This window comes from Amia ocellicauda, chromosome 10, assembly GCF_036373705.1.
Source record: "Amia ocellicauda isolate fAmiCal2 chromosome 10, fAmiCal2.hap1, whole genome shotgun sequence".
Classification (NCBI taxonomy): domain Eukaryota; kingdom Metazoa; phylum Chordata; class Actinopteri; order Amiiformes; family Amiidae; genus Amia; species Amia ocellicauda.
The window spans coordinates 16,018,804-16,075,512 of NC_089859.1; the positions used below are offsets into that span (position 1 = coordinate 16,018,804).

Consider the following 56,709-nt stretch of genomic DNA (forward strand, 5'->3'; position numbering starts at 1 on the left):
GAACATCATAACTGAAAGCATGATAATGAAATATTAACACAGTTCATAAATAGTTTGTGTAGTTTGCAGTTTAAGAACAAAAAAAACTAAAATTTAAAATTAAAAATATATATATAAATACATTTGTATGTAAACTATTTACAATGATAGATTCATTGGTAAGTATGATATTAAGTTGTTGTTGCTATGGCAACAAAACTACAACATGGCTACCTTTGTATACCTTTATTGTGACATTTTTTCACATGTAAATTTAAACAATGTACAACAGCATTAACTTATTTAAAAGTAAGGGTACAGTCAGACAGTGTCAGATTAACAGATTGACTATTTTGTAAGAAAAGAAAATAATGAAAAAAAAAAAAAAATCATAAAAAAATTAAAATGAATCCAAAGGCCCGAACGGGAGATCAGATTGTGTTTTAATTTTATTTAATTTTTGTTTTATTTAATCATGGTTGTTTTTGGAGGTCAGATAATTTAACAATGAGGGACTCTATGTTTTGGATTTGGCATCTGAATTTTATAGCTACTGGACCCTGTGGTGGAGAAGGAGACTTGTTACTGATTCTCAGTTTGTTTTTGTTTTTGTTTAATCCATTTTAGTTTAGTTTAGTTTGTTTCCAGCTGCGGGAGCCTGAAGGACAGCTCCTTGTGACAACATTTAGTCTCCTGTCTTTGCGCGCTGTGGAAGACTGGAGGCAAATGTTTTGTCAAGGTTCATTCAGGTTTTCTACAGCTCTGATGGCAACAGGCCTCAAAAATGTTTTTAATAAAGAAAGAATAAAGTAGATGGCCTCCTGGTGTGGGCTTGGAGCCTCTCGTGTTGAATGCTGAAGCCAGTACTGGTCCCAGAATGCCTCTCTTTGATGTCTTCATAAAGTCTCCTTCTGGTTTCCCACCACCTCCCACAGTGTTGAAATATCTTGCTGAAGGTCAGGCGGCTCGGTTGGTGTACGAATGTGTGATATTCACCCTATTTGCACTTATGTACATAATTAATGAAAGTAATATTCAGAACTTATTTTGAATATTAAAAAAAGGACTGTATTGTTTGTTAATACAGCAAAGAGTTTGTTAAAGAGGTAGATGCTAATATGGCTTCGGAGGGTTTTCTTTTGGTTTGGTTTGTATTTTTTTCTTTGTTTGCTGTAGTTCTTTTTTCAAAGTATGACACTGCTTTGCTGTTATATTAAAAAAAAATGTATATTAAAAAAGGACAAAAAAAAGCTTTGTAGTTTGCCATAGCTTAAAAATATGACACACAGATCTATCCACACGGGAGCCTACTGCAACTGATGCCCCTAATGATTCTTAAGGCATACATTCTGTAGTCTTTCCTTTGGATTTACCAAGGAATCTATAACAGGAAAGAACTGCAAGTGTTTGTGTCAAGAGTCTCTGTGACCCCCCAGCGCACCAAGAAAAGTTGGTAGCAACGTGTACAACTTATTTGAGATTGGACTGCTCCTTTCCATTCTGGGGTTTTGTTGTTCATTGTGCAAGGACCTTACTGCCACCAGAAGCGATGTCTGTTTTAAAATGCAATCACTTTTTTGTGGACATGCACAGCTTATTTGTATTAAAAACACCTGACATTGAAAATACAACTTAGTGCTTTTGTGTTGCACTTTATTAGAAATACACCCTCTTCTCTTGCACTCTTCCTCTGGTGACAGGAGGACCGAAGCTCAGCTCCAACTTACCTTGGTGCAAACATCCATACAAACTCTGCTGTGAGACCGTTGGCAACATTTTCAGTGCTGTTGACCATGGTCTGTGAATGTATACCAAAGATGCCAGTGTAGGCACGAGATCAGTCTATTCCTTTATCCTACAATACATTCAAATTTGGATTTTATTTTATGCCCACGACTAAACTAATAATAGTGCATTTCAGTTACGAACCCGGAGAATAGCTTCATTATACACACAGGGATCTGGCTCTTTTTACTGGTGTTGCTAGTATTACTTTTTCTTGAATTAGTGTCAGACATTTTGATTGTTACAGTGATTGCAAACAGATATGGCTTTTCTGGTCATGGCACTTTCTAGATTCAGTTTAATAAAAAAAAAAAATCAAATGGCTTGGAAGACGTTGAACAGCACCCGTCAGTAACACTGCTGGTGTTCTTTGTGCCAGACCCCTCCCTGCAGGGTGTTCATTATGCAGCGAGGGGTCAAGCCCTATATGGGCCCTCACAGGTGGTGTGGTATATGACGGAAATTAAAACTGAAAACTGCATGATTAAATGTAGATGAATCAGCATCAGTGTGCAGTAGGAGGCCCTTACAGTGATTCATTAAAATTCAAGGAACTCATTTAAAAAAAAAATGTAATTATTTAAAAATTGTTTTATAATTGTTTATTTATTATTTCATTTTTTTTCCAGTTTAAAAAAACAACTATGTATGTGTATGTATACATGTGTGTATACATATATATATATATATCCAAACTCAATAACTGTAGTCTTTACATATTGAAACAACAACATCACCATGCACACGTATACAAATAAAACAATCCAGAAGAAGGCTCTGTTTGTGCGATATTGTACATTTGATGCTATTTTGATAGTGTTGGAAGCCAATAATTTTGTTGCCATGGCGCTTGTGTACTAGCAGAGGAGGAGAGCAGTCTTTCTGGGTTGCTAGGGCAGACGCCCCCTGCACCCCTGCTATTGGCTCAGCCTTCGTAGAGCCTGGGAGCCGCAGACCAACAGAGCCACACCCTTACCTGTGCAGGCGGAGTGAGAGGCGGAGACACGGCCGTTGCTCCTTTCATGAATAGGGATCTGGCCCCTTCACCGCCGCGACGTATGCTAGAGCACTTCCGGCTTTATGATTTTCCTCCTCTACTCTCCGCTGTGGGAGTGGGCCAGAGCCTGTGTGGAGCGGACAGACGCAGTGCATCACTTATGTGCCTATTAGACTTGTTACGGCGTGAACGCGGTCAGCTCTGTGCCTCCGTTAGTCTGTGGCCCAGCTTACGACCACCCCGATGGACACTCTAAATGGAGCCATAGCAAACTGGTGACGAACTGCAAGCTGCCCAGATGGGTTGTGTGGCCAGCGCCACTTACTGATCCTCTGGGCTAAGAGATGGTTCTCTTCATTTCCATGTTATTTTCTGCAGCCGCGCTTGGTGGGATGGCTACCCTCCCCTACATGGCCGTGTTTGTGTGTGTGTTCATCTTGTTCACTGTCCAGCAGTGAAGACTTTGTGGGGCTTCAGCCACGCTGGGTGACCTATATGCGAGGTCGGGGTTTAGTGCCTAGCAGCAACAAGCGTCCTGTAACGTTGTCTCAAAGCCATATCCGCCAGAGTCTTCTCTCCTCCACTGCTGTCCGCAAGAAAAAATAAATGCTTATGAGGTTTTTGTTTAGTTTTTTTTTTTTTTTTCTCTTCCTCTTTCTCTTGCTCTCTCTCTGTTATTAGCTGTAGTGCTTGTATGTGCTTTAGAATCGTGCTTCATGCTAATCTTTTCAGTATATATAAATATAAATATATATATATATATAAATATATATATTACTTCTGTTATTTTTTTGACCTTTTAATAAAGCACTAAAGTACAGCTGGTGTTGTGTGGTGTTTTGTCACTGAATACAGCTCCCTGTGCAGTGTTTTTTGTTTGACTGCATTGTAAGTCAGTATGAAACAGTTTACTATAATAATTTCCTACAACAGCTGTATGTATGTATGTATATATATATATGCACAATAATACACACACACATATTGTCTGCCATAGTGATGCTGTTTAGATGCAGCCCTTAAAACTCAAAATTTGCATGATCAAGATTTCTCTATCCCATTTACAGCATGTCCATAATCTGCATTTGCTAGGACTATCTGCGCTGATCTGTATTTTCAGGGTGATGCAGGACACTTGGCCCCTGTGCTAGTCAGAACAAAAATTGCCTGATTAGGCCCCTTGCATTGCTAAACACTGTTAGGATCGGCCAAGCAGGGAAGCAGGGAAATCTCATGCAAACCCCCCCCCACGTTAACATATTTTAGAATCGATAGTGCCCATCTAGTTTCTCCCACAAGGACCTGCTGGATCTTATGCAAGGATTCGCACAGCACACAATAATACAAGAAATCGGAGCCCACGGGAGAGATACAAGAAGAGTGTCTGTGCCCCTGCAATGCTCCTCCTCTTGGGCAGTGTAACTACAGTTCATTCTCCATGCACAACAGCAGCCTGCACTTCTGCAAACTTGTAACCGAGCCGAAACCACACACTTGGTTTCCAGGCCAAGTCCAATAGGCAGGCCGAATCGGCACAACAGGACCAGGTGAAGAAATGCAATGAGCTCCCAGCAGAAAGCCCTGCAGTGCTTGTGAACTTCAGAGGGGAAGAAGAGGAAGGATGTGAGGAGGACATGACTTGGCTTTGCTCTTCTGTAACTGGCATTTCAACACCAGAGGAAAAAAACTCGAATCTACTTCTTTTTTTGTGCAGATTCTTTTCATGAGGAAAGGAGAGAGAAATGTTGAACCAGTACAAATTCAAAACCTGTTTAATAATTAAGCACAGCTTGTTAGATTCATCTTCCTAGACAAATTGTAACCCACACTATAATTTCAAATGCATATTTATTTATTATGTACAAATTGTTGCCATTTTGGTTGCCACTTTCTGTATCCTTTAAGCAGACATTCTGCATGTCACAGCATGTACCACTTAGATATCACAATCCTTATTAAAAAACAAATTATTGCACCACAGCAAAAATGTGAGTAAGCTGTACAAATACATATATACACAAACTAAATATTTACAATGTGTTTCAGAGTATTTTCTCAAAAGATACTCCTAGTGTATACATTAAGGTTCATTTAAATAAATACAAATATTAACTTTTTTTTCTCTCCTTGTAGTCATAGATATGAGTGTTGACAACTGCACTGAAATATACAAGCTGAAATATGACTATACCACTGGAGTCATTTCTGCCATTACCAACCCGTATCACCTCCACAAGAAAAAGAAAAACGTTATTGTTCTTTTAAAATGCATTTGTCCGCAAGTATTCGTTCTCAGTCTTCCAGCATATAAAGGTGAATTACTGTAGTTCATGTTATATTTTGTAGGTTTTTTTGTTGTGTTCTGCTCTGCCATGTGAGCCCCAGAAAGGCTGTGAGGTTTAGAGGCAGAAAGGTGGATCTGTTCTTTATGCTGCATCAACGATGGCCATCTTGTTTTGGACACGCTCGAATATCTGCAGGACTTTGGCTTTGGGCACTGCCCCTTCTCTCAGGAATGACAGTTTCCCTGTGACAAGTAAAAATAAAGGGAGAGAAAGAAAGATAGAGGAAAGACATTGCAGTCAGTTCAAGGTTAATTTTCATTTTTTCCCCCCTTTGCTTTACTTTCTAGAATACACTGACACACACACATACCACACGGGTTTTGAGTAGAGAGAGAAAAAGGGGGAGTGAGGAGAAGAGTAGAGAAGGGGAAACAGGAGGAAAGATGAGTGGAAAGCTAACAGAAGGAAAGGTAGACGAGGCCCCCTCACCTTCGTCAATTTTGGTACAGATGACCACTGTGGAGGAGACCAGCTCAGTGGAGTCACCATCGCACAACACGCCGTCCACCTTGTGTCCCAGACGCCTGTGAGACAAGAGACACACCTGGCCATCAAGTACAGCACGCAAAACCAGTAATGCAAGGGGGCACTCTCCAGGATATCAAACACCTGTGTGATTGCACAGTAGGCCTGTATCACTGGGTGCTCACCTGTCTTTTTAGCTAAAGCAGGGAGGCCAGTAATTAATCAGTTACTTGGGTGGGACAAGATCTGGGGACATCTGTCGAGGTGGAGTTAATGAGAAGGAATGGGGTGTGCAGGGGAAGGCAGGGTGGTAACAGGAGGTGGTGGGGTAGGGATCAGAGATGGGGTATAGGGAAGGTGAAGGGGGGTTGGGGGTTAAGTGGTGATAGGGGTTAGGGAGGGTGTTGTAAGTGAGGTTGAGTGCACTCACGTGATGACCATGTCATGGTGTGTGCTGTCTGGCTCCCCACTGGGGTTGGCAGAGGTGATGGCCAGGGGCCCGGTCATGCTGAGCAGGTGCGTGGTAACAGTCAGGTCCGAGATGCGGATCATGATGCTGTCCTTGGTGCCTACGTAGTCATAGGCTGGGCCCACCCCTGCAGACGAGGGAGAGAGAGAGTTTCAGCCCTGATCTGGCAGCCAGAGATCTAGAGCTGGGTTGTGCTGGGTTGCTGCCATACTGCAGCACTGTGACTGATTACTGTAGTGCTCTGTTGCTGTGCTGTGCTACTCTGCCCAGCAGTGACAGACTCACCTAGTTTCTTCAGCCACTCTCCCTTCCTGACAATGCAGCCGATGCCCCCTGGGTAGACATTCCTCATGAACTCCCACAGCAGCGGGCTGAAGGGTGGGTTCACATCCTCCAGCTGCTCCAGGCTACCGATTGTCAGGCAGATTGGCTTCTCCATGGGACGGTCCTACCAGACAAAACAACCAATCAGGACCGGAAATGTGCTAGAATTTCAGAGAACACTGAGCATTCTGTTTTTGTTTTGTTTTAACTTATTCTCTTCCACTAATTTATCTCAGGCTAAAACAGAAGTAACCGTTTTGCTTCTTGGATGAGGACAGGGGTCGGGCAGCTTACTCACCTTGATGTTGTAGATGCGCTCAATGGCGGCTGGGTGCTTGCAGGAGGCGGCCAGTGTGTACACAGTGTCAGATGGCACCCCGCACACACCCCCGGACTCCAGAATGTGCGCAATGGTCAGCAGCCCACTGGTCTTCTGGGAAGTGGGGCAGGGGCAGGGCAGGGCATCTGTCTCAGACTTCTTGTTCCGCCCAGACTGGAAGGACAACACCACAAAACAGTCTGGTCACAAAGCAGCCAGGCTGGAAACGTAACCAAAACACCTAACTCCAAAATGCTGCAGCATCCGTGATTCGCAGACAATATTTCAGCTAACTTACACATAGAGTCAATAGGCTAGTGTCTGGCAGGGAAAGGGTGACTCTTTACACATTCACTGTAATTTCTTTATTTTAACCTGGCATGGTAGTAAGAGTTTCTTCCCTATGGTTCACAGAGACCATGATAATGAATTAACCTGAACTGACTTCTGTTTTATTTTATTATTTTTATATCTTTCCTTCTTTCTGTCTCTCCCAAAATAAGGGTCAGACTATACTCCACGTCTGCCAGTTTTCTGTCTCCATACCTTCATCAGCTGCGGCCCCATGGGAATTAGGTTCTTTTCGAACAGGTAGTTGGCGAAGGAAGCAGTGGCGCCATAGAGACACAGCACAGTGAAGAGGGCCAGGAACACTTCTGAGAGAGGGAAGAAGGAGCGTGAGAAGAGAGATGTATTCACTGCCCCACTCCTTTATTTATATTTTTATATATTTATACCGTGGCCCCCGCAGACACTCACAAGATCTGTCGCAGCAGAGTAGTGTCTCTGTAGCAATCAGTAATGCAGGATTGTTTTATTTCCACTGAGCAATGATGTCTGCACCCTAACGCACCGCAGGGAGGACTTGCATATTTTTCACCAACTGTTCTGTCCACATTACGGCTCTTGCATCAGTGCTGTGTGTGTGTGTGTGCGCACTGGACTTTTTCACAGGGTGTCTGATAATTACAGACTGTAGCTTATTTAAGTGCAATTTTTCATTCTTATTACAACTTTTCAAAATTGCACCTACTCCTGAGTAATCAACCACGTCTGAATGACTGCATGACCATGACCAATTGTATTGCAGTTCGACCTCAGCCAGAAGAGTGATGGAGGACTTGCACATCTTTCACCGACTGCTCTGTCCAAACTGAGGGTCGTGTGTGTGTGTGTGCCTGTATGTGGCAGTTGGGGTTTGGAGCGGAGGTGTAATTGTTAACATGGCGAAATGCAAGTGTTTTCCTGTAACTGACCTTCAAGAGGAAGTGGGAGTTTGTTCAGCGTGAACAACAGGAAGCAAACAATGAGCACCTCCATCATGGCTGTCAGGACCAGCATCACCACACTGAAGTAGCCAGCTGTGGGGGGTGGGGAGGACAATCACTGTTACACAACTTGTTGCGGGGACTGTGATATGAACAACATGCTGGGAAATAACCAAAACATTACATTTCAATGGCCTGGGTTTCTATCACAGTATATTCTACAGTGAGGAGTCACAATGCCAAACATAAAGATTTAGATAAAACCCTCATGGAACAAACATACATTTTAATATGTAGTAGGTGATGTGTGATCCCTATCTTTATCTTATGCCAAAATTGCCCCTTTTTTGTTTATTTAGAATATGTGGAATATATTTCAAATATTGATTTATCCTGTAATCCATGGATTCCCAAACCAATCCTGGAGGACCTGCTGTCCTGCTGGTTTGTGTACCAACTGACACCTTAATTGCTTACTTGAATCCTTAATTGAGCTGACAATACAATATAAGGCTCAATTATGTAATAAAGAGGTCGGTTGGAACAAAAACCAAGAGGACAGGGGTTCCACCAGGACCGGTCTAGGAATCCCTGCTTTAATCCCTACATTCATTTTATGTGTTGAAAATATACGGCAGAAATTGTACCTCGCCATTGGACATGTAAATAAATTTGCCTGTTAAGGGCACAACTGCCACTTACCCATGACGATGATGAAGCTGTTGATAACGAGAAAGGCCGTAGCGCCAGTGGTGAAGGCATGCAGAGAGGGCTCGGGAATGCTCATGGTGGGGCCTGGAAGAGGAGGAGGGAGGAAGAGACAGAATGGGCATCACAAGGTAGCATCACCAACGCACGTCTCCTCTCTCCACAAGTAATGCTCAGATTATAAACCATTTTGTTTTTCTTAAACTCTATGCAAGCAAGACATGGTAGAGGGATGGGCAGCTGCTAGAGGGACACACAAGCCTTACCTGCAAACCGCAGCCAGGTCCAGGCGGCCCAGATGGCGGCGTAGCAGAACGGCAGTGTGGGCCCGAACCGGCGGCCTCCTCGAACCTGCAGCCGGGCCACGTAGAGCTGGAGCACTGTGCCAGGAATCAGCACCCAGGGCACGGACAGGTAGTAGCGCAGAGGGAAGGAGCCAGAGATCTGGATGGCAGAGAGTGCAGCAAGGCCATTACACAGGAAGAACAGGGCATCCGGCAGCTGGGACCGCAGGTCTCGGGGTTCACAGGCGGCGGGCAGTGGCATGGCATAGGGGGTGAAGCAGCGCTTCAGGCCGAACAACACCTCCTGCAACTGTACCGCACTGACCAGTCGGGTACCCAGTGGGATCAAGGCCTTCTCTGCGATGGAGTTGACCAGGCTGATGAAGGAGATGCCCAGGCTGAGCACGGCATACAGCACGCAGGCCACCCCGAAGAACGTGTAGTGTGCCTGGCCACGGATCTGGGGCAGCGTGGAAATCGTGAGCAGGGCAAAGGCGGCATTGTGCAGGAGCTCTAGGCGGTTGCGGCACAGGGAGAACAGGCACAGCAGCAGGGCAGATGCCAGGAACAGCCATCCACCCAGCATGGCCGCCCGTGCCTCGCTGAGCTCCTCCCTCCCGTTGCTGACTAGCACCACTGAGGCCACGAACTCCTCCCAGCTCTGCACCAGCCAGTAGCCGCAGTGCAGACCAAACTTGGTGGCGTGGAAGATGTCCAGGCGCATGCAGGCGTAGTAGCTGGCCAGGAGCTGAGCTGCCGAGTTGATGGTCACCCAGAGGACTCCCACCTGGAAGGAGCGTGGGTAGCCGAAGCAGTAGAAGGCCAGGATGGCAGCGGACACCGTGTCACTCATGTTGCCCAGTGCCAGGGGCTCAGCATACGTGCTGTTCTTCTTCTTCTCCTCCTCCTCAGTGCCACGGCCTGCCTGCTTGCGCTGCGCGGGCTTGATCTTGGCGCCCAGCAGCAGCACGTCGAACAGCGCGTTGCCGAAGCCAGGCAGCACATGGCGCTGGTACAGCCCCTTCAGCAGCAGGGCCGCCGCCCCGTAGAAGCCGCAGCACACAATGACCATCTGAGTGATGCCCGACACCACCAGCGACCAGGTGGCAAACAGCCCCACTGCCTCAAAAACAAGCGTGATGGTGATGGCACCAAATACGAAGGGCATGATATAGTTGGCCGTGGCGGAGCAGAAGGACACAATGAACGCCACGCTGATGTAAGCCACCAGCCCCGCCAACGCGGACTCCTCTACAGGTGGGTGCGTGCTGTTGCTGGGGAGGGGCACACTGCCATTGCCAGGGAGGGTGAGGTTCCACGGCTCTGAACTCCCCAGCACGATCCGCGTCGCCCCGTAGCTGCCCCACAGTGCTGCAAAGGCCACGAATGTAGTCCCGGCCAGGTGGTCATACTTGCGGAAGGTGAGCAGCCCGGCCACTAGTTGCACAATGCCCCCGATCAAGATGAGGTGCACTCCTGCAATACACAGACACGGACATGCACACACCTGTCAGGCACAGCTGCACCCCACACTGCTTTACTATTTCTGGATTCTGTCTAGGTATACATAAGGTCATGTTTACAGCAGTGGTTCCCAAATTGCTGGATTTTATGATCTTATGCTCTGCTAGCTGACGCGTTTTGCTCAAACACTGTAAACGCATAAAGCAAGTCCGTCCTCACCCGCCAGCATGTTCTCAAGGCCCAGCGCTTGTCTGTCGGTGGCAACGCGCGCAAAATTCTGCAGCGCGACGTAGAAGGCGCTGAAGACGTTGGCAAGAAGACCCAGCACCGCTGGCTCGCTGTAGAACACTGAGGCGAATCCCTGCGCCATCCTGAGAGGGAGAGAGAGAGGGAGAAGAAGGGAGAGAGAGGGAGAGGGAGAGGGAGAAGGAGGGAGAGAGGGAGGGAGAGGGTGAGAGAGGGAGGGAGAGGGAGAGAGAGAGGGAGAGAGAGACTATTAACTTTAACTATCAGTGTGTGATACTCCTTAACCCCATAGCTGTTCATATAGTGCCAAGTGCGCTTTTTCAATTATGTGCTAAAGCATTTTTTTTTAATGGTGATATTAACTCACTTATTAAATTAGGTTATGTTTATGTTCATTTCTAATTCTATACTGCGTATTTTGCTTCTCCCCGCCACCAGCACGATTGCTAGTATCAGTAGTGATATTAATACCAATAATAATACAATAGTAACGATTGTAAATACTGTGGCATAAAGAATGCACCCCATATCGATGCTTTTTGTAACTAATACAGCACAGTTGAACTTGTTAACACGGAGATGCACCGGCGGCGCTTCCTCCCGCGGTGACAGATAACGGCAGAGGTGTGAGACCGGTTTGACTCCGGCGGGTAACGGGCTGCGGCGATACTGCGCAGTCTCAGTGCAGCAGCGAAATACCTGCAGAACACAGCAAGACTGCGAACTGCTGCAGCTGATGAATCTTTAACAGGCGCAAGTAGGAAGTTGTAAAGTATTTTCTTTTAATGTCACTTCTCATTTTAAATCCAAATATTTCACATGCCTGCTTTTTTTAACCAGTGAAACTAGAAATTAAGTGACCCTGTTACACAGATGGGGATTTAAATGGGACTAACTTCTTAATATGGCAAAATAAAAAAAAATCATTCTGAAAGTTCTTTAAAACTATCCCTTTAACTTTTATAACACCGTTTTACGCATACTTTTAATATAACGTGTAATTGTTAAAACGATAGTACCTTAAATAATACAATAATACCTTAAACAAAACCGGTTGTTGTGTTTTGATTTTAACATAACACTTGATCATGTTGGATTCACTATTATTATTATTATTATTATTATTATTATTATTATTATTATTATGAAATAATATTAAGATAAAACCTGGTATCAATCAAAACCGTATCCTTAAAAACAACGATCGAAAATTGCAGCAACAGAAGAAGCGAACAAAACAAGAATTTATGTCCTGTGAATAATTAGTATTTGTATTGGGGGTTGTGAGACAGACAAATAATACAATAATAATAATAATAATAATAATAATAATAATAATAATAATAATAATAATAATAATAATAATAATGCAAATCCAGTCTTTAAATCACATAAAAGTAAAAAGTCTCGAAATTAATTTAAAACAAAATGTACTTACCTGTGGTAGTAGGTGTGGAGTGTTTTGCAAAGTTTTAGTTTTGTCCTCCTCGGTGTGATGATGTGTCCAGCTCCTCTGTGCTTGTTCTTTGGGTGATGCTCAAGTGCCCTCTCGTCCCGGTATTTATACTCGTCATATGAGGAAATGCTGTGGCCCGCAGCTGCTCAAAGGTAACTGCGCTAGAGCTGTCAGAATCGCACAACTGTACACATTCATCCTATTCATCCCAGGGTTATAGGGGGTTTCGAAACGGTGTCCAGGATCGGGGTGGGGTGTTTTGTCGGACTTTTTGATTGCGCTGTTACTTCATAATCGTATTATTTTTAAGGAGGTGGGGGGGGGGGGGGGGAGAAAATACGGGGGGGCTGAAACCACCCTAAATACGGTCTAGCGACGCCCTGCAACCAGCCCAGTTGTATTGTGTGGACAATACAATATTTTGCATAAGGAGATACATTGTTTAGAAGCTAACATAATATTTTCTTTTAGCTATTTATAATTTCCATTTGCTATTGAACTGGATATTGTATTATTATTATTCTCATCATCCTGCCATTTTACCAGTAAATGGACAATTACATAATTTTACTTAAAAAGCAACGTACAGATTTCATACAAAATACAAAAGTGCAGTGATACAATAATAAATTCGAATTAAGCATCATACAAGTGCAAATTAAAAATGACAAAAGTGCAGCACTTAAATGTAGATTATATATACAGTTCATATAAAATACAAAGCCTACATCTTAGTTCAAGGTTGTAGTGAAGTCCTAGGTATGAGCTAAAGGGAGGGGGCATAGCAGAAATCACAGTAAAACCATGTTTAAGTAAGAATAATGAAGCATAGTAAAGCATATCAAGTGCAAAATTACAGGAGTGGTTAACATCTAGGAAGAATAAGATGCTTAATGAAAAGTACATGGACAGGTGTGTCTTGAGTAATCGCCAGATTTTATTTGATAGTTTATGTATTGCAAGTCTGAATCACGTCGGGGAAGCAGGGCGGAGGTTTGTGAGTGTAGTTACATTATTTCATCAGGAGTTGGAGGAAGAAGGAAACATTTAACACAATTCCAAATCAGTGCACTCACGTCTATTTCGGTGATTTCCTTGTTTCGTTTTGTTTTTGTTTTTTTTTTCTTCTCCCTTCCTTGTTTGAACGAATGTAACTCTTAATTCCTCAACCTACGCAAATCGCTTAGTAAGATGTGAATAATCGATATGATTATAGAGAATGTGGTAAATGATTAACTCTAGAAAACTGATCACAGGATAAAAATAAACCTAAACTAAAAGAAAAGAAAAAGAAAATTAGTGTCAGCCTAGTTGTGAAATGTGTGGTTGATATTTTAACGGCTTTTAAAAATAAAAGATGGAGTTTTTCAAGCACTAAATGAGCAAACTGGTAATTCAACAGCAGTCAAAGCGGAGTTATATTAATTGTAAACAGTGTTTGATTCTGTAATGTAATCACTGAGTACAGATAGTAATGTGGTTATGGCTAGCAGCAAGTGTTAAATGAGTTTTGGACTACACCACTGTAAACATCACAGGGATGTATAGGACAGCAGGGTGACGTTTGAAGAGGTTTTTGAAACCATGCTATAACCTTGGCAAAGCAAAGGGAACAAACAGTACAATTATCACATCACAGTTCAAACCCATGAAACACAAAAACAGATATATTTGTTCCTCTCCAGAGCCAACTGTTGTGGGTCGGTGTCCTGTTCCTCCCTAGTGCTTGGTATGACCCAAGCCTTAACATCCTTAAGTGTCACAGAACCCACACATTTGAATGACGATCCCTGTTTTGCTGACGGGTCAGAACTTTGTAACAGTGACCACCATTAAAGCATCCTTAATACAGTATATTTAAATTGTCACCCGTCACCCTAGCCTGTATTCCACTCTGTCACATATAGGTTATTATTAGCATAATACAGTTTTGTGTGTGAGTTTGTGTTATAACTATGGAACCTGTGTATCTTCCCCTAGATTATTCTTTATTTTTTTCACAGAATAATGTAGGTAAAAGAGTCAGCCCAATACATAGTCATATTCTTCATCATGAGAAGAATAATCATAGTACCTTCTGATTGCAATAATTTCTGTGGCTCCAAAACACAGTTACACAGGAAGAGTGAGGGCCAGTGCTCAGTACTGTTGTGGTCTGTTGTGTAACTTCCACCCTATGTCACAATGTCACTCATCACCATCAGATGGGAACTGGATGTGCATCTATTTTTGTCCACCACATCTTTATATTCAATTAGAACTAAACAAGACAATAAAACTGGTGTCCCCTGGGCACTGTCCCTGTCACAGAGATGATGTATATTTTTTGTTTTTGTTAAAGCTCTTTCTCTTTCTAATTTTGTTTCTTATCTCACTCACTGAGAGAATATATAACAATTACTTTGGACACAGGGGGTTTCAGTAACTGTGTGAAGGGTTAATGTGAATTATCAATGTTTTTCTTTAAAATGTATACCATTACTTTTAATATGATCAATGCTTTTCTGAATACATACATTCATTGCTTTTCTTCTATGTGTGTGAGATTAATTCTGCTTACATGCAAGGAGCATACTGTGTTATTGTTCATTATCGTGAACTGAAGTTTTACTGAGATCCCACCGCATTTGATGGGAACAAGACCTTGATACCAAGTAATGAGCAACTTCTATATCTTGGGACAAGATAAACGTGTCAGGATGGGCTATTAGGGAACAGGAACCCAAGAGCAGAGCATGATCAATACCTGGAAAAGTGTCCAAGGAAATCCAAAAGGCAAGGTTGATAAGGCAGGTAGGAGGTCGATGATCAGGTGTACAACACAAAGAGGGTAATCCAAAATGTGGTGGTCCAGAGTAGGAATGTGAAGATTGAACTGGAAACACAATCACTGGGATAGAAAGCTTAGAAATGCTACAAGGAAGTAAATAAGTTTCAGCACTGGATGGAAGTAATAAAGGGGTATATAAGCTGAGCATAGGGAAGCAGGTAAATGTGGTGGGTAGTGCTGAATGAATGGGAGAAAAGCGTTGATTGAACAGTTGCACATCGTGGTGAGGAATGTTTGAGACAGGGTTAGATTCAGTAGATGACAAGCTCTGGTGGTGAACTGGGGAAGTGTGCAGAGAAGTATGACAATGTTTCTAGTATAAGACGTAGGCAAGTTGTGAAACTTTCCCAGACTTTCAATATTATACAAAACTGTGTATTATTTGTTTTTTCTTCTGTTTCACTGCTTGCTCCAATAGGAAGAGAGGGGGCTGACCCCTCCTTCTGTAGATCACTCCTTTTGGCAGGCAATATAACTGCTTGTAACCATGCAATCAATATGCCTTTCTTCAAGATCAGGAATAAATAGATGACCCAGTGCTTCAGAAAACTATAATTAGAGAAGAACCCATATTATTACTATCACAAATATTATTAAGCTCTAAGGTATGTTCTGTGGATTGTCTCTGTCCGTTCTCACATCAATATATGAACTGCAGTTTCTTATCAACTTCTGCATGAAGGAGTTGCTCAGTCGCAACTGCCCCAGTAACTCATGAGATAAAGCCTGTGTAATCTATGTGATGTTGCTGGGCAGAATATAATTCCCAGCCCTGTATTGTGATGACATGTCTGATATGCTCACATGCTTGAATATAGAACCAGCCTTCTGAACACAGTCTTGAATCATTTTCAGAGACTCTTTAATTTGATCATTCACATTAGGAGTTTTGTCACTCAATTCCAGGAAAATTGTTTTTAAATTCTCCAGTAATACGACACAACCTCTGGTACACAAAGCAGGTAAGAGATAAACAATTAATCAGATCAGTCTCATTCTGGGAAGGAATAGAAGGAAAACTGAAACAAAGACTTCTTCATCCAAGGCTTTAGAAGAGGAACATTAAAAAGTGACATAGTGTTGAAGTTACCATATTTTGGAAGAATTTAACAGAAAATGTAAAACTTAAATCAAAAAAATGAAAGAAAAAAATATATGACCTAATTCACTGATAACAAAGCATAGGTGTGCCAGTTGTTTGATTCATACATTTCTGCAGACAATTATCAGCTGTTTTTCCATAGTGCCATATTACGGAAGCATGGGCTGTATATCTGATACATCTGCAAGCAATCACAAAATGAAAGTCTCATTCAACTGGGTGGTGATTAACAGATTCCAGGTGGCCAAACTTCCTTGTATCTATGAATAGTATGTTACTAAAACAACAAATTACTGCTTTACTGGTGTATATTTATACCTGTATACTTTGGAAAAAAGTCTGGAGTTATGATTAGAGAGCCTACCCACATTCCACCATGTGTGATGTCTACATACTAAGCCAGGGGATGTAGACAAAAACTTCCTACTGAGGAAATATATGCACATATAACAGCAGTGAGTTAGCCTAATATTAAAGTATGTGCTAACATAAAAATATGACATATTCAATCATATATGATGCAAAAAGTCCTGTCACAATTTGTTTGTGTGGTCATTGCAGTGTGGGCCACCAGTATGTTTTAAACACAAAGAGCTTATTAAAAACTCTGTCTCTGAAAACTGGTGGCACTCAAGGAAGTCTAATAACAATTAATAACAATTACCATAAACTGGCTATAGTTCTGGTCAGATTACATTATTCTCAGTCAGTTGATTTCATTGTTAAAAAGCCCCACTGCACCTGAAATAACAGGTTCTTTGTTCCTGGTTCAAATAAGATGACTTTATTGTATGCCCTCATCCACCCCCATTATAAATACCTGACCTCTATCATGCTCTTTTGCAAGGCAGGTATTCCACATCTTGAGTGATTCAATTTGGTAATCAGTACAGTCTGAACATTACTGCCCTTGTTCTCACTTCTATACTATTGACAATATACAGTACTGTGCAGAAGTTTTAGGCAGGTGTGAAAAAATGCTGTAAAGTAAGAATGCTTTCAAAAATAGACATGTTAATAGATTATATTTATCAATTAACTAAATGCAAAGTGAGCGAACAGAAGAAAAATCTAAATCAAATCCATATTTGGTGTGACAACCCTTTGCCTTCAAAACAGCATCAATTCTTCTAGGTACACTTGCACAAAGTCATGGATTTTGTAGGCATATAGTCAGGTATATGATTAAAAAACTATACCAAAAGGTGCTAATGATCATCAATTCAATATGTAGGTTGAAACACAATCATTAACTGAAACAGAAACATCTTTGTAGGAGGAATAAAACTGGGTGAGGAACAGCCAAACTCAGATAACAAGGTGAGGCTGCTGAAGACAGTTTACTGGTTATCAGCTCAGAACTGTCAGAAAACAGTGGGACCCTGGTACACCCATCTACTGTCCGGAGAAGTCTGCTCAGAAGTGGCCTTCATGGAAGACTGACATCCAAAAAGCCATACCTCTGATGTGGCAACAAGGCCAAGTGACTCAACTATGCACGAAAACACAGGAACTGGGGTGCAGAAAAATGGCAGCAGGTGCTCTGGAGTCAAAATGTGAAATATTTGGCTGTAGCAGAACGCAGGAGAGCGGTACATGAATGAGTGTCTGCAGGCAACAGTGAAGCATGGTGGAGGTTCCTTGCAAGTTTGGGGCTGCATTTCTGCAAACGGAGTTGGGTATTTGGTCAGAATGAATGGTCTCCTCAATGCTGAGAAGTACAGGCAGATACTTATCCATCATGCAATACCATCAGGGAGGCATCTGATTGGCCCCAGATTTATTGTGCTGCATGACAACGACCCCAAACATATAGTGAAAGTCATTAAGAACTATCTTCAGCGTCAAGAAGAACAAGGAGTCCTGGAAGTGATGCTATGGCCCCCACAGAGCCCTGATCTCAACATCGAGTCTGTCTGGGATTACATGAAGAGAGAGAAGCAACTGAGGCTGCCTAAATCCACAGAAGAACTGTGGTTAGTTCTCCAAGATGTTTGGGCCGACCGACCTGCTGAGTTCCTTCAAAAACTGTGTGCAAGTGTACCTACAAGAATTGATGCTGTTTTGAAGTGTGGTCACACCAAATATGGATTTGATGTAGATTTTTCTTCTGTTCACTCACTTTGCATTTAGTTAATTGATAAATATAATCTATTAACGTGTCTATTTTTGAAAGCATTCTTACTTTACAGCATTTTTTCACAGAAAGAAAGAGCTAAAACAACCATTGGACCATTTATATTTCACATACAATGCAACATTAACATTTTGTAAGATAATTATTCACACATCCTAATTGATCCTTCACTGACATGGGCATCAGACCAATCTAAAAAATCTAAGAAAGTTAACATTACTGTAAAAGAACACCTGGCTTGTTGGTACCAACTGTAAGGTCATGCTTTGAGGGAATTGAACATGTAATTGATAGAACTAAAACTTGACAATATAGAGAGTTAGAAACTCTAGGTAACATTTGAACCATTTTTCACATTCCTCAAAGCCATCACACCCCCAATACACATTCTGTAGGAATCAAGGGAGAGGAATGGCAAAGACCGCTTCGATTTGAATTTCAATTTTATTACCCCTAACCTAACCAATCAGAAGTTTGGAGGCAAAGAGATTAAAATCTTTTTGTCTAAAACAAAAAAGAAAGTTAATAACTAGCAATTTGGAGTGGAACAACCTGGGAGAAGAAACCAAGGAGTCGAAATCCAGGAAGACTGAACGGAACCAGAACTTCTCCACCAAAAACCTGAAATCTTTGCAACCATCCTCAAGTGGACGCAGTCTGCCAGCCCTCCCCGCTATTGAACTGAATCTCAGTAAACCACACAGGTAGTATACTTCATGTAATAGTCATGAATTAGGTAAAATCACAATTAAGATAAAACCCAGTTGTGTATGAGATCTAAATTTAAGGAACAGGTAGCGTAATCATAATACTTGTTTGCTATTTTACATGTTTTGTGCCTCAAGTCAAAACTCAAGTATTGGATAGATCTCCTCTCACTCTTAATATTATCCACCTTGCTTGTGTCTATCCTATCTTTGCAAATACATTTTGTGTATTTATATATATATATATATATATATATATATATATATATATATATATATATATATATATACACTCACCTAAAGGATTATTAGGAACACCTGTTCAATTTCTCATTAATGCAATTATCTAACCAACCAATCACATGGCAGTTGCTTCAATGCATTTAGGGGTGTGGTCCTGGTCAAGACAATCTCCTGAACTCCAAACTGAATGTCTGAATGGGAAAGAAAGGTGATTTAAGCAATTTTGAGCGTGGCATGGTTGTTGGTGCCAGACGGGCCGGTCTGAGTATTTCACAATCTGCTCAGTTACTGGGATTTTCACGCACAACCATTTCTAGGGTTTACAAAGAATGGTGTGAAAAGGGAAAAACATCCAGTATGCGGCAGTCCTGTGGGCGAAAATGCCTTGTTGATGCTAGAGGTCAGAGGAGAATGGGCCGACTGATTCAAGCTGATAGAAGAGCAACTTTGACTGAAATAACCACTCGTTACAACCGAGGTATGCAGCAAAGCATTTGTGAAGCCACAACACATACAACCTTGAGGCGGATGGGCTACAACAGCAGAAGACCCCACCGGGTACCACTCATCTCCACTACAAATAGGAAAAAGAGGCTACAATTTGCACAAGCTCACCAAAATTGGACAGTTGAAGACTGGAAAAATGTTGCCTGGTCTGATGAGTCTCGATTTCTGTTGAGACATTCAGATGGTAGAGTCAGAATTTGGCGTAAACAGAATGAGAACATGGATCCATCATGCCTTGTTACCACTGTGCAGGCTGGTGGTGGTAGTGTAATGGTGTGGGGGATGTTTTCTTGGCACACTTTAGGCCCCTTAGTGCCAATTGGGCATCGTTTAAATGCCACGGCCTACCTGAGCATTGTTTCCGACCATGTCCATCCCTTTATGACCACCATGTACCCATCCTCTGATGGCTACTTCCAGCAGGATAATGCACCATGTCACACAGGTCCAATCATTTCAAATTGGTTTCTTGAACATGACAATGAGTTCACTGTACTAAACTGGCCCCCACAGTCACCAGATCTCAATCCAATAGAGCATCTTTGGGATGTGGTGGAACGGGAGCTTCGTGCCCTGGATGTGCATCCCACAAATCTCCATCAACTGCAAGATGCTATCCTATCAATATGGGCCAACATTTCTAAAGAATGCTTTCAGCACCTTGTTGAATCAATGCCACGTAGAAAGGCGAAAGGGGGTCAAACACAGTATTAGTATGGTGTTCCTAATAATCCTTTAGGTGAGTATATACTATATATATATATATATATATATATATATATACAGTGAGGGAAAAAAGTATTTGATCCCCTGCTGATTTTGTACGTTTGCCCACTGACAAAGAAATGAACAGTCTATAATTTTAATGGTAGGTGTATTTTAACAGTGAGAGACAGAATAACAACAAAACAATCCAGAAAAACACATTTCAAAAAAGTTATAAATTGATTTACATGTTAATGAGGGAAATAAGTATTTGATCCCCTATCAATCAGCAAGATTTCTGGCTCCCAGGTGTCTTTTATACAGGTAATGAGGTAACTCTCTTAAAGGGAGTGCTCCTAATCTCAGCTCGTTACCTGTATAAAAGACACCTGTCCACAGAAGCCATCAATCAATCAGATTCCAAACTCTCCACCATGGCCAAGACCAACGAGCTGTCCAAGGATGTCAGGGACAAGACTGTAGACCTACACAAGGCTGGAATGGGCTACAAGACCATCGCCAAGCAGCTTGTGAGAAGGTGACAACAGTTGGTGTGATTATTGGCAAATGGAAGAAACACAAAATAACTGTCAGTCTCCCTCGGTCTGGGGCTCCATGCAAGATCTCACCTCGTGGAGTTTCAATGATCATGAGAACGGTGAGGAATCAGCCCAGAACTACACGGGAGGATCTTGTTAATGATCTCAAGGCAGCTGGGACCATAATCACCAAGAAAACAATTGGTAACGCACTACGCCGTGAAGGACTGAAATCCTGCAGCGCCCGCAAGGTCCCCCTGCTCAAGAAAGCACATGTACAGTCCCGTCTGAAGTTTGCCAATGAACATCTGAATGATTCAGAGGAGAACTGAGTGAAAGTGTTACGGTAAATCGAGAATCGAGCTCTTTGGCATCAACTCAACTCGCCGTGTTTGGAGGAGGAGGAATGACCCCAAGAACACCATCCCCACCGTCCAACATGAAGGTGGAAACATTATGCTTTGGGGGTGTTTTTCTGCTAAGGGGACAGGACAACTGCACCGCATCAAAGGGACGATGGACGGGGCCATGTACCGTCAACTCTTGGGTGAGAACCTCCTTCCCTCAGCCAGGGCATTGAAAATGGGTCGTGGATGGGTATTCCAGCATGACAATGACCCAAAACACACAGCCAAGGCAACAAAGGAGTGGCTCAAGAAGAAGCACATTAAGGTCCTGGAGTGGCCTAGCCAGTCTCCAGACTTTAATCCCATAGAAAATCTGTGGAGGGAGCTGAAGGTTCGAGTTGCCAAACGTCAGCCTCGAAACCTTAATGACTTGGAGAGGATCTGCAAAGAGGAGTGGGACAAAATCCCTCCTGAGATGTGTGCAAACCTGGTGACCAACTACAAGAAACGTCTGACCTCTGTGATTGCCAACAAGGGTTTTGCCACCAAGTACTACTTATTTCCCTCATTAACATGCAAATCAATTTATAACTTTTTTGAAATGCGTTTTTCTGTATTTTTTTGTTGTTATTCTGTCTCTCACTGTTAAAATACACCTACCATTAAAATTATAGACTGATCATTTCTTTGTCAGTGGGCAAACGTACAAAATCAGCAGGGGATCAAATACTTTTTTCCCTCACTGTATATATAAAGCTATATCTTGTATAAAACGGAACAGCCTCAAGGTTAATTCATGCAGATCAACCTCACCGCTAATCTGAGTTCGTATTAGTAAATTATTGTGGCAACTTGCGTATCAACCCGGTCTTGTTTTCAGAGGATTTGACAGCTGTGGGTTGTATGTGTGGGCGTCACTGGATAACAGGACTTTATTCAGCAATTATTTATTCTGATATTGATACCAGATAAACAAACGACACTCCAGTTTAAAGTCATAGGTCAATCGAAAGTACTTACTAATTAAACAATAACTGTAATGATACATTTAAACAAGTTGTCCTTTACAACATTTTGACTGTATCTTAAGTACGGTGGCTAGTTGAGGACATGAAAAAAAAGCCCCTCTGGTTATCTCTTAATCACGACATAACGTTATCTCTCGCTCTCAGAGACAACGGAAGTGTTGTCATTTTCATGAGACAATGCTGAGACTGGGGCAGTGCTGTGTCGACACATTCGGGTTTATTTGCAACAAGGCTAATGCAGACAGAAATTGTGTTATTCCTTTCAATAATTGAAGGACTACACATCAGAGGAGTGGCCACCCCTTAACTGGCGACACAGGGGCTTTAAATCAATTATTCAATTAAACAAACTGCATGGGGACTGGAGGGGGAAGAACACAAAATGTGCAAATGTGATATAGGTGTATTTAATCAAAGTGAAAAACATAGTGGGATAAGACCACTACATATGTAACAGTTAAAACTATATAAAACCATACACAATGTCATGCTTATCAAAAGGGCACTGCGCGGTGATTCAGACCACTCAGTCAATGTGGTCCGGACCTCAGCAAGTGTACACAGATGAAGGCTTAAAATATATAATTTCAAGCAGGTGTGGCAGTGAGAACTCTTTTTTTTTTTTGAAGGACAAATTAAATTACGCCCCCTCTTAATATTCCCTGGGGCAGGAGGAACCCCAATATTTTGATCACACTACTATGGTCAGTCCTAACCAAAGACTTTGCTCCCCGCTCAGACCCTGTTCAAGTAAATGACTCAAGGAGACCGGTATTACGGTATAAAAAGAGTATACAAAATATTTTATTAACAAAGACAAGTGCAACTGACTCGGCGACCAGGCAATGGCAGTACTGCACACGTCCAAAAGGAGAGAGACATGTTGTCCCCTATTAAAACGATACTTGAAGAGAAGGGAACGATTACAGAAAATCACCCCTGCATCAATAACACTCCAACACTGCCCCACAACAAAACCCAAAAGAAAATGCAACCAAATACAAAATATTTAAAAAAAGGGAAACAAAACACACCGATAAAATGAATAAAGTTAATACACCAAATTAAATTTACCCACATAATTGACTCAGATAATGCAGGCACAACCAGATGCACAATTGCACAAACAAAGAAACAGTTTCCTAAACGCACCACCAATACCTCGACAGCCCCCCAAAATACTTAGTGCCACTAGTTTGGGAAACCGTTACTTTAAAATAAACTATAGCAATACATTAAGAAAAATAAATTCCATACAAAACAAAATATAAAAAACAGTGGTTGACACTAAAACCTACAAAGTAATACAAAAACACAATTAGTATCAACCACAATTAAAACGAAACAACTTATATTACCTCCAAGGAAGACGCAGCTCTTTATGGCCACAACAGTCCACGTCTGCTAGTCATAAAAACAGAAAACCCCATAAAACAACCAATCCCACTAAAACAATCACACTGGGAAGGGAATAAAAGCAGCTTACCAGAAGAGGAGTAATAGTCACAGTAAAGTACACACACACACACACACACACACACACACACACACACACACACACACACACACACACACACACACACACACAGACAGACAGACAGACAGACAGACAGACAGACAGACAGACAGACAGACAGACAGACAGACAGACAGACAGACAGACAGACAGACAGACACCAGGACCCAGAAGAAACAAACTTATCCTGCCCTGGAACCACATGGCTTTTATTCAATCTGAAACAATTAAGCCTCATCAACCCCCAATCATCCACCGATCAGTCCCACCCGCTACACAGGTATAACTGTTCTCAATGGTTAACAGACTTATTCCACCCCCTGTATTGTATGGAATAATAATAACAGTAAAAATGAGATTATGAATAGGCACAGATAGAATATGCTAATATGAACATGTTTATGATTATTATTAATGTAGTTTGGATAGTTTTTAGAAGTTGTGTCAAGAAAACTAAAACAAATGCCAGGCGCATTCAGTTTGCTCTAAGACCAGTGCGCGGTGGTCCACACCACTCGGTTGAACCCCTGCTGGCACCGAGGACACCCACTCAGACAACGAGCATTTTTGAGTCACCAATTAACCTGAACCGCATGTCTTTGGACTGGGTGGAAATGGGAGGAAACCAGAATACATTTATTATTATTATTATTGTATTTCTTGGCAGACGCCCTTATCCAGGGTGACTTACAACATAAGTGCAATACAAAGTGCAACAATACAGTTAAGTACAAGGCATCAAACATTACAAATTCAATTTACATAAAACATAGCAATTCAAAATATACATTTTACAACTTCCAATTTACACAGGTAAGTACAGTAAGTGAGGTCATACATCCTGGACAGTAAAAGCTAAGTGCTGTCAAGATGTAGGGTCACAGTCAAGGGCTACGGGAAAGGCCTTGCGCCCTGTGCCTGCCGGGATCAGCTCCGGCTAATGGATGGATGGATGGATGGATGTTTAACCATTCAAACATGAAAAGGTAGAACATTTTGTCTGTGGCAATTAGGGTTGCCAGTATTTTAGCAGACACTACATGTACACCACATGGCCAAATATATGTGGACACCCCTTCTAATTAGTGGATTTGGCTATTTCAACTACACCCACTGCTGATAGTTGTATACAGTATCTCTCAAAAGTATTCACCCCCCTTGGACTTTTCCACATGTCATTGTGTTACAACATGAAATCAGAATGAATTTAATCAGGAGTTTTTGCCACTGATCAACACAGACAATGTCCATAATGTCAAAGTGAAAAATATAATCTGCAAATTGTTCTAAATGAATTACAAATACAAAACAGAAAATACTTGAATGCATAAGTAATCACCCCTTTGCTATGACACACCTGATTGAGCTGTGGTGAAACTAATTGTCTTTAGAAGTCATGTAATCTACCAATTAAGGTGTGTCACATGATTTCAGGTTAAATATACCTGTCTCTGGGAGGTCCCACAGTTGGTTAGTCCAATTCCTAACAAAAACTACATAATGAAGATGAAGGAAAATTGAAATCAAATCTGGAATAACGTTCTTCAAAAGTACCAATCAGGGGTAGGATATAAGAACATTTCCAAGGCATTGAATATCTTCCGGAGCACAGTAAAGTGCATTATTAAGAAATGGAGAGAATATGCACAACTGTGAATCTGCCTAGATCAGGCTGTCGAGAAGGGCACTAGTCAGGGAGGCCACCAAGAGGCCTATGGCAACTCTAGGAGACAACAATAGCCTGGTGCTTCACAAAAGTGGCCTTTTTGGGAGAGTTGCAAAACAAAAGCCATTGTTTATAAAAACTCACATCACATCTGGGCAAGAGTTTGACAGAAGGCATGTGGGAGACTCTGAGACCAAGTAGAGGAAGATTCTACAGTCTGATGAGACCCAAATAGAGCTTTTTGGACTCAATGCTAAGCACTACATTTGGTGCAAGCCTAACACCGCACATCATCCCAAGAACACCATCCCTACCATGAAACATAGGGGTGGCAGCATCACGCAAAATGAATGCAACAAAGTACAGAGAAATCCTGGAAGAAAACCTGCTGAAGTCTGCAAGAGACCTGGGACTTGGGAGAAGATTAATCTTCCAGCAAGGCAATGACCCCAAACATACAGCAAGAGCCACACTGGAGTGGCTTAAAAACAAAAAGGTCAATGTCCTGGAGTGGCCCAGTCAAAGCCAGCCCAGTCTGTTTTGTATTCGTAATTAATTTAGACAATTTGCAGATAATGTTTTTCACTTTGACATCATGGACATGTTTTGTGTTGATCAGTGGCAACAACTCCCAATTTAAATCCATTCTGATTTCATGTAACAATTAAATGTGGAAAAGTCCAAGAGGGGTAAATACTTTTGAGAGCCACTGTAAAATCAAGCCACGTAACAATCTCCTTAGACAAGCATTGGCAGTAGAATGAACTTTACTGAGAGCTCAATGACTTTCAGTGTGGCACCGTCATAGGATGCCACCTTTCCAACAAGTTAGTTCGTCACATTTCTGCCCTTCTAGAGCTGCCCTGGTGAGCTGTAAGTGCTGTTATTGTTAAGAGGAAACGTCTAGGAGCAACAACAGCTCAGACGCGAAGTGGTCAGTTACACAAGCTCACAGAAAGGACTGTTGAGTGGTGAAGTACAGTGAGGGAAAAAAGTATTTGATCCCCTGCTGATTTTGTACGTTTGCCCACTGACAAAGAAATGATCAGTCTATAATTTTAATGGTAGGTGTATTTTAACAGTGAGAGACAGAATAACAACAAAAGAATCCAGAAAAACGCATTTCAAAAAAGTTATAAATTGATTTGCATGTTAATGAGGGAAATAAGTATTTGATCCCCTATCAATCAGCAAGATTTCTGGCTCCCAGGTGTCTTTTATACAGGTAACGAGCTGAGATTAGGAGAACTCTCTTAAAGGGAGTGCTCCTAATCTCAGCTCGTTACCTGTATAAAAGACACCTGTCCACAGAAGCAATCAATCAATCAGATTCCAAACTCTCCACCATGGCCAAGACCAAAGAGCTGTCCAAGGATGTCAGGGACAAGATTGTAGACCTACACAAGGCTGGAATGGGCTACAAGACCATCGCCAAGCAGCTTGGTGAGAAGGTGACAACAGTTGGTGCGATTATTCGCAAATGGAAGAAACACAAAATAACTGTCAATCTCCCTCGGTCTGGGGCTCCATGCAAGATCTCACCTTGTGGAGTTTCAATGATCATGAGAATGGTGAGGAATCAGCCCAGAACTACACGGGAGGATCTTGTTAATGATCTCAAGGCAGCTGGGACCATAGTCACCAAGAAAACAATTGGTAACACACTACGCCGTGAAGGACTGAAATCCTGCAGCGCCCGCAAGGTCCCCCTGCTCAAGAAAGCACATGTTCAGGCCCGTCTGAAGTTTGCCAATGAACATCTGAATGATTCAGAGGAGAACTGGGTGAAAGTGTTGCGGTCAATCGAGAATCGAGCTCTTTGGCATCAACTCAACTCGCCGTGTTTGGAGGAGGAGGAATGACCCCAAGAACACCATCCCCACCATCAAACATGGAGGTGGAAACATTATGCTTTGGGGGTGTTTTTCTGCTAAGGGGACAAGACAACTGCACCGCATCAAAGGGACGATGGACGGGGCCATGGACCGTCAAATCTTGGGTGAGAACCTCCTTCCCTCAGCCAGGGCATTGAAAATGGGTCGTGGATGGGTATTCCAGCATGACAATGACCCAAAACACACAGCCAAGGCAACAAAGGAGTGGCTCAAGAAGAAGCACATTAAGGTCCTGGAGTGGCCTAGCCAGTCTCCAGACCTTAATCCCATAGAAAATCTGTGAAAGAGCTGAAGGTTCGAGTTGCCAAACGTCAGCCTCGAAACCTTAATGACTTGGAGAGGATCTGCAAAGAGGAGTGGGACAAAATCCCTCCTGAGATGTGTGCAAACCTGGTGGCCAACTACAAGAAACGTCTGACCTCTGTGATTGCCAACAAGGGTTTTGCCACCAAGTACTAAGTCGAAGGGGTCAAATACTTATTTCACTCATTAACATGCAAATCAATGTATAACTTTTTTGAAATGCGTTTTTCTGGATTTTTTTGTTGTTATTCTGTCTCTCACTGTTAAAATACACCTACCATTAAAATTATAGACTGATCATTTCTTTGTCAGTGGGCAAACGTACAAAATCAGCAGGGGATCAAATACTTTTTTCCCCTCACTCTACGTAGTGCATATTGTCTATCGTTGGTTGCAACAATCACTTCCGAGTGCCAAACTGCCTCTGGAAGCAACGTCAGCAGAAGAACTGTTCTTCGTGAACTTCATGAAATGGGTTTCCATGGCCGAGCAGCCACACAAGCCTAGGATGTCCATATGCAATGCCAAGCGTCACCTGGAGTGGTGTAACCATTTGACCCGGGAGCAGTGGAAATGTGATCTCTGGAGTGATGAATCACGTTTCACCATCTAGCAGTCCGATGGAAGAATCTGGGTTTGGTGGATGCCAGGAGAACACTACCTGTTTGCAATAGTGCCAACTGTAAAGTTTGGAGGAGGAATAATGGTCTCAGGGCTCGGCCCCTTAGTCCCACTGAAGGGAGATCTTAACGCTACAGCCTACAATAACATTCTAGATGATTTTTCAATTCCAAAATTGTGGCAACAGTTGCTCTGCGTGGACATGTTTGATTGCCGACCAGTTTGTATGGCAACGTTGTAAAAGCAGACAGTCTGCATCTTCATAATCATCTTCATGTTCATCTTCATAATCAGCTTCATGTTCATCTTCATAATCATCTTCATGCTCACAATCACGTTCATGCAGCTGCGCAATCAAGCAGCCCCCGCCCTGCGCGCCTGTGCCCTCCTGTCGCTGACGTCACTGAGCCTCGAGCGTCCCAGCGCGGGAAACTCCGGAGGCAGCAGCAGCAGGACTGCCCACGCAAAACATATGCACACGGAACAAATCTAAAATAAATCATAATTATCACAAAATATAGAGTGACTGAATATCATATAACATCTAATATAACCCTCTTTCTACAGTATTTTACTGCGGCCCATTGACGTCACTGATTGTCAGCTAGAGAGAAAATGGCGGCCTCCTATGCGTTCATAAGTAACGGTTTACCTGAATATACTCTCACCTAAAGGATTATTAGGAACACCTGTTCAATTTCTCATTAATGCAATTATCTAACCAACCAATCACATGGCAGTTGCTTCAATGCATTTAGGGGTGTGGTCCTGGTCAAGACAATCTCCTGAACTCCAAACTGAATGTCTGAATGGGAAAGAAAGGTGATTTAAGCAATTTTGAGCGTGGCATGGTTGTTGGTGCCAGACGGGCCGGTCTGAGTATTTCACAATCTGCTCAGTTACTGGGATTTTCACGCACAACCATTTCTAGGGTTTACAAAGAATGGTGTGAAAAGGGAAAAACATCCAGTATGCGGCAGTCCTGTGGGCGAAAATGCCTTGTTGATGCTAGAGGTCAGAGGAGAATGGGCCGACTGATTCAAGCTGATAGAAGAGCAACTTTGACTGAAATAAGCACTCGTTACAACCGAGGTATGCAGCAAAGCATTTGTGAAGCCACAACACGTACAACCTTGAGGCGGATGGGCTACAACAGCAGAAGACCCCACCGGGTACCACTCATCTCCACTACAAATAGGAAAAAGAGGCTACAATTTGCACAAGCTCACCAAAATTGGACAGTTGAAGACTGGAAAAATGTTGCCTGGTCTGATGAGTCTCGATTTCTGTTGAGACATTCAGATGGTAGAGTCAGAATCTGGTGTAAACAGAATGAGAACATGGATCCATCATGCCTTGTTACCACTGTGCAGGCTGGTGGTGGTGGTGTAATGGTGTGGGGGATGTTTTCTTGGCACACTTTAGGCCCCTTAGTGCCAATTGGGCATCGTTTAAATGCCACGGCCTACCTGAGCATTGTTTCTGACCATGTCCATCCCTTTATGACCACCATGTACCCATCCTCTGATGGCTACTTCCAGCAGGATAATGCACCATGTCACAAAGGTCGAATCATTTCAAATTGGTTTCTTGAACATGACAATGAGTTCACTATACTAAACTGGCCCCCACAGTCACCAGATCTCAATCCAATAGAGCATCTTTGGGATGTGGTGGAACGGGAGCTTCGTGCCCTGGATGTGCATCCCACTAATCTCCATCAACTGCAAGATGCTATCCTATCAATATGGGCCAACATTTCTAAAGAATGCTTTCAGCACCTTGTTGAATCAATGCCACGTAGAATTAAGGCAGTTCTGAAGGCAAAGGGGGTCAAACACAGTATTAGTATGGTGTTCCTAATAATCCTTTAGGTGAGTGTATATTCACTCTATTTTCATATTGAAAACAATATTTACAGCTAACATAATCAAGATACAAAAATTTGGGGTGCAGTTCCCCTTTAAGTTTACTTAAATTAACACTATTGTAATTATTATTACTATATTACATCTTGACAACTCTTGACAGTTTTATACTACAGTGGAAACTATTCTAAATCATCCACAATAAGCTGCTTGCCCTTATTTTTTTGTAATCAAAGCGGATCAGTAGTGAAGACACGTTTTTCCTCCTATAAGGAAAATCCCGCATGTTTATCCCGCATGTCATTTTCTGTTCTAGTTGCAGACACTTTTTGTCTTTTCGTAATTTATAACGTATGCATATATGTAATGGTTTATGATGTTAAAACGGCTTAATCAGTAATGTACTTATTGTGTATATGTATGTATAGGTACATTATTTGTTGTAAGTTCCCTGCTACAACATCGTGTTAGCTGGGTAGCCAGACCACGCCAACGCAGTGCAATAATAATACTGATATTACACTAATAATAATCACCACCAGACATCATCATAAGGTAAAATTAAATAAGTGTCTAGGGACCGTGAAGATTATTACAATAATAAACATCACTTGCAATGGACAGGTCCTGTATCTCCACAGGTCACCATCGCATCCCAGCTGTCCGCGCCCTCCAAGGAAAATACAGCAAATCAGGGCGCATATAATCGACAGCTACCATGGGACACAATGCGCTAATGTGACACATACTGTGCTGAATACGGCCAGGATTGAACAGGACAGTTTCTGGCATGCCTTCAGCAACTGCTTAATTAACCGACCGAGCCTGCAGGAGCCCGCGATCACCCGGGCGCACTCCCAGTAAACGCGCACCAGTGAAACGGCTCTTGTACTGGCTCGCCCTTTAAAAGGCTGGATCCACTAGTGGCCTTATTTCACCTTCACGTCAGCCGTGTTATGGTTTGATCTGATTGGTCGGCAGCGCGGAGGCTGGCCGGGGACAGAGGCTGAGTCCCTGGGCGGAGCAGTCCGGCGTGCCCGCCACTTGCAGGCGCCCTGCGACACCTAGCGGCCACAGGCAGTATCGTAAACAGGTCACATAAGACCGGTACTTTGCAGTCATCCTTCAGCTCTGATATTTTACTCTTCAGAGTCTGTCTGTAAAAATAAATCAATAAATAGATAAGATTGAAATACAATATGAATGGTGTGATGTTGGAAACTCTTTGAATCACACATTCTCTAACCCTAAGACACTACCATCATTCCAGGTCTGAAGAAGGCTTGACACACAGGCATCTTAGGAGGGTTATGGTGTAAAGCTCTGACCAGGGATTGCGCTGACCAATCAGGAAGACAGAACTAGGGCCCCAGCATATATCAATCAATCAATCAATCAATCAATCAATTTGTATTTGTATAGCGCCCTTCGCAGGGTAAAATAAAAACAGAACTTTAAACAGTTTACAAGATCTAAAGTAAAGTAAATTTAGGCACAGAGGAGAAAAATGTGTGTGTGTGTGACAGAGAGAGAGAGTGTGAGTGTGATGTCTGTAAACGTGTGTGTATTGTATGTATACAGTATTATTGCCCACTGCACTGTTCTATGTTTTGCAGTAGAATCCACTGTACTTGCTTTGGCAAAACGGGTGTAACCTTGTCATGCCAATAAAGCTCTTTCTGAATTTGAATTTGAATTGAGAGTGTGTGTGTGAGGGACAGAGAGAGTGAGCAGCTGAAGGTGGGTCCCTCGACAGCAATGAAGGACCTGGAAACGACCTGGTAATAGGCAGATAATCCATTCACTTATTTATTTTTCTCAGTCACCATGCGGGAGCCCTTTGCCTCATCTATTGTTTCCCCACGCAAACTGCGCATGATGCATACACATAAATTCACTATGTGTTTCTATGTAAAAAGATCCAAACATTATCCAGATGGTTGCATCCTTTCCTCCTGGTAAAATCTTACCTAACCCCGTCTGAGAAAATACTTTTCCCCAATTCTCCAAGCCTGCGTCTACAGGTCGGTTTGGGGACAGGATTAGTGGAGTGGTGGCAAGGCGTGGGGGGCACGGAGGGGGCACTTGCACCCTGCTCACACGACGAGGGATGCATGTCTTTCCGGGAGCGCAATACATCCGTGCATCACTAGCGGGGGAGGCGTGCCCGGAGCTGTATATGTCAAGCACTATAGGAGGCGCTCAGACTCGGCTGTGTGTCTCTTTTTCTTCCAGTTATTGGGTCGTGTGGACCATCTTCTTCCGGTTCCTGGGCTGCCCTGGCTTGCTTGCTGCAGCGAGGGAGGAGAGAGAGAGAGAGAGGAGAAAAGAGGGGAGGGAAGGAGTTTCAGTTTCATCACAAACAGGGAGCAGGAGGGAGGGCAACAATGGAGTGAAATTAAACCTACATTAAAAAAACCGAAATCCGCTCAGGCGGGGTGGGGGGCCGAGCCGCCAGTGAGCCATCGACTCGGGAAACCGGTAGATTACAAGAGAGAGAGAGAGGGAGAGGGAGAAAACACCCCCATTTTTAAATTGTGCATTCTTTATTTTTAGACGCATGTAGTGTAATTATTTGCATATGAAGCGGCTTTGCAGAGGTGGAAGTGGTGGCTATCTTTGTGCTGTTAGTGTTGTATGAAGCATTGCATTGCTTTAGCAAACCCTGTCTTAAAGAATGCGAGAGCAACTTGGCTCGTAAAGAGAAAGCAGTTGCGGGTCTGTGACACTATCGACGTGTTTCCAGCTCTTGCTTTACACGCCTTTTATCTTTCTCTTTTGCTAAAATTAAAAAGTAGCCTATTTCCGCGTGCAGGCGGTATTAAACTACTGCAACAGTCCAGACCGCAGTTGCAAGACAATATCAAATTGTATCAATCTATTTAAGCTTCCTATTGTTCTGGTTCTTATTAAAAATCGGCCAAATCACATTCATAAGTACCGTTTTAACGTGCGGTGTGTATTTTGCAAGGTATGGCCTAACCCATTGCAGAATTGAACAGCGCTGTGTGAGAGGAGGCTGCGCTTAGGTTAGCTGTAGCTTATTTTATGAAACGTTATATACATTTTTGTATTTATTGTATAAAAAAATGAAAACGAGAACACATTTCTCTTTTGATCCTGATCATCGTTTTACAGAAACGTGAGCTGTGTTGATGGTAACCCGGTTTTTGTTCTGATTAGGTGTGTGGACGTATTTTACTGTATAGGAACTGAGCATGGAGGGGCGTGTGGTTGGAGAGATATAGCCGGCGAAGTGGGCTTGGGGGTTTCTGGTGTGCTCATTTTAAATATATACATATATATATTTCAACACGCACACATATGTCTATTCAAGTGGCCGTGAGAAGAAGCCCGTAGTCCGCCCTCTGGTTTGTATGTGTTTTGGCTGGAGCACAGCCGGCTCTCACACACCCAATGAGGGAGTACAAGGTAGTGGTGCTCGGCAGCGGCGGGGTCGGCAAGTCGGCGCTCACCGTGCAGTTCGTCACCGGGACCTTCATCGAGAAGTATGACCCGACCATCGAGGATTTCTACCGCAAAGAGATCGAGGTGGACTCCTCACCATCCGTGCTGGAGATCCTGGACACGGCCGGCACCGAGCAGTTCGCCTCAATGAGAGATCTGTACATCAAAAATGGCCAGGGGTTCATTCTGGTGTACAGTCTAGTGAACCAGCAGTCTTTCCAGGTAAATGCATGCATTATTATTATTATTATTATTATTATTATTATTATTATTATTATTATTTCTAATGCTGTAGTGTTGTTTTTGCATTGGGGGGTTATAGTTGGATTTAAAGAAGTGCATGCATTCAAATTAAGTTGCATTAGTGTAGATGTGCATGTATTTCCGTGTTGTCTGTTTTCGCCTTAAAAGTCACGCTGTGTTATAACGGTAGCGGCCGTGACAGCACCACATTCAATAATTTTCAAAAATATTTCATTTTTAAAGCACAAACGACACAGACTGATTTTTAAGTATCCTGAATAATTGATCACCCACTTCAGTTATCCTGCAAAGAAGGGAAATTAATACATCATGACCTGTAGTCACACTGTCTCGATTTTATCCGTCATCTTCGTCGGGCAGATGTTTGTGGAGGGTGCCCAGTGCTGATTTTTCAACTTTACAACCTCCATATTAACGATGCACGTCTTAACTTACACTAGGCAGGTCCTGTATCAGAGAAGAGGAACAAACCCAAAAATCAAACCCACAAATGTTGAAATATGACCAGCACAATTAAACCGTAGAATATGTATGGAAGATCTGCTTATGCGAGGTGATTCTTAAAGGGTGTGGCACAATAAACTTGCTTGCATTCCTACAGTAGTTAACTTGTACCTGAACACTGAAGATCCTTTGTATTTGAGCTTTAAAAGACTATGCAAGCTATACTATAATTCAATTGTATTGATTTTATAAATGCAAAAGTTGCCCTGGCAGTGTCAAGCACATGGTGATTAAATACAGCTGAGGGCTGAGGTCCTAGGGCTGTAGATCTCCCTATAAAACCCCTGAAGTTCCTGACAGGACCCTTTTGAGGATAACGGACTGCAAAACACAGTTGACTAGTCCTTAAGTTTCCAGAGAAACACATTAGTATTAGGGGGTGGTTTTCTCTATGATTAGTTTAGTTGTAGAAATGATACTCTAATTACTTCATAGACTGTAAGATTGGAATCGGAGATTGAAAAACCCATAACCTCTAACAGATGTGTACATTTAGTGTTTTCCGCTGTGGGCATAATACTGCCAGTTATCTGTATGTCGTTTGCATGGACAGCCAGATGGATATGCTTTGAATCCCCTCAACCCCCCTCTTGTGTAGGTCACTGCCAACTGCTTCTGGGGTTCCTGTGTTTAATTTTTTTATTTGTTTTGTATTATTATTTTTCTCCAACCCCCCCCCCCCCAGGACATCAAGCCCATGCGAGACCAGATCGTCCGTGTGAAGCGTTACGAGAAGGTGCCGCTTATTCTCGTGGGCAACAAGGTGGACCTGGAGTCAGAGCGCGAGGTGTCGGGGGCGGACGGGCGTGCCCTGGCCCAGGAGTGGGGCTGCCCCTTCATGGAGACGTCAGCCAAGAGCAAGACCATGGTGGATGAGCTGTTTGCCGAGATTGTGAGGCAGATGAACTACTCCGCGCTGCCCGAGAAGCAGGACCAGTGCTGCACCACCTGCGTCGTCCAGTGAGGGACTCTACCATGTCTGCGCCCGAGGGCCCCACGTGCCCACAGGTCAGCTACCCGCGCACCCCCACTCACAAGGTACACAGCAGTATGCATACTCACACACACACACGTGCAAATGGACACTGGGAGACACTTTGAGAAGCTCTGATGCACATTCTGGGTCCACAGGCCCTAGGCCCCAGACATGACTGTAGTGATGTGTGACATGACTTTGGCCTTCCTGTCCTCCAGTCCTTGTCTATCTTCCCCATAATCTTTAATTATTGAGATGAGCTTCAGGAGCTGTTGGCTGGATTAAACAATCACAGGTCCAATTAAGTAATTGGAGGGCCAGTTAAGTACAGGTTGGAGGCCTTCCCCCGGTGTCCAGGGGGAGGTTGGGGGGGGTCGTTGCTGGCTTTTTGGCTGAGCCATTATCAGACCATCTCATAAAGAATGTTACATGAAGAATAACAGTGGAGAGAGAAAAGGAGGGAGGAAATTCGAGGCTCACAACATCCTGAGTGAAATCGCTGCTCCAAAACAGGAAACAGATTTCTGCACTGCTTGAAAGTACCCCAGCACACTCTCGCTCTCTCCCCCTCTCTCTCTCTCTCTCTCTCTCTCTCTCTCTCTCTCTGTCTCTGTCTCTGTCACACACACACACACACACCAGTTGCTGTGAAGGGATGGCATTTGTCCCAGTAAATGTTTTGGTTGGGTTTCTCCCCCGCCTGTCTCTGTTTGTGTCTGAGTGCAAAACAAAACATGCAAGCAGTGGACCCTCAGTCCATTTTACAGCACACATCACATCAGTACACAGTGACACCTACAGTGCACTCCACTGTGGAACTACAGCCCCCCGACCCGGAGCATGGTAGCGTAACCTCTGACAGAGAAGCAGTTTGTGATTGGTGTACATTGGATACGGGAATTAATCTGAGTCAGTGTGGAGGTCATGTAAACCTAGTCTGTGTGAAAAATGAGTCGACCCAGCACCTGGAATTAAAGTGGAGATTCCTACACTTTACAGCATAGAACTCGAATTTTAAAACATTTTAGTCTTTAATTTACTCGGACAATACTGCACTTTACCAGTTATCTTTTGGCCAGTAAAACGAAACCTAACAATACCAACAGTGAAACGTTCTTATGTAATGTCTTAAATGGCTTGGTGGAGTTATCTTCGTAAAAGCATTATTTATAAAACATTAAATAGGTATTTTTTAACACATTAAATTGTAATGACAACACTGCATATAGTGCTTTGTAACTTTCAATTAATATTTGTAACCATTGTCAAACTGCTCATATTACAGTTTAAAATGTGTTACAAAATGGCAGTTTTAAAATGAAGGTAACATACAGTGAACCTTCCCTTTAATGAAACTGGGGTCTACATCATAGTGCCTTACGCTATTGGATGATCTCCTAATATTTCAGATATACAAATTTTATGATACAGCCGCTCCTCATCTGCATTCATGAGCTCACCGGTCCAATGGGGGATCCTACATCCTTTCACATACAATTACTACACCAATCATTTGGTGGCAACACACCTGTCATTTCGTTCTGCACCCCTGAAAACAACAACCTCAAAATACTAAGAAAAATATTTAAAATGCTTCAAATCTTTATTGGTGTTGCACGTGTATTAATAATGACATGTTTTGTCTTTGTGCGACTGCTGTGATTTGTTTGTCTTCTGTGCAGTAAAATGTGTTTGGCGGCTATAAGGTTCATGTTGTCGTGGTAAGCTGTACTTTAATTCCACAGACAGTTGGGCCACAGTGTGGGAACCACTGGACTTAACAATGTACTGCCCGTTTGCATCTCTGTGGTTTCGCTCCTCTGCACCATCGTGGCGCTGACCGAATGGGTTTGTCAAGTCTAACCCTAGTGCCGTGGCCCCCAGCCCTGGTCCTGCTGGTTGGCTCTTAACTACACCCTCATCTAGACTGACCTGGGTCTTTTGTTGACCTTGTCCATTACATCTCAGCCCCTTAAACAGGTGAAAGTCTCTGAGTTCAGGTCAATAGGCCGGAACCATAGCTGGAGGCTGGAATGGGAGCCAGGCAGCAGAGACCGTGGAGACCTACAGCCACAGGGCCGGGTCCCACTGCTGTTCACCTTGGGCTGCGTAAGCCTAGAGACTGGCGAGGCTGACTGCAGAGATGACCCCCTGACCGGTGCCTACTGCTCTGTTGTGTTGCAGGTGAGTTGCCCAGGAGGATGCCTCACCCAAGCCGCTGCTTTCAAGACCTTAAACCAGCTCACCCAAGGAGCTGCGCTGAGCCTTGAACCTTGACCTTTGACCTCTGTGCCAGGGGCGGCCACCTCTACACCTTCACCACTGATGGATGAGAAACCGCATGAGCCAATTGGGACAGCCTGTCTGATCCACTCCCCACACATCCACCCTCCCTTCCCCACCCTGCAGCCCACCTCGGATGCCTGAGCACACAGGCTGACTGTTCTGATCGTTGACGTGTACCATGTGATAGAATGTCCAGTCGTTTTAATAAGGGGAGGAGACAAACTGGGGTGGGGGGGTGGGGGGGTTGTTGATGTTTTTCTGTTAAGGGGTGAAGGGGGGGTGGCATTTGCTCAGGACACTGCAATATTTCACCCATCCTGGAAGGTGCTCAAGCAGTAACCCCATTTTTTTTTCCTAATTTACTTTTAAGTGTTTATTTTTATTTTTTTAATTGTTATTTTTAATTTCAAAACTAAAACAAAAATGGCTATGATGCAAAACCGGGCCCCATTCCTCCTCCCCTTTTATATACTTTTTTTTAATGCGTTGGATAATTGGATATAAAACTTTCTTCTTTTCCTTATGTATTTATTCAATTCTTCAATACAGTATTAGATACTTGTTGCCTTTTTTTTTTCATTGTCTAAGAAAGAAAGGAAAAAAAAAGCTTTGTGGATATATATTGTTTTAATGGAGAGTTAATTGAGCCTTAAAAAATTATTACAGACTCATCTGTGTATTTTTACTGTCAGTGATGCTTTATTTTGACCGCTAACAATCGAGCCTCTTCCTGGGTGTGATCTGAGCTGTATTGTTCCGAGATTCTCTTTGTACCCCAGGCGCGTGTTCCACAATGGCACGATCCAGACTGGATTCACACTTTCACAGTGGGGAATGCTGGGAGCACGTCCAGAGCTCTTTTTGGGGAAGGGTGAGGGGAGAGGGGAAAAACGGGACTTATTCAATTTCAAATCATTTTGGGCTTTTATCTGTATTCTTGCAGAGAGAGTAATCTTGTAATGGAGTGGGTTAAAGAGGATGCGGAGGGAAAAAAATCATTCTCTGACCTTTGCTTTTTAATTATTATTTTTTTATATACATCGACTAGTTTTAGTTCTGCAGTTTTCATCTACTTCCCATCTCTACCCCTTAGGTTTATCAGTTGTGTGCAGAAATGCGAACACATCTGTGTCCGTGAACACTGAGCCATGACCCCTACAGTGAAGCCAGTCTGGATCTTGCTTGAGTTTGTTGCATGTGTGGAAGTGACCCAGTGGACACATCAGTGTGTATCTGCTGGTAAACTTATGGTAACATCTTGCAGATTACTTGTTAGGCTAGCATAAAGTTTCTAATAAAATTTAATTTTATAGCCATTGTGTTTCCTCACATTTTGTATGTATTGGTTCAATACCCACTCTTTGCCAGTGTTCAGTGGTCCAGGCCCTGTGACAGACTGTCCCTACTGGTTTCCCAGCTGCCTGACAGATTCCAAAGCTGAATGTTAGGCTCCAGTGTTTAGTCAGTTTAAATGAGGATGTCTACTCTGACTTTACATATGTATTTTTACTCTCATATAGCCTTTTGATAAATGTGCTAAATTTAAAGCATGATGCCAATCACACATACAGCATTAACTGACAATCTTCACTGGTGATGCTCTGACAGGCCTGTACTGCAGCTGTCTTTAGTTCCTGCTTGTTCATGGGGCATTTCGCCTTTCCTTTTGCCTAGGAAATCACAACAAACCAATCGGAGAGATAGCAAAAACATTAGATGTGGCCAAATGGTACATTCTTAAAAAGAAAGATCGCGCTGGTGAGCTCAGGAACACCAAAAGGCCTGGAAGACCACGGAAAACAACTGTGGTGGATGACAAATTAAAGATTAAAGTCTACACTTAAAGCACATCTTGATTTTTTCCTTTCAAATCCACTGTGGTGGCATATAGAGCCAAAATGATGACAATTGTGTGTCTGTCCAAATATTTATGGACCTAACTGTACATGGTTTGAGATCATACGAAACCAAATGTGTCCACCAGACCAATATCGCATGGGTAAAAAGGTATCAAATGTGCAAATAAAAAAACCTAACGGTCTTCACCTCTGTGGGGATTTTGTCACTGTATATTGGTGTGTGGCTGTTCTGTATATAAGAGAGTGCTACGGGTTAATTAGCTTATTGGAAAAGAGATTGATGAACTCAGTGTCGCAGGCCCATCACGCAAACTGCTGGAGCAATGGGCAGTGATGTACAGTGCTGTGCCCATTTCAGATTCAAACCTAGGAGAATTTTGGTCAGCTCTGCAGACTGGAAAATATCCCCAAATGTGCCAGTTGGCATCAATTAAAAATAGACTCAATATGCATAGAACCATTGCATGCATTTCAGAATTAAATATGTGATATAACTAATTTCCTTCCTTCAGGAGAGTAAATTCCAAAACCTGGATGCACGTGAAGGAAAAGGTCAACACTGAGAAACTGCAGCCAGACAAGACAAGAAGAGAAATAACTCTTCTGTACAGTTTGGCCGATTTAGCCTACAGGTTGATCCATTAATTTTATGAACAAGTTCCAGAAAGAAAGATTAGTCCATCTCCAATGTCTGCAGTTATGCAGCCACAACAAATGAAAGAGAATAAAAGAGCCGGAGTCTGACACAAGCTTCCATTTAATTTACCCATAGGTTCAAGTTTTGATTAAGCCATAATATGAGTTTCAGCGCTGAAGGCTGTGTGGGGATGCAGTCCAGCAGCTCACCACAAATTGAATGACAAACGAATGACAAAACGTAATGCCAATTAACTATGAAGGGCAATCTAGATCCCATACGGGAATCCTGAAATCCCAAATACTCTTCAAAATAACCTAATATACAAAATAAAAGTGGAATGACGGCTGTATTCTATAAAAGCGACCAAATCTGAAACATTGTGGATAATGTTACTTAAAATTATCCTATTCTGTAACAAAAAACAAATTTTATATTACAGTCCTGTCATTCCGTGTTTATTTTGAAGAAAGTGTATTCAGGATTCCAATCTGGGATTTGGACATAAGGCAGTGAATCCTATTTGGGCTGTTTTTAGTATGTTTTCAGGATTCCAGGCCTGTCATTCCAGTTTTAATTTGTGTACTAGTTTATTTTAAAGAAAGTGTATCCAAGATTTTAGGCTTCCTGTCTGGCATTTGGAGATATAGACAGTCCTTCTGTTTTCCCCATTGTAGTTAATGGGCATTCTACTCCCCATTGTTGTCTCTGAGCATTCCATTTTGTAATTCGTTTTAGTCTGTCCCCCTGAAGATTTCTTCTTAAACTGGTGATTAAGGCTGGCCTATACAAGCCACAGCACCACTGGTTACCAAGAGCAGCACAGGACACTGCTGGCGACTCTGCTGTGTGTGGTGAACACAACCAGATTTCACTGTGTGGCTCTTGCTCCAGGGGCCAAAATCAACAAAAAAATTGTTCCTGGACGTTCATCCCCATAACCAATCAAGATTACTAAAACAACAGTTGTGCTGTCACAAAACAATGCTTTTCAAAGAACAGCAGCAGTTTGCAGCCCTGCAATAGTATTTGTAATACTATTAAATAATTAAATAAGTATTTTATTTTGGTAAAACAAGTAAAATTAAAGTTTTTTATTTATTTAAGCTAATTAAGCTAATTTACTCAGCAATGTGTTTGTAGATATCTTTGCATTTGTATTTTCGGTCTCATTGAGATATACAGACATACTGGTGTGTGCCTATATCTTGGTGTTACTGTGGGCTCAGAGTCGCAGAGCTGCCCCCGGTGGCGGGTCTTTGCAGGTGCAGTGTCTCCAGATCTGTGGCGTATTAGCAAGACGTGTTTCTAAACTGTAATCCTAACAATGCAAACTGGGTTGGACGGAAACTATGCAATCTCAAACAATCCGTCTCGCTCGACTTTTAAAATGTTTCATACAATGTTGTATTGATCAAACTATGAATGGGTATGCACGTTATGTTTATGTATTCATTATTTTTGCTAAGTAAATGTAAGTCAATCGAATGCTCCAAATGAATTGGCATGGCATTGAAAAACACAATACCGCACGTAGTGAGTGGCATGCACTTTGAGCTCTGTGTGCCGACGCTGCTAACATGAGGACGTGCTTTTGTGACATTGGTCTGTAACAACCCGGCTGTGGTAAGTTTGTGTATGACTATACCACGGGAAGACTGACCTGCTAGCACAATGAGCTACACACAAAAGGTGCCATAGCGTTTGCAGGCTGATACCAATGCCATATGATTGTGCCAGCACGCTGCTCTCGGAGGGGAGGCGGGTGGTTGTCTGTCCTCCTCTGCTCCCTCGGTAATCAGTGCGCTCACCTCGTATAAACTGTCCCCTAGCGGCGGCTTCTCGCTTACTGAGCCTCAGCCTCGTTAGTAACAATACAGACGTGAATAGAGGAGTAAACCTGTAGAATAATAAAAATCGGTAGCACGTTCATTAATACGCTATATTATTTTAAACATACGCTCGCCGCCGCTGCATTTTATACTATATTGATCTGTATGAAGCCCGTATTTGTCATCACGTCCCGAAACTTTCCATAACTGCCCGTCGTTATCTAACTGTGTTGCTCTGCACATGCGCCTCACGTTTCTCCGAGCACCCACCCCCACGTCAGAGTGCGGAAGGGCCGGCTTTAGGCGCCTATTGGTTACGCCGCCGGAGTGCGCTGTCTGTGATTGGACGGCGGTGGGAAGGGGGCGGGCCCGGGCGGGCTGTCCTGCGTTTGCGCGGTGCCCGTGCCAGAGGTCCGACTGGCACAACACACGACCAGCCGAATAGCGCTTGCCCGGGCGAAGACTGTCCTCTAGGCTAACACGACTGCAGCCCAGGAAGAGCCTGAGTAGCCAGGGCGAAATTCAAAGAAATAAACGCCTTAAATAAATATACAGTCTATATTCCAACATTTCCCAGAGTTTATTTTACTCCTGCATGAGCGGTTCTTTTCCACTGACAGGACGATGAAGCACAACTCCAATGTACCTGCATTTCTGAGCAAACTGTGGACGCTGGTGGAGGACCCCTCTACCAATGACCTGATCTGCTGGAGCCGGGTGAGTGTGCTGTGCTGGGTCAGTCGCCCGTCCAGTCCAGGTTTAAACCACACACACGCGTAAAGTAACTCACAGATGAGTGCAGCTGATCACTCCGCACCTGAAACACGGGTGCAGTTAGTCTTGACCGAAATGCATGTGGGTTTAGTCGTGTTTTTGTTGGCTGACGTACGGAGCGGCCCCAGACTGCAACACCCCTCAGCTGCTGGGGAAATAGCAGCTGCGTCACGGAGCAAAGCGCAGCAGCTTTAGTTGCTTTGTGTGGGTGTTAGTGCGTTGATACACGAAACCAGTGTCCTTCTTTATGGGTTTTATTTTTAAAATATTATATTTGTAATGAATGCAATTTCGAGAAACCTGCGTGTTGTTTTAAATGAATGGGTTTTATGCTAAATTATGTTTGGAAAAAACGTATTAAATGGCAGTGTTATTAAAAGTGCTTTAAACATCGTAAAAGGTAAGGGGTTGGAAACAAAATTTTGTTTTTTTTATAAACAAAAACACTTAAGAAGAGACTCGGGGTATGGTTAGATCATAATCGGAAATTATAAATGGAAAAAATATGAGCTGTAAAGCTTTCAGTGGCAGCAGCAAATCTGAAATGAAACGGACTGTGGTTTGTTTTCATTGTACACATCCGTGGTGGGAGATTTTTTGGAGCTGCGTACGCGGACAAACAAACCCACATGAGCGGCACATGTGCTGCAGAGCTGTGCCGCCATTGGTTCCCGTCCCGACCTATCGGCAGGCGCGCTTTAAGACGGAAGCCCGCCCTCGTCCTCACGGGGGCTTCCGATTGGATGTTTCGCACGTCTCTTTAAGCGGCGGTGAGCAAGGGGTTGCCTTACTTGATGTTATTAATAGCCAAGCATGGGTATCGCGTTGGTGAACCCCTTACGTCAGACCGAAGTTACTGCAGTTAAAGAGCAGCTTGGACGTTATTTTAAGGCCAAGGGGCAAGCAATCGAATATCCGCATCATCCTGCTGACTCACTTACCTAAATATCCTAAGATCTCCATGCAAGAGAATTACCGAGCAATAACACTCCATGCATCCTGTGTAGTGAGCAGTATTTTCAGGTCAAGTTCACACAAGATAAGGAGTAAGGAAACTGTGTGCCCTGTGTTAGCCATTTTGGCTCATTCCATTTGCTTTGTTTTTTTAATAAAGTGGTGTCCCTGTCTCTCTCCCTCTCTTTCTCATCTCTGCTTCTCACGAGAGTCAGAGAGAGAGAGAGCTGTAGAAAGCACAGTCCTTGTATACCTCTGTCTGCAGAGTTCAAAGTTGTTGTTTTTTTTAAATAACTCCTGCTGGGGCTGTGAAGAGATTCTCACTGTAGTGCGTCTTGTCCACTGCCAGAGCCGCAGTGTTGTCACTCAGAGTGATGGGTAGCGGCAGTAGCTGAGCTGAGCTGCAGTCCCCAGCTGGAGAGAGCAGCTGGACTGGGGCAGTGTGGAAGGCCCTGCTAAGCCAGACTGATGCTTAACCAATCAGCAGTGGCTTCTTGTCCCATTTTCTCCTTCCTCTCCCCAGAACGGCTCCTGCTTCCAGGTCTCCAATGAGCGCCTTTTCGCCAAGGAGGTCCTGCCCCTGTACTTCAAGCACAATAACATGGCCAGCTTCATCCGCCAGCTCAACATGTGTACGTACCCCCACACACACACACACACCCACCCACTCACCCACCCACCCAACCATACACACACACATACACAAATGCATACATACACACTCACTTACATACCCAGACTCACCAGACATACACAGTCTCACAGACACACACGCACAGATACATGCCCTCTGTGTGGAAATTAGTGTGCAACAACTGCCATTGTGCAGGTTTGTTCTACACATATGAAACTAAAGTGTGATAAACAGATAGTGGTGTCATATTGGAGTTATTATGAGGCACGCCATCTTGAGTTTCATCAGTGGTCCCCTCTTTATTTTTTATATGCAGAATCCCCCCTCCTACCCCTCCCAACCACAAACGTTTGGCGCAATTACTGAGTGAAGCTGTAAGCCTTTGCAAGGTTTAACAGATCATTGTGTTTGTGTAATGCTGGCTAAACTACATGAGTCACCATCGATAAGTCTGCTAAAATAACTTTATATAATCATAAGTAATTGATGAACGTCCCTGTTACCCCTTTTTCCTGTTGCAGATGGCTTCCACAAGGTGGTGCATGTGGAGGTTGGGCTGCCCAGGGAGGCGGAGGAGAGTGTGGAGTTCCAGCACAGGCACTTCCTACAGGGCCAGCCCCAGTTACTGGAGCTCATCAAGAGGAAGGTGAATGCAGGGGGTGGTGGTCAGGGGGGAGTCCAACTCTTCCTTTAGAGAAGACTCTGTATGAATTACATAACTTGCTGTGTTTTTTTAACCCTCTCAGTAATGTCACCCACAACTTGCTGAAAGTTGATGGTTGAAAGAAAAACTCACTTAAGAAATCTCTGTATATATTTAATTTGGGATGTGGGGCTGGGCTGCGCTAATATACTCACTCTCTCTTCCTGCCTCCTCCTTTCTTCCTCTCTCTTTCTCTCCCCCTCACTTTCTCTTCAAAACAAGGGCTGTCTTTATTCCTGCAGTAAATTCACTCTCCCCTCTCTCTCTCTCTCTCTCTCTCTCTGTTCTCCATTGATCTCTCTCTGGCGCTATCCTCATTTCACTCATCCTCTGTCCACCACAGGTGTCCCTCAGCAGAGGGGACGAGGGCCGACTGAAGCAGCAGGAGTTCTCGCAGGTCCTCCTGGACATCCGTCAAGCCCAGTGCCGTCAGGACGTGGCGGACTCTCAGCTTCTGGCCCTAAAGAGGTGAGCTGCTCCCATCTGTGCTTACATCTGAGCCACTGGAAGTACAGCCATCAGTCTGGACAGTAGGCAGGAGGAAGGCTGGGCATGGGAAGGCATACACAACAGTGCAGTGCTGATAGAACTGTTAGATGGAACTAAGCAGTGAAAGTTAAGAACAGGACAGTGTGCACATTGAACAAAGAGACATGTTGAAATAAAAGCCAGGCTGTCAGTTAAACAGTTCTGGTTCATAGGGCCCAGTTCAGGTTGTAGATCAGCAGCAGCCTGACATGTGTCTGAGGCAGTGGGGGCAGTGGGGGCAATGTAGGGAGGGGGGTGGTTTGGGTGTTCAGAGTTGTGATGATTTTGCTGTCCCCCTCCAGAGAGAATGAGAGCCTGTGGAACGAGGTGGATTCCCTGAAGCAGAAGCACCAGCAGCAGCACAAAATTATCAGAAAGGTAAGACCAGGTGTGCCAGGTCTCCTGCCAAACGGTCTTTGGATATCATTACCATTGAATCCTTTATTTATGTATGTATATATTTAGCTTCAGAAGAAAGAGGCGTAACGTGCTCTTTTTTAGAAAGTGACCGAGAAAGAGACAGACAGAAGATCGAGACAGGGTCCTGATTTATATCTCCCTTTCTCTCTCTCTCTGCTTTCTCCTACGTCTGCCCATCCTTCTCTCCCTTCAATTTTTCCTTCTCAGATCATCCACTTCATTGCCAGAATGGTACAGCCTAAGAGCATCGCAGGCCTCAAGAGGAAGCTGTAAGTCTTGGCTCTGCCCCCAGGCATCTGCATGAGACATTTGAGGAGAGGACTTTGTGTGAATGTGACCCGGATCCTTTAGCACAGTGCTCTCTCTGGCAGAAAAAAACACAACCAAACAAACCATAAACACGCTTGTAAAATTAAAATCAGATTGTCTGTCTTGAGTGGCACTGGCCGTCTTTTCCTCCACCACGAAAGACGGTGCTCAAAGGCTTGTGCATCCTGCTTTCCCAGGCATTGTGGGTCCGGTCAATGTGACGTGAACATGAATGAATTATGTGGCACCTAATGCATTGTGCATTATGTTTGGTTGAATTTAACCCTGCTTTTTGACTTATTTGGAGACATTGCACCCCACCCCCGCCACATCCCCCACATCCCTCCTCCTCTCTTCTTCAGTCCCCTGATGATTGACAGTCCCATGGGCCACTCCCACCCCAAGTACAGCCGTCCCATCACCATGGACCCCAGCCAGGAGGCCTCTGCCGTCCATGGATTTCCGGTGAGTGGGGGTGGTGGGGTAGGGTGGGGTGGGTACTCTTTCCAACCCAGAGTCATCTTTGCTTCTGCAGGAGCACAGCTTATGCAGGTTCATCTTTACTTTTCTTTTTCTTTTCTTTTTTTACTATTTTAAATTTACCTCATTTTTTTTTAAACAGCATTTTCGTCCCTCTTCTGTTCTGGTCGCATTTGACAATAAAGGTGGCAAATTCCTAACGAAATACCACACGGCGACCATAAGAATAACACCCAGCGTCTTTCATTGCAGTTCCTCTGGGCCCCGATGGCGATCGCATGCGTGCATCAGACTCTCACCGGCACGCTAAGTAAACGCCTGTTTGTCCTAATGAGGCACAAAGAACCAAAAAGGAGGTTGGGGAGAGTCCGATCGAACTTGCTAATTTAAGTCAACGCAAGCCAATTAAATGCTTAATTGAGTTTGTTTTCCACCTTTTTTTTTTTTTTTTTTTTTAAAGAGGGGTGAATTTAACATGATGTAACCAGTATTATCAACATGGGGTGGTGTATGTGGTGACGAGTGAGAGAGGAGGAGAAAGAGAAAGGGTAGTGATGAAGCAGGACTACAAAGCATAAAAGACAGAGAGAGGGAGACTGAGAGTGCTGGAGGAGAGACAAAGAGAGAGAGGGAGACCCAGGAGAAGAGAGAACACGATTTCTGACAGTGCCATGACCGGCTGTGTCCACAGCTCGGCTCCTCCACGTTGGGCCCTCTTGACTGCGGCGGCCTGATCATCTCTAAAGTCACTCACCAGCGGGCGTCCGGCCTGCTCCAGAGCCCCCCCCTAGGACACAGCAGGTACAGGGAGGGAGGGAGAGGGAGAGGGAGGGGTGCTTGGTCCTCTTTTGCTGTTGTGTGAGTGTGAGATTGTGTGAAAGTGTTTTTATTTTGTTTTGAAGCAGCCTGGGAAGAGTATTGTACTGATCTTTGTTTTTTTCACTCTGTCTTTCTACAACATCCCCACCCCCACCCTTGCCCAGTGTGGACAGCCCCCTGCAGGTGAGCCATAGACCCCTGCTGACGGAGAGCCTGGTCCGAGGCACGCAGCCTAGCATCCACCCCTCCACCCTCACCCCCGCAGACCTGTACTGCTCCCTGGACGACTGCACCCTCACCACCCCAGAGGAGGACACGGCTGAGCGGTAAGGTGGGCGGTGGGTGCTGTGGTGCTCAGACTGGTGCTCACAGGGGCCTGCGTATGTCTGTCTGAGCGCTGGCTGTGGAGAGTTTGGACCAACTGGCTCCTCCTGTGCTCAGATATTTGTGATCATAGAAAAAATAAATACAGCTATTTAACAAAATCATATTCTAAAACGTATCCTGATTAAGGGCACAGATGTGTCAATCAATGCCCAGGTCACAGAATGGCAGACTTGGGGGTCGCAAAGTGCTGTCTGTTGTGTCCTGTCTCTCTCTCTTTCTCTCTGACCTGTCCCCTCTTTCTGATCTCTTGCACCCCAGATCTGAGCTGTCAGACCCACTGGCGTTGATAGACTCCAGCCTGGCCCAGATCCGTGCCTCCCTGCCCGACACTTCCCGCCTCGGCCTGGATCTGCTCAGAGAGGTCAGCATGTGCTCCGTGCTCTGCTCTCTGTGTTCCATGTTCCCTACCAAATGTTCTATTGTGTTCCGTGTTCCGTGTTCCCTGATCAATTGCGTGCTCTTGTGCCATTCCAAATCTGTCACAATGTAGACAAGTAACAGAGAGATTCTCCTTCCCCCTCCACCGCTGTCTCCCTCCCTTCCCCTCTCTTTCTTTATTTTTTTCTTTCTTTCTTTCATTCTCTCTCTCTCTCTCTGTCTCTATCTCCACCTCTCCCCCCTCAGCTCTTCAGCCTGACACCCTGTCCGGACACAGAGGGAGACCCCCTCAAGGTGAGCACAGGCTGCTGACATCTGTGATGTTGAGGAGGATTTTGATGTTTCAAATAATAAATATCCAACATTAGAAACATTGCTCAAATTAGGCTTGCGAATGGGTTCCGGTAAACTCGGGCTCTCGTTAAAGGGATACTTCGGTATTTTGGCATTGTAGCCTGATTGCTTACTCACCCAGAGTCATACGAATCCATGGAAACTTTTTTTTTTTAATTCTGTGAGTCCAGTTTGAAGAAATTTGAATGTATCGTTTTGTTTGCATAGCACAATTGCTTGAAGCAAATGGTCACAACTTGCTGACTCTCAAAAACTGGCTAATAGATCTCTGAAATACTTAAAAGCTGGGTGGATAGCACAAAGTATCCCTTTAAGGATGGGGTTGTTTTATTGCTGACTGACCGGTGTGTAGATTGGTATGGGGCCTAGCTTGACAGTTTGGTGTGGGGTTCATTCAGGCTGTTGTTTTTGCCTTGAAAAAGGCAGGTAACCTACTGATGTAATTGTTCAATGGATTATAGTGAAAAGTCTCTCCTCTCTGCATTGCGTGGGCAGGAGGGCGAGGGGGGCACTAGGAGACCGCTGCAGTGTGTACGGCGCCTGCCTGACCAATCACCGCTCTTCTCTGTCCTCTCTCCACAGAAGCACACGGGCCCAGTGGAAGAGGATCATGGGTCCTTGCAGTCACAGAGGAACAGAGGTAGTGCGGCTCCACCCTGGCGCTGCTTTGCAGTTGTGATTTGTCTGTCGTGTCACTTTATTTGTGGCGCAGGTTTGACCTAAGTGCTTTTTATGAGGGGCCGTACAAGCCATTATTCATTCTGGGCTTCTCACATACATACATTCTCCTTTCACATACATATATTTTCACTCTCACATACATACATTCTCCTTTCACATACATATATTTTATATACATATACATATAAAATTAGCGAGCACAGAAATACAACTTGTACTTACGTTTTTTATTTTACGCTTACAATTCAGTTCGCACGATTGATCTCCATTCTCATCACACATGGCTGACCACAGCAGAGGCAGAGTCTACAAAAGCTTAACATGGTTTATGCCAAGACTAACACTTTCCAAACTGTTACACAAAGGATTGGATGTTTAAAGTGTCGTGTTAGCCCTAGCCAGACGTATTGTGCTTAATGTTGAACTCGCGTGTTTTACTGTACTTTAAAATGTAACCATTTATATTCAAACTTTATAATTAACTAGACTGGCACCACCCAGGCTGATAGACAACATATGTAATGTTCAAATTGATATTAAAAGCAAAAGTAACTTGTTAAGCCTTGTAGCGAAGTGTGAATTGTGCTTCATATTGAAAGCTTATATGTGGTTATTGGTTATTAAGTGAAGGACTTAGATCCTAGCTTTACTAACGACAACCCGCACCTACCAGTCCTATACAAATGAAGAGGCGTTTAACACAGCCAATATCAACTTCACGTCAGTCTTGTCATTTATTAAATCTGGATATCAATGGTTAAGTTTTAAGTACAGTAAACCACATTAAGCACAATGCAGCTTGGCTACAATAAAATAGGGCTTAGAAAAGACAAGGCAGTTATGCTTTTAATGTCATTTAATGTCATTCAATCTTTTGTGTAACAGTTTGGAAAGTGTCAGTCTTGTCATTTATAGATGGGATGTACACGGCTCTGTTTTAATACAGTAAGTCACGTTGAGCGTTTTTTCATTAAGTGATATTCACCTTAAGTGAATTAATATACGCAGAGCCTAATGTCATAATCATATTGTTTATGTTAGTGAAAACATATCCATTCTTTATTCATAGTAGGGTGTGCCTAAGTAATGGTTATGCTTAAAGCACATTAAACCACGTCAAGCTTTTTTACACTGCCTCTGCTGCCATGTGTGATGAGAATGGAGATCGAGTGCGATGATCATCTAGGATGCCTGATCTATGCGCTGTGTTTGAGTCGGTGTGAAAACAGTCAAAAAGAACTGTGAGCAAATTGTATTTCTGTGCTCGCTAATTTTAACCGTCCACGCTGACCGTGACCTGAACATGACCCAGTACAAGCTTCTCAACCAATCACATCGCTATAAATGACCTGCCTTCCGTTTCCACTATACTCTCTCACACATGCATACATTCTTCTCTTACATCCATATATTATATATAATATTACATGTATACATTGACTGCATGTGCATGAGAGCAAAAGTATGAATGTGTGAGTGAAAATATATGTATGTGAAAGGAGAATGTATGTATGTGAGAAGCCCAGAATGAATAATGGCTTGTATGGCCCCTCATAGATTTTTATTTTTATGTAACATAAAATCAAGGCATATGAATAGGACAGTGAAATATGGCATCATGAACAATTATGAAAGGAACAAAAAAAAGTAAAGGCAAATTTGTGAAATTGGAACAGAAGGATATGATTCTAAAATGCCTCTCCCCCCTCATCTCCTTCTCTCTCTCTCTCTCTTTCTCTCTGTGCAGTGGAGATGGTGCAATATTGTGGGATGCTGCATGATTGCCAGACAGAGGTGGGGGTGGGGGTGGGGGTGGGGGTGAGGGGGGGAGCGGAGGTACAGGGGGGGTGGGAAGAGGAGGATGAGGAGGAGGAAGGCACAGACATCCTGCCCATCCTGCTGAAACTGGCACAGGAAGTCTCTGACATCACCTACTGTACTGGAGACCTGCCCCCTGCCCCCCCAACCCCCCCACGCACCCTGCTGACCAGCTGAGCACACCAGCCTGCGGAGACTGGAACAAAGGAGAGAGCTTATTTTATTATGATTATTATCATCATCAATATGATTATCATGTATTATTTTAAACTTGTGCACTAGTTGAAAATTCCCTGTTCTGGTGTTTGTGGAGTGTTGCAGATATGTGACTGTTCTAGTGGGGCTGCAGTAGGAAGGTAAGCTGGAAGTTTGCACAGTCTTAACTGGGTGCAGTGACGCTGTGATGGAGTAGCGGGAGAGAACTCTTCCATGCTGGTTTGCTCCTCTGCCTCGTTACAGCTGTTGAGTCGTCAGTTTTTTATTTGTGCTTTGCTGTTCTTTTCCAAGAGGATAGTTTACTGAGCAGCCCTATGCAGAAGCTATACTAGGTAAACTGAAATAAATCCACAATGAAGAACATATGAATTGGAATATTAATATACATCATTCTAGGGTTAAAGGGAATGAGCCATCTTCCACTGATTATTATTGTTAGTATAGTTAAAATCATGTAATAGCCCTTTTAGGATGAGATGAGTAAAATGCAGGTTTGTTATACCCAGCTGCCCAGAAGTGCAGTGTGAGGTGCCATCTAGCGGTTGATATGGGGAACTGCACACAGCAGGTCTCCCTGAGAAGCAATGATTTATAGAACACTGTGGGCGTCCGTGGGGACTACAGGCCAGATTATCCTAATATGAGTTCAGTGAGGTCCAGTCCATTATTAAATAAGCTACCTTGATAGTAAAAGGTCCTCCTCCTCCTCTGCCATACATGTGTTGCAGTGTTGCCACAGTTATGAAGCTTGCAATCTCTGAAGAAAGTCTCATCTTTTCTCAGGTGGAAGCAAGACTGTTAAGAGTATATTCCAGAATGCCTGTGAGAATCTGAGCAGAATGCAGGCAATCTAAATCCGAATTCCAATCCAATGATTCTCCTGCACCCCCTCACTGGCAAGAGACACCCACACACTGCAGGGGCCTCTTCTGTCAGGGCAGTGCTGCGGTAGTTTAAAAGTGGCTTCAACAATAATCCAGATTCAAAGGAAAGTTAGTTGTTAATTACATTACTGTGAATGATGTCACAATGTAACCAGTTAAAAAACAAAAACAGGAAACTATTTTCCATTCATTGGTAGCACCTATTTGCATTTGTAAACGGTGAGGTTTCATATAATGGTGGCAGGTGTGTTATTGGTGTAGATGACCATATATGACAGCCTACACTGGTGGTGGGGATGCAGTAAGTATAGTTAGCATACACCATTTGAGACGGGACAGGTTTATACAATTGCCCTTTGATTTAATATCAATCAACAGGTACTTTGAGCTTTAGAGGTGTCCTAAATTTATTTTGTTGCTTAACTGGTTACAGAGAAGGTTGACAATACCATTTTAGCTATTTAACTTTTTTTATAACATAAACCACTTTTATTTTGATTTTATCACATTCTAATTGGAGCATATTGCCCCTCTACAGTTTAGCAAGCCCTTTCACTCACCCCGGCTGCCAATCACAGCTAAGATTCTGGTGGTATTGTGAATTCTTCAGGAAGAGTCTGTGCGAATTAATGAATAAATTACTTTGCAAGAGCAATGGAAAATGAAAAACATGGGTGACTACAAACCAAACAAATATATATATGACGTATAGCCTATATTATTGGTAGAAATATTCAACTTATTTTATTTGCTAATTTTTCATGAGACCCAACTAGTTTCTTGCCATCTCACATTGCTTTCAGTTGGCCGTTGCATCTGCTAGTGAATGATGGGGTCGGGTGACAGCTGTAGTTCCAGCGCATTTGTTCTGGTGTTCTTGCCTTTGCTGCTGACAGAGACATGACAGAGACTTCCAGTGTCTGTTTAAGGGCGGCAGTGGACTCTGACTCATTGAGTACAGGAGGGTTTTAACGTATATGGTGGACTACATTTACTGTACTCTAAAATAAACTGTTTTTGTAATTATCAAATGCTTGTCAATTGCCTCTTTTATATTATTTGTATTACTATAATTTGTTTTGTTTTGAGTTTTAGAAGTGCTAAATATCTGAAATTAATAGTTGTGTGTGTATAGACCTAACTGGTGTGTTTCTTGGTTTAACCAGCAGGGGGAAGGAAACAAATGAGCTCCTTTGTAGAGTACAAAAAAAAACTAACTCCGCGACAGAGGGCGGTGCAAAGCGAAACCTCTGCAGTGATCTGTGTTGTGGAGTGTATCTGGACCAGGAATTATCTTTTTTGTGATTAATTATTTTGTTATTCAAATACATGGAAAAACAACATTTGTTGCACAGACATTTCTATAACTGAAAAATATATAAAACATATAGGTAAAACATTTGTCAAATTGAGGTGTAATTATGTATTGAGTGCATGCGAGGATAAAGTGTCATACTAACTTTGACTCCTCGTAGCCTGTATTAAACAGGAAAATATATCTGGACATTTCTTTATAACACTAAAAAAAACATTTGCACTGGAGCAGAGGCCTAGGTTGATGTCAGAATTGCGGAACATGCATTTCAAGACCCAATAAGGTAACCAATCAGACATCAGCGAGCTTGTGACAGGTTAGAAATTATCTTAAACATGAAACCGTGAAAATAGAATACTGGAGTTTGAAACCATGGAATATACAGTGCATCCGGAAAGTATTCAGCGTGTCTCTGTGGAGAGAGGAGAACCTTCCATAGGAACAACCATCTCTGCAGCACTCCACCAATCAGGCCTGTATGGTAGAATGGCCAGACGGAAGCCACTCCTCAGTAAAAGGCACATGACCGCCCGCCTTGGGTTTGCCAAAAGGCACCTGAAGGACTCTCAGACCATGAGAAACAAAATTCTCTGGTCTGATGAAACAAAGATTGAACTCGTGTCTGGAGGAAACCAGGCACCGCTCATCACCTGGCCAATACCATCCCTACAGTGAAGCATGGTGGTGGCAGCGTCATGCTGTGGGGATGTTTTTCAGCGGCAGGAACTGGGAGACCAGTCAGGATCGAGGGAAAGATGAATGCAGCAATGTACAGAGACATCCTTGATGAAAACCTGCTCCAGAGCATTCTGGACCTCAGACTGGGGCGACGGTTCATCTTCCAACAGGACAACGACCCTAAGCACACAGCCAAGATAACAAAGGAGTGGCTACAGGACAACTCTGTGAATGTCCTTGAGTGGCCCAGCCAGAGCCCAGACTTGAACCCGATTGAACATCTCTGGAGAGATCTGAAAATGGCTGTGCACCGACGCTCCCCATCCAACCTGCTGGAGCTTGAGAGGTCCTGCAAAGAAGAATGGGAGAAACCTGCCCAAAAATAGGTGTGCCAAGCTTGTAGCATCATACTCAAAAAGACTTTAATTGGTGCCAAAGGTGCTTCAACAAAGTATTGAGCAAAGGCTATGAATACATGTGCTTTTTTTATTTTTTATTTTTAATAAATTTGCAAAGATTTCAAACAAACTTCTTTCACGTTGTCCTTATGGGGTATTGTTTGTAGAATTTTGAGGAAAATAATGAATTTAATCAATTTTGGAATAAGGCTGTAACATAACAAAATGTGGAAAAAGCGCTGTGAATACTTTCTGGATGCACTGTAAGCAAAATGTACATTCTTTTTGCATTGAATAAATACTGGCATTAAAAACGTATTGCATATTCGTTGTGTTTTTGTTGTTTCAATGCACATTTTTATTACGTAAAACATAATCATATATATAAATATGTGCTAATATTAGGAGGTTGCCATGCAGGGGCTCCACAGCAGCAGCCTGTCCGTTGATGTGCAAAATGGGGTCTCCTGGCAAATCATCCCTCAGGAGACGTCCCCCATCCATGAACCCAAAAATCTGCAGGATACAGTGGCAAAGCACATCTCAATTCCTTCGGATTAGTAGTCCAAGCACATCTTTGCTTAGGTCTCGGGACAGGTTGCGGGGGTTGTCTGCATGTGGTCGCACCTAGGGGAGAATGACTGAGGTAAGGTTTATGGCGATTGACATGGGAGGACTTTGTTCAGTCCTTCTCTATTCACTACTCGCTAAAAGTACAGTAAAAAAAGTATTTGATCCCCTGCTGATTTTGTACGTTTGCCCACTGACAAAGAAATGATCAGTCTATAATTTTAATGGTAGGTGTATTTTAACAGTGAGAGACAGAATAACAACAAAAAAATCCAGAAATTTCAAAAAAGTCATAAATTGATTTGCATGTTAATGAGGGAAATAAGTATTTGACCCCCTATCAATCAGCAAGATTTCTGGCTCCCAGGTGTCTTTTATACAGGTAACCAGCTGAGATTAGGAGCACTCTCTTAAAGGGCGTGCTCCTAATCTCAGCTCGTTACCTGTATAAAAGACACCTGTCCACAGAAGTAATCAATCAATCAGATTCCAAACTCTCCACCATGGCCAAGACCAAAGAGCTGTCCAAGGATGTCAGGGACAAGACTGTAGACCTACACAAGGCTGGAATGGGCTACAAGACCATCGCCAAGCAGCTTGGTGAGAAGGTGACAACAGTTGGTGCGATTATTGGCAAATGGAAGAAACACAAAATAACGGTCAGTCTCCCTCGGTCTGGGGCTCCATGCAAGATCTCACCTCGTGGAGTTTCAATGATCATGAGAACGGTGTGGAATCAGCCCAGAACTACACGGGAGGATCTTGTTAATGATCTCAAGGCAGCTGGGACCATAGTCACCAAGAAAACAATTGGTAACACACTACGCCGTGAAGGACTGAAATCCTGCAGCGCCCGCAAGGTCCCCCTGCTCAAGAAAGCACATGTACAGGCCCGTCTGAAGTTTGCCAATGAACATCTGAATGATTCAGAGGAGAACTGGGTGAAAGTGTTGTGGTCAGATGAGACCAAAATCGAGCTCTTTGGCATCAACTCAACTCGCCGTGTTTGGAGGAGGAGGAATGACCCCAAGAACACCATCCCCACCGTCCAACATGGAGGTGGAAACATTATGCTTTGGGGGTGTTTTTCTGCTAAGGGGACAGGACAACTGCACTGCATCAAAGGGACGATGGACGGGGCCATGGACCGTCAAATCTTGGGTGAGAACCTCCTTCCCTCAGGCAGGGCATTGAAAATGGGTCGTGGATGGGTATTCCAGCATGACAATAACCCAAAACACATAGCCAAGGCAACAAAGGAGTGGCTCAAGAAGAAGCAAATTAAGGTCCTGGAGTGGCCTAGCCAGTCTCCAGACCTTAATCCCATAGAAAATCTGTGGAGGGAGCTGAAGGTTCGAGTTGCCAAACGTCAGCCTCGAAACCTTAATGACTTGGAGAGGATCTGCAAAGAGGAGTGGGACAAAATCCCTCCTGAGGTGTGTGCAAACCTGGTGGCCAAC

General features: G+C 43.4%; 3 protein-coding genes across 3 annotated transcripts; 2 read left to right on the top strand and 1 right to left on the bottom strand.

The window, feature by feature from the left end:
- Positions 1 to 4,595: 4,595 nt before the first annotated feature.
- On the bottom strand, positions 4,596 to 12,343 carry LOC136760009 (uncharacterized). The gene is made up of 11 exons (XM_066715225.1): positions 12,092 to 12,343; positions 10,627 to 10,778; positions 8,926 to 10,419; positions 8,654 to 8,746; positions 7,940 to 8,044; positions 7,230 to 7,339; positions 6,663 to 6,857; positions 6,326 to 6,488; positions 6,002 to 6,167; positions 5,536 to 5,630; positions 4,596 to 5,288 (listed from the first exon to the last, which is right to left on the bottom strand). Exons 2-11 carry the CDS (start codon positions 10,775 to 10,777, stop codon positions 5,188 to 5,190), a joined length of 2,673 nt encoding a protein of 890 aa, XP_066571322.1. The 5' UTR covers position 10,778; positions 12,092 to 12,343; the 3' UTR covers positions 4,596 to 5,187.
- Positions 12,344 to 32,294: 19,951 nt separating this feature from the next.
- rap2c (RAP2C, member of RAS oncogene family) lies at positions 32,295 to 38,937 on the top strand. Its single transcript, XM_066715226.1, has 3 exons — positions 32,295 to 33,813; positions 35,045 to 35,367; positions 37,520 to 38,937. Exons 1-2 carry the CDS (start codon positions 33,541 to 33,543, stop codon positions 35,321 to 35,323), a joined length of 552 nt encoding a protein of 183 aa, XP_066571323.1. The 5' UTR covers positions 32,295 to 33,540; the 3' UTR covers positions 35,324 to 35,367; positions 37,520 to 38,937.
- A 3,406-nt stretch (positions 38,938 to 42,343) lies between these two features.
- On the top strand, positions 42,344 to 51,365 carry LOC136759672 (heat shock factor protein). The gene is made up of 13 exons (XM_066714635.1): positions 42,344 to 42,666; positions 44,201 to 44,309; positions 44,833 to 44,957; positions 45,358 to 45,482; positions 45,845 to 45,920; positions 46,170 to 46,231; positions 46,634 to 46,736; positions 47,443 to 47,552; positions 47,735 to 47,896; positions 48,216 to 48,318; positions 48,582 to 48,629; positions 49,272 to 49,329; positions 51,118 to 51,365. Exons 1-13 carry the CDS (start codon positions 42,574 to 42,576, stop codon positions 51,363 to 51,365), a joined length of 1,422 nt encoding a protein of 473 aa, XP_066570732.1. The 5' UTR covers positions 42,344 to 42,573.
- The last annotated feature ends 5,344 nt before the right edge of the window (positions 51,366 to 56,709 follow it).

Excerpts from the sequence above, each read along its gene's own strand:
- rap2c (XM_066715226.1), top strand. The coding sequence starts at position 33,541 with ATGAGGGAGTACAAGGTAGTGGTGCTCGGCAGCGGCGGGGTCGGCAAG. Across the intron at positions 33,814-35,044 it reads TGAACCAGCAGTCTTTCCAG|GACATCAAGCCCATGCGAGA; the intron begins GTAAATGCATGC and ends CCCCCCCCCCAG.
- LOC136759672 (XM_066714635.1), top strand. The coding sequence starts at position 42,574 with ATGAAGCACAACTCCAATGTACCTGCATTTCTGAGCAAACTGTGGACG. Across the intron at positions 46,232-46,633 it reads GCAGGCCTCAAGAGGAAGCT|TCCCCTGATGATTGACAGTC; the intron begins GTAAGTCTTGGC and ends TCTCTTCTTCAG. Across the intron at positions 46,737-47,442 it reads CTGCCGTCCATGGATTTCCG|CTCGGCTCCTCCACGTTGGG; the intron begins GTGAGTGGGGGT and ends CTGTGTCCACAG.
- LOC136760009 (XM_066715225.1), bottom strand. The coding sequence starts at position 10,777 with ATGGCGCAGGGATTCGCCTCAGTGTTCTACAGCGAGCCAGCGGTGCTG. Across the intron at positions 7,340-7,939 it reads ACTCCCACTTCCTCTTGAAG|AAGTGTTCCTGGCCCTCTTC; the intron begins GTCAGTTACAGG and ends TCCCTCTCTCAG. Across the intron at positions 6,168-6,325 it reads AGAGTGGCTGAAGAAACTAG|GGGTGGGCCCAGCCTATGAC; the intron begins GTGAGTCTGTCA and ends CCTCGTCTGCAG.